We start from the raw sequence: 62,675 nt of genomic DNA, 5'->3' as shown, positions 1-62,675 counted from the left end.
GGTTAAACTCACTACTGGCCACTTCTTCTTCAGGCTTTGAAGGTTCATTACAACAAGAGAAGTTTGGGTAAAGAGGAACAGGCTCCAGCCAACCATAGGCTAGCATCTCGGGTTGGTTTTCCTCAACAAACATTACAGGTAGAGAAGACATATCTAGCGGGTCATCCCTGGCTAAAAGTTGATACTCATTCGGGGTTGGATCCCATTCCCACTCAGGAACTTCTTGAGGGATCTGATAGTTCTCGTTTGGGCCCTCGAACATCATGTATAGAGAAAGTCCATCGAGAGGGTCAACATAAATATTCTGCCAATCAACTTCCCATCCAGGCTCGAACGGTGGTTCGGCATCCCTCTGAAAGTTGGCCGTTTCAAATTCTTCCCAATCTGAAATGAGGTCTCCCCACGTATTATCCCATTCTCCTAGGAAGCAAAGAGCAATTTCCTCTGAAATTTTCACAATTGGCTTAGGTTTGGTACTAGGGGTAATGAAGAGGGTTAGATCAAAATCTTGGGTGTTTTGATCTAGGGTTAAGGCGATTTGGTTGATACGAAAAGGGGTGTTATGTTGTGATAAAGGGTTTGAGATGGTATTTGGTTTATCTGGAGGAGGGGTGTCAATAACTTTATTATCGATGAGATTTTGGATCTCATGACGACGGCGAATGCAATTGTCGGTGGTATGGCCAGACATTTGGTGAAATTCACAGTAAATGCTTTGGTTCAAGTTTGGTGGAATGGTTTGGGGTGGTTGAAGAGGTTTCAATACCCCAATTTCTGTGAGCTTCTTAAGTAATGCAGATCTGTGGGTGCTGAATTGGGAGAAGGCTCGGTTTTGGGGTTTTGGTTTTTCGAAAATTTGGTTAACTTCTGAGGGTTTGGCAGATGAGGTTCCGGCTTGATTGGTATTCCCGAAAAGAACATTGATGTTGCCAGAATATGCTTTTTTGAACTTTGACCCCGTTTCCTTTTTCTCTAAGGTGCTGTCTCTTAAAGCTTCCTCTACGGCCAACCCAGAGTCATAGAAAGTTTTGAAATTTAGGGCGGCTTGGGAAAGAACCATGTATGGGTGTAACGCCCCCAATTTTGGGTACGTTAAATAGACAATTTTATTAAAATTCTAAACAGAGTCTGGCTCTTATTACATCATAATTCTCATAAGAGTACTTTTATTACATGAGGGAGGGTAACTCAGGTTCCTAACTACAGCTCCACCTGCTCCATCCATCCTCGCCAGCTCTTCGGCTCCGAAAGCCTCCAAGGTGTACAGCTTACCCTGTTCATCTACAATGTCTGACATATTATACCAGCATCGCCACCGGCATAATATGTCAGGGTCACCAAAGGTAACACCATGAGCTACGAAAGCTCGGCAAAACAATCCCATACCCGCTAACCCATAACTTACAAATAGCAGGTCATAGATATAGCTCACAAACTCATGATTGTCACATAACTCATGCATAAATGAATAACAATGACACATCCTTATTCGCTATCTTCCTAGCCTTGGTGTCCATGATTTTCTGAGTTTCTCCTACGCGACTCATCATAAACTGTGTCTCATTTTCACTTTTCATATATCGAATTATCATTTCCAAAATCATTTTTTACATACCCAACCTCGGTTCCGGTCTCCCGAGTATCCTCACAATAGTTCCACCGCACCGGGTTCCCATTGGCACACAAAACTTTGCATTGGCTCCTCTCCACGGATAACCAAGCCATATTACCAATGAGACTACCACGTCCGGCCCCATTGGCAATCTTCACAATGGGCTACCAAGTCCGGCCATATTATGGTTTTCACAATCCATGCAATGGGCTACCAAGTCCGGCCACATTGCGAGTTTTCATCCACACAACGGGCTACCAAGTCCGGCCACGTTGCGGTTTTCGCAATCCACACAATGGGCTACCAAGTCCGGCCACATTGCAGTTTCAAACATACTTTACCATTAACACACCCTAGGTGTCATGTTTCTACTTTCTTGATTTCCGTGTCTCGTTTTCATGCATAGACTCTGCGGTAGGACTTTTCACAATCATAAATCATTCATTGTAATCTTGAAACTAACTAGGAAGATCATCCAATTCTATATTAGTAATCATGCTCATAACCATCCTAAAGATCAAAATACGAATACTTCTATCAACGATAAGTCTTATCTTTCGAAAGCCATTCTTTCTTCCTTTTTGGCAAGTTCTAAACAACATATGTTTATCGAAGTAAAAGTCAATTACTCAACATGTTCATACCACCATTAGCAAAACGAGTTTACTAACTATCATTCATTCCAAACATTACAAGCAATAGATAACCTTATATACTTAGAGAAAACGGTTAAGGATATTCTACATATACTTAGAAATAGGGGATAAGATGATTTTACTTTCTAACATACGGTTCTATACGTGGAATTGGTAAATAAGGAATCCTACATATACTTAGGAGTAGTAGATAGGGAGAATCAACATATATTTAGGAGTAGTAGATAGGGAGAATCTACCGTTCTTCTTGGCGGTAGGTTGATTTTGAGAATTGGTCGTCGGTTTTGCAAATCGGCGACATAATGACTCTGAAGTGCTTCAAAAGGAAGAGATATGGGTTTTCTCTTTCTAGAAACAACTTTGCTAACTAAACTAGACTACTTTAAAGATCTAGGGGTGGTTTTTGGAGGTAGTTTAGTGGTAGCTCTTAAGAACTTCAAGAAACTTAAAGAAACTTGAACTTTGGAACTTGAAAAGCTTAGAAATTCTAGAGAGAAGTTGGAGCAAGGAGTGAAGATGTGAGTTTAAGCTTGGAATGGCTTGCTATTTATAGGCCAAGGCTCCCTCTCTCTCCCTCTCACCCGAAATCTCTCTCTCTCTCCATATCTCATTTTTTATTTAACTTGTCATGCTTTCTTGAAAGATCAAGATCTAGTTCTAGGCTTGCATGGCTAGATTTGGTATTTTGGATTTGATTTTGGAAAGATTGGTGGAGGAAAGGAGGGGTTGTACAAGATTTGGTGATTAAAAGAACATAAAAGGACATTGGAAGATAGATTTTGCTTGGAGATATATATAACCATAGATTGAAAGGATGTAAGAAGATCATGGAAGATCAAGGCATGGTACAATCCAATCTCTCCCTCTCTTCCTTTCTCTCTCTCCCTCTCTCTCTCTCTCTCTCTCTCTCTCTCTCTCTCTCTCTCTCTTACATATATATATGTACTTCTATATCCAAGTAATATATATATAAGAATATACTTAAGGTACTATATAATCTTTAAGATTTCCTAAGCCAAGGTTTTCCTAATAAACAAATCTATTAAACACATATTCTTATTATATATATATTCATGTCCAAGTAATCAAATATATAATAGTACTATGAAATCTAGTAAGATTTCCAAGTATCCATTAAAAAATTATAAGATCAAAATCCTTTATTAAAATAGTCCAAATTGGCACATGTTCCATTAAAATACTAGATTATGTACTTAGGATATCTAGGGTATTAAATCTACTAGGCACACACACACACACACACACACACACACACACACATATATATATATATATATATATATATATATAAGTATATCATCACATGGGAAATCTAAAAAATGTTTTATTTAATAAATCCTAGTACTTGTTGGCAAGACTAATTCTATTATCCAATGGGTAATAATTTCCCTAGCGGTTATTGACCAATGGATAAAAGGGTGAGGTATTATATACACTAGAATAATACCATATGTCCTTTAGGCATGTGTATATAACTATATATATGGGTACTTTCACAAAATCTAGTAAATACTTTTGGTAGAAAATCTAGATTTTCTATTGTCCAATGGATAAAGATTTCCCTAACATTTATCGTCCAATGGGTAATGGTTAAAAGGTAACTAAATGGTTTGGTAGTTAGGTTCTTCTAATGAAATTTTTACTTACTAAAAATCAAGGTCATTACAATGGGGCAAAGGAGCTTGACAAGTCCTTTGTTATGATTCGTATCTGTTCCTTAAGATCTGGCTTGTTTTGCATTTGGGCAGCCTTGGCCCTCCAATGTTTTACAAAGTCAGCAAAGCTTTCTTTCTCACTCATCTTAGTACTTTCTAGTTCCCTGGTGGTCATTTATAGATCGACATTGAAATCGTATTGGGCTACAAAGGTTGTCCTGATATCTTCCCAAGTCCTTTTCTTGGATGGTTCAAGAGTAAGGAACCATTGCAAGACTGGACCAGACAAAGACTCATGGAATAGATGCGCCATGGCTTCCTTTTCAATCTCTCGCATGGTGAGAGATCCAACATACCCCTGAAGGTGCGCCTTCAGATCACTGGTGCCGTCAAACTTTGCGAAGTCCACTCCTTTGAATTTTTCCGGTAGTTTGGCATTCGGGAATAAGCACAACTTATTCATGTCGACTTATCCTTTCCCAAGTCACCTGGTTTCTTGAACAGACTCCTCAAGCTTGCTAATCTTGGCAATAAGAATAGTCAGTTTAGGATCTGTAGCTGGTGCTTCTTCTTTGGGCTGTTCATGTTGTGGAGGAGGTTTGGTTTGAAGCTTATCACTGATTTCTTGCACGGTTTCCGTGATCATGTCATTCTTCATGGATGCAACAGAAGCCTTGAGTTGCGCATCGACATTGGCGATGGACTGTTTGAGTTGGGTATCCAAAGCAGCCATGTTTTGCCTAAGCTCTTCTACCCTATTTCCTTGATCAGCCATTGGTAAGGGATTTTCGAGTAGCACCTTTGCTAAGGGTTCTTCTAATATTTCTGTTGACGGTTGCTCTTCCCGTGCTATTGGAACTTTAAATAGCTGAGTGCCTTCTAGGGTGTCTATGGGAACCAGTCTTTGGAGCAGACGAAACCAATTGGGTACAGCCTCTTCTCGCAGACAACCAATGTTTCAGAACTGGCAGCAAAGCAAAAAGGGGAAACTCTCAACTCATCACGGATACTTGTCCTACTTTTCTTTGTGCCTCCTAGAAACTAAGCCTAGGACCTACCGCAATCTGGACCTCACCTAAGGTATTTGTACAAAAGATTTCCAACAATTTGGGTAAGTGCTGTAGGGCAGGTTAAGTTCCGAATACTTCGAAACCAGAGCCAATCCCCTTATCTTGACCATCCGAGGCAGAGCAATATGACCGCTGGAATCCAAATACGCACACACTTAAGGTTAGTCCTAGACCAAGGGTCTGTTTGGGCATGGCAAACACCGGAGGTATCTCTAACTCCATGGATTTAGAGTCTCCTAGACTCACCAAATCCTAAGGGAGCCCTATCCTCTAGCCTACAAAATGCAATGACGCATGAATGATATGCATGTACAGAAATGAGAAGCACATAAATAGGATATATCACATAAGTCCTAACCAAGGGTTCCTATCTTAGTTGGGATGGTTCTATGGTTATATACATGTGCAAAGGCCGGTTTGGGTCTCAACAGGGTTCCCCAGACTAGAGGCAAAATGTACTTCCCATTGTCAAGTGTATTGCAAGACAATGGTCGAACAGTACGATGGCTCATCATCGTCAAGGGTTGCAAGGCATCCCGGGAGAGCTTATCGCAGGCGAACCGGGCAAGATTGTCGAAACACACTGGCGAGGTTTGTGTGGTGCAGAGTGTACAGGATAAAAGAGTTTTCCTTTTCCAAAAGATATTGAAAATTCCCTTTGAAAATGTCCTTTTCAAGCCTGGCTCACTCCATTAATCAATATTTTGGAGAAAACTACATGAGCGAACAATAATGAAAGTCCCAGTTCAGATTGGTTGGATATGAGATCCTGTTACATTACCCTTCCGTTCTTCAGCAGCGCGGAGCGTACTGTTTTGACAGACTTTCGAAAGGTTGTTCATTTATGTATTAATTCCCAAATTTTTGATTAATGCAATAGATCCCCATCAGAATTGCCATTGTGGGCTGCCTGCCCGGCTTGCACTCGGAGAGTCGCCACCCGAATTTTTGAGATGGATGATCCGAGAAACCGAGAACTTGTTTGAAAAATGCTTTTGGTCTAGAAATAACGTCGAGACTTTAGGTTCGGGAGCCATGTTACGAAAGGGGAATGTTTTGTTGAAAAGCACCTCATCCTCCCGGTATAACCGGTCTCTACTAGATATTTTCAAAGGAGAAAATTTCATAAATCTTTTGGAGAAATGGAACTCTTTAATAAACAAGTAAGAGGGGAAAGGACATGGGAAAATATACCACGTTGACGTGCACGTGGTGCTTACTGTACAGGAATGATAGGAATGATGATAGGAAGAAAGAAAAGAACTACTCAACAAACTGCCTGGACTACGACCATCCATCATACGACATACCATAATACTGCACACGGCATCACAGTACGCCATACGGGGTATTTGTTTTGTTAACAGACTGTAATCAGCATCCAGAACGTCGCCCGACATATTGTAAACCACGTGCGTCGTTTTTCAGAAACATCAGAAGGTGTACAAACACTGGATCGTCTTAGAACAGTACCGTATCTTCAAGCCATGAACATAAAATAACTTTTGACATATTTAATCGCTTGAGATGATTAAGAAAACCTTATTTATAAGATAAAACATGGCTCGTAGATATGGTCTTGTTCTGAGGGCTCTAATGATAGATGCATTAGCAACAAATACAAGCTTAGAGAAGGATAGTCATGACCTAGACAGTTTGAACAAAGAAAGGAACAGCTAACAAAAGGCCGTGCGCTCGAACATACTACGCCATGCGACGCATCAAAGCGCCGCGCGGTGTAGTATCTTTAGCACAGTGACTGTTTTGTTTTCTGAAAATAATTTTTAAGTCAAATCTTAACCAAAAGAGGTTAAGCTTGACGACAAAGAAGCCCCCTCAAGGCCAGGACAAGGCCTAGCCCAAGGAAACTTGGTTTTTACCTTTGATCTTGAGCTTGAATAGGGGCGGATGGCGAGAAATGATAGCGGACGATGGATGATGTGGGTGGATGAGATCGGGAGAGAAAAGATAGGTATGGGTGTGAGTGGTGGTTTGGTTTTTTGGTGGGTGTGGTCTCAAAGTTAGTAGGAGACTAACTTTGATGGTGAGGAGAAAAATGGAGTAAAGTGCTTTAAAGAATGTTTTTTGGGAATAGCATTCTCAAGGCTTGGAAATATGGAATGAGTGTAAAGGCAAGAGAGAGAAAGGTTATCAAGCCAAGGCCCTTTCCCTTGAGTGGAGGGGTGTATTTATAGGCAAGAGCCAAGGATTTTGAATTCAAATGGTGGAGGCATTTTCTGGGTGGGCCAGAAGTGCTTTTTCAGCTAAGCCACTTTTGTAGCTGTGGCTCAAGTGAGCATGGCCGACAGCTTTCTGAGCCAGCCGAAACTTTACCCGAACCATTGTGTGGCTAACCTCATGACCTCGTACGGCGTAATAAGTTTTGTTACGCCGCGCGGTGTAAAAGTGTTTCGTGCGGTATTCTAGGTTCAGTTCAGGGCTTTTGGGCTTTTCTGGGCTTTTGGGCTTTTGATTTTTAGGTTTATTTGGGCTCTTTTGGGCTGAGGTAGTCCTTTATTCAAACTCGCCAAGGTACCGTTTCCTTTATTTCATCATCGGAGCGTTCAAAGATCCTCTGAGCTCCGAATTGGGGTGTCTACAACAATTGCAGATAAAACCAAAAGAATGTTAATGTACCCTTCTTTGTTTGATGTTTGGGAAATCTAACATAAGGAATTAAGAAAAAGGGACAAAGATGTGTTTTTTGGTCTGTTTACCATAATGGTAATTGAAGTGTCTGAAAAATGTTGGTAAGAATAAGCTGTGGGTCAGGACTTCTTTTTGAAGTGTATGACTTAGTTGATACTGGTATTATCAAGTTGTGTTGATACCCTATCAAGTTTTGAGCTTTCTAGCTGTACATGTGACAAACTAATTAGAGAAACCTTCGTTCTTCTCAGTAACATGAGTTTAAAACATAGAATGATACACTTTCCCAATGCATTATTCTCAAATTTCAATGTCGAGGAAATGTGTTGAAATAATAAAAAAGGATTTATAGCATAAATAATTTGAAAAGTCATCACCTAATTTTGGACTCGGGCCTTCTTTTCTCTCTTCCAAAAAACAAAACTGTCTTTTCTTAGTCACTTATTTCATGCCTATGTTTTTATAAACTTTGTGTTGATTTGTTTCAAATAACTTCTTAAGACTTTTAGACATGCAAAAACTGATCATCTATGGACATGTGAGTCAATCCGTTTCATTTTATACCATGGTCATAGGTTATCGAAGTATTTGTTTCAAATGCAATTCATTTAATTCTTCATTTTCTTATGCAGCTCGATCCTGAATTGAAGAAAACTGTAAGATCAACAATATCGATTCTTCTTTGATTTCTTTGATTTTTTCAGTTTTTTGTACAAAGGCTATGTTTTTTCAAGGAAAAATTCTTTTATTTTTCAATTCTCTTCCAAATATTGTTATTTACTTAATCTCGTAATTTGTATTAAGTCCAATGCAAAGAGAAAGGAAATTAGTAAGGGAAAGGAAACCACATGCTTCACAAGTAAAAGAAAACAAAATGCTGAAGAAGAAACAATTGCACTCTAGGTGATATCATATTCTCAACATTATTTATAGGCTGCTTTTGTTCCTCTCCCATTATTTTTATTAAATTCATACTTAATTCTTTGTTAACAATCTAACAAAGTCATTGAAAGACTCAATTAAATTTTGATCCGTTTTAAATTTCAAATAACCCCATCAGACGTTTAATTATGCACAATCAAACCATCTATGACCATGTGAGTTGATCTGCAGGTTATCATATATCGCAGTTATCATATGTCTTTCATTGAATTCTTTATTTTCTTATGTAGCTCAACAGGGACTTCGTGAAAACTGTAAGAACAACTTACTCAATTTCATATTTAATCCATAATTATGTATACTTTTTTACGTGCATTCTTTCATTGTTATTTTTTGGTATAAAGGTTAAATATTGTTATACTCTTTAGGTGTGAGGGGTCAAGGGGAATAATAGAAGGAGAAAGGAAACTAGATGCCCACAGACTAAATGGTGGGGCCTAAGAGGGGAGAAACTAGAGGTATTCAAGGAAAGAATGTCTCAAGAAGTATGGTGGGGAGTGGAAGGCGATAGTGACAATATGTGGAATACGATAGCTGACGGTATTAAAAGAATATCGAAAGAAGTTCTTGGCGAGTCGAAGGGAAAAGGTCAAAATTCTAAGGAGACATGGTGGTGGAATGACGAGGTTCAAACCATGGTAAAAGCAAAGAAGGAGTGCTTTAAAAAGTGGCAAAAGAACCGGAATGTGGAAAACTTTCAGGGCTATAAGCAAGCTAGCAAGGAAGCTAAGAAAGCTGTTAGGAATGCTAAGTTGAAAGCCTATGAGAATTTCTATGCTAGACTCGATAGTAAAGATGGAGAAAAGATTATTTATAAACTTGCTAAGCTACGAGAAAGGAAAGCTAGAGACGTTTCTCAAGTTAAGTGTATAAAAGGTATTGATTCGGTGGTGTTGGTGAAAGACGAGGCGATCAAGGATAGATGGAAGTCATATTTCGATAAGTTGTTAAACGAGAAACATGAATGAGACTTTGGTGGGGAGGAAGTGTATGTACCTAGCGAGAACATAGAATATGAGTTTTATCAAAGAATACAAAAGTTCGAAGTGGTTAAAGCTTTGAAAAGGATCAAACCGGGTAAGGCCCTAGGACCAGATGGTATCCCTATTGAAGTGTGGAAAAGTCTAGGTGACTTGGGGGTGACTTAATTGACAAAGTTGCTCAACAAGATTATTATGACTAGGAAGATGCCCGACGAATGGAGAAGGAGTACCTTCGTACGTATCTATAAGAATAAAGAGGATATTCAAAGCTGTAACAACTATAGAGGTATTAAATTAATGAGTCGTACGATGAAGTTGTGGGAAAGAGTTATTGAGCATCGCTTGAGGATGGTGACTATAGTGTCAGAGAAACAGTTTGGGTTCATGCCAGGAAGATCAACCATGGAAGCTATCTACCTATTAAGGAGATTGGTAGAAAAATACAGAGCAAAGAAGAATGATCTCCATATCGTTTTCATAGACTTAGAAAAGGCTTATGATAGGGTACCTAGGGACATCATATGGTGGGTTCTGGAGATAAAAGAAGTGACCAAAGGGTATATCGAGGTGATTAGAGACATGTATGAAGGTGCCGTCACTACCATTAGATCACCAGTAGGGGAAACGAGTGAATTTCCTTTCATCGTAGGATTGCATCAAGGGTCAGCCCTGAGCCCATACCTCTTTGCCTTAGTTATGGATGAATTGACTAGACAATTTCAAGAGGATATTCCATGGTGTATGATGTTTGCAGATGACATTGTCCTCGTAGATAAAACCGCTATAGGTGTTAACACAAAACTAGAAATTTGGAGAGAAGCATTAGAGTCAAAGGGTTTTCGGATAAGTAGGAGTAAAACCGAGTATATGGTGTGCAAGTTTAGTGGTACCAGTAGTGCGCATGAAAAAAGAGTGATGATCCAAGACCAGGAGATACCAAAGAGTGATCATTTTAGGTATTTAGGCTCAATTATTAGTAGAGATGGAGAGATTGCTGATGATGTGACCCATAGGATCCAAGTGGGGTGGCTCAAGTGGAGAAGTACTATTGGTGTACTATGTGACAAGAGGGTACTCACAAAATTGAAGGGAAAATTCTATGGAACTACCATAAGACCAGCGATGCTTTATGGGACAGAATGTTGGCCTATTAAGAAACAACATGTGAGAAAAATGAGTGTAGCAAAAATGAGAATGTTGAGGTGGATGTGTGGTAAGACTAGACGAGACAAGATTAGAAATGAAACAGTTCGTGAGATGGTAGGTGTAGCACTCATAGAGGAGAAGTTAAGGGAAAATAGGCTAAGGTGGTTTGGGCATATCTACCATAGACTAGAAGATGCAGTAGTTAAGAGAGCGAATAGGATAGCTCTAGGTAGCAATGTTACGGGGAAGGGTAGACCTAAATTGACATTAGATGATGTAGTGCGCAAAGATATGAGTATAATGGGTCTGTGTGAACAAGTGGCCCTTGACAGAGTTCAATGGAGGAAAAGGATTCATGTAGCCGACCCCAATTGATTGGGACGTAAGGCTCGGTTTCGTTTGGTTTGGTTTAGGTCAATCAGCTAATAACAAGGATGTGGTCCCTTATAATGCATATCTTGCTAGACTATTCAATCCCCAAATCAATGTGGATGTTTTTGCTGGAACGAGATGTGTTATGTATATCTACAAAAGAAATGATCGTACCATGATAGTGTTAGAACAAAAAGACGAGATCGAAGACTAAGGTGACTTACTTGAGTTACTACTTAACTTTTACAAGAGTTACTATTTAACTTTCACATAATTATGTTCAGTTTCATATAATTCTGCTTTTCGGATGAAAAGACCAGATTGATGACTAAGGTAACTTACTTGAGTTACCTAATTGATTTATTTGAGTTACTACTTGATTTTCACGTAATTATGTTCAGTTTTCATATAATTTTGCTCTTTGGACGAAATAGGTATGTTAATTTTGGGAGGGTGATGAAGAAAAAATTTCAAGACAGTTGAAAAGTGATGAAGACAAACTTTTGAAACTATGATCTTTTTTCTAAATACGACCTATGTGGAGTACCCTTTTTGTTACATTTGTGTATGAGATTGACTCTATTTTTTTTTTCCATGTTTGAATTTGAATGCAATGAATGTACCAAAAGTTTGAATTGGATTTGACTATGGTAAGTATTGAATTTGGCTTTTCATGGGTTTTTTTATTTGATTTGTTTAAGTTTGGTTTTGTAATGGTTGTTGTTTTATACTATGTCGGTCATACATTAATCACATTATTTTTGGACAAAGATGAGTTTGTCTGTAGTAGTAATCGATGTAGTCATTAGTCAATAGCATAACAAGTAATTGGTTTTTTGTGGTGAAAAAATTGTATTGGTATGTGTCTTTAGGCACAATTATAGTTTGCACTCAAACCTAGCTAAGGTCATTCGAAATCATATTGAATAACAAATTCTTTGATTCGTGCCTTCAGGCACGGGCAATGATTCAGTAGAAGTGGAATTGCATTTTTATAGTGTTTGATTTTGAATCGAATTGCGGTCTCTATTTAGGGAGAACCACGTAAAAATCAGTATGTCATGGTTTCCGTAGTTTACTTCTTCTTTTTTTGACAGGTTGTATGGCATTAATTTTCTTGCTACATGATCGAAATGGTATATGAACTGAAGTGCCAAATGTTTTTTTGAGAGGTTGCATTGGCTAACCAGTGCCAAATATCGAGTTGGTTGGAGCTCGAAGCTTAAAAAGTCTACAACTTTTTTATCAATGATTCAATAGAAATGGAGTTACATTTGTATATTCAATTGAAGGGCTGATTATATTTTGTCTTTTTCTTCTTGATTTTAGAAAACTTGAATAAAAACTAAATGTTGTTATATTATCATTACTTATAATTACTGGTTTTGTATTCTTACAAAATGGACAATTTCAATCATTGTTTTAAGTCCGGGATAGGCCTCCAAAAATCAAAACTGGACCGAACTGAATCGAAGCTAAACTGGATAGGACGTGGGTCCATGGATGTATACATGGTCCATTTAGAGTTTAAAGTGATGAATGAATGCATGATGGATTTGAAAGGAAGTGTGCTACAAGGTCCTGAAGGCCACCAAGGCCTCCCATAAACTCTGGGCAAGGTGGTCAAACCAACTCTCTACCTCATCTTGAAACCATGAGCAACACTACCAACAAATTCTGAGCTACCTAATATTTTCGTCTCTCACATGATGTATCAAATGAGTATTGGCAGTTTTTCAATATTTAGGCGGTGTATATGGAGAATTGTGCATACTGATGCTCTGGACTATCAATGAAGGAAGCATGGTAATATGCACATAAATTGATTTGGGTTTCTAGGCCTGCCCTCTCTGATGCCATTTGGCTTTGATCTGGGGGCATGGTTTTACAACAAAATGTCCTTGTAGCTCCTTGGTTCTTGGAGGTTTAGGGGGCCCACTGTTTTAGTGTTATTCTGAGAGCAGTCACTTTGTGCATATATTGCCAAAGGTTAGGTTTGTCTCCAATCATTTCCCGCCCATACCCTCAATGATTGGGGACTAGATGGGTTATGCTATGTTGTTGTTGTTGTAGGCAGTGTATATGGAGCAACCTCTAACCATCATCGATATGGTTTTAGTGGAGTTCTTCCGGGTAGAGTTGATGAAGCTGGCGACATGGCAAGATAAGAGAGGTCCAAATCGGATCCCTCGTATGGTTGTGTATTGGCATTATTGTCCTTCTAACATGTGGCAAAAAATGAGCTTCGATCATGAGTGTGTCCGATATGTCCAACTTCAGCGCTGATTTTTTGTGACTTTTACTTAAGTTTTTGTTGTTTTGTTGTATTTTCTTTTTGTTATTGTAATTGTGATCTTTCTGCATCAATGTAACTGAGATGATCTTTAGCTCGGTATAAAATAAACAAAGACCACATATATTCAGTTTTGTAGATACTTATAATCTTGCCCATTTTTACTTGTTCCATTCCCCGTTTCTTGCATTGCCACAGAAAGGAAAGGGAAAAAGGCTACACGTGACGGATCTCAAATACGGCTATATGGGAGGAGACCTCAAACGCAGCTATACAAAGGAAAGGGAAAAAGACTACACGTGACGGACCTCAAATACGGCTGTACGTGAGGGGACCTCAAACGCAGTTGCGCGTGAGGTTACGTTAAGGAAACATGATGAGTGTAAAGTTGCCAAAGGGGCGGTGATTTGGTGGGAAGAAGTAATTAATTAAGATGATTTGTCTTCTTTCATTTTGTTACATAGCCCTTTGTGTAGGGGGCCGAAATATCCGAAGGTTCATAGGGTTCACAAGGTCCAATGGGAGGAACAGATTCACACGCTATTTGACCCATCGACCAGTTGTCTCTATTCATAAAGATGAGCTTAGGCATGATGTGTCATTATTCTTCCGAAGGATAGAAGGATCCTCGGGTGCTTCGCCGAACGATGTACGCTCATCCGAACGCACATGTATTTAAGTTCGCTCGGTGATATTATCTTACTCTCGGGGACGTCCTCTCATTCGGCCCAAATGTTCTTCGGAAAGAACACCAAGTGCTCGGAGATTCTTCGATCATTAGAAGTGAGCCCCATCGAGTATAGTCGTTTATGGAACCTTCCAGAAATATCTTTTGATAAGCAAGCTATCCTTTCTGATATTTGAAGTGACATCTCTGAGCGATGTGACCTTTCTGACATCGACCCATGTGATTCTGTAAGATCTGGGAAGCGGCGCTCATTAAATGGCCCTGCTGCAAGACGCCATCCGAGCATTACACGACACGTGGAAAGTAGAGCTGACTTGCTCAGCACTCTATCCCTTCGCCTATAAATAGAAGAGTACAGTCATTAAGAAGGGGATCTGGACTTCTCAACCACAGCACTCTTTCTTCTTCGATCACTAGTTTTTTTCTTACTAAACTTCTTCTTCTTTCTCCATTTACTGACTAGTTCGTCGGAGCTTCTTCCCGGAGGAACATCCCCCTCCGGTTCTGCAGGTACCCCAAGCTCAGCGTCGTCTCCCATGGTCCAGCAGATAGAGAACACAACACAAGAAAGATCACGAAGAAATCCACCCCCACAATTGGCGACTCTGCTGGGGAGAAGAGGTTCTTTGTGGTGTTCTTCATGTTCTTCAAGCTCTTAACACCAGTTAGAGGGCCTGATTCGGTCCCAGTTCAAATTCTGTTTGCTCCTCTCGTTTGAACGGAACAAATGGCTCAATGCCTCTCACCGCCGGGTCCAGAGAACTTCACACTTGGGTTGGAGGGCTATGGGTCTATCAGCCTTGAGCCCCATCAAGCGGCTAGGGCGGTTCCCCACGTGGCTCGCCAGCTTTCTTTTCCACCCATAGAATTAGACGTTGCCTTGGTGGAACAGAAGCGTCAAGCGGCGGTCATTGCCCTGCTTCAACAACGGTTAGAGGAGCGGGAAGGAGGGATGACCGTAATGCCTACTCACGGGCATCTAGCCGAGCCAAGCCGGCCGAAGGGACCCCACAAACGAAGCAGAATGTCTCGTCCAGCCCAACGGCCGAGCTCGTTGTTTCCGAACGTCGAACTGTCTTCGAGCGTCTTGACCAAAGAGCTTCACGACCTCGGTTGACGAGCATTATTCGTGCTGAGAGTTCACGATCTTCGGCTACAGGCTCCACAGCCGGAACCAATAAGGGAGGCTCGTCGGCATGAGCAAAACTTCGTTCTGAACGGCAACCGAGTCTAAGAGATGGGAAGAGGCCCGTGGATCTGAATGATCCACCTTGGCGCACACACACCAGTAGCAACCGGGAATATTCGGTACGATCAAGACACAATTCCGAACGCCATAAAGGGCGACACTCGGCTAACTCAAGCAGCCACCACCGAACAGATAGCCGAGGAAACCGTTCGGAGCACGATAATACGATTATCCTATACGATCAATTTACAGGCTTGCCAACCATGTATCAATCCGTCGACCCAGGTCTTCAGCCTCGGCATGCTCATTTGGCAGGCCCGAGAGGAGAAGCGCGAGCGCCCTCGGCTTTAGCCATTCGGCTGCCGAAGGAAAAAGACGAACATCACCGGCACCGCCGACGAGAACGTAAAACGACTCCTGAACCGCTTGCTGAACTTCCTCTCCCCATTGTCCCACAAACCCCAGTTCAAAAAGATAATTCGAAGCTCGGGAAGGCAAAGGCTTCCCCCTTCGTGGATGCTATACAACAGGAGCGGCCACCAGACAGGTTCGTCATGCTGAAGCTGAAACGTTATGAGGTGAAGGAGGACGCAGTCGCGTTTGTTTGTCGATTTAGACAGACTATGAGCCTCCATAACTTTTCTGACGCCCTTATGTGCAAGATCTTCCCCCTCACTCTAAGTGAGCCAATCATGTTGTGGTACAATCAGTTGAAACCCAAATCTATCACTTGCTTCAACGAGCTGGAGTTGGAGTTTAGTAAACGCTTTGTAACCAGCAACATTCATACGAAGACATTATCTATGCTGGTGAACATGCGGAGAGCGGCTGGAGAAACCCTACGGCTTTATACCGAGCGTATTGGGAGGTCTATAATCTTATCCCAGACTGTGATCAAGGAGTCGCGGCTGAGTCTTTTATGAACGGGTTGGATCCAGCCTCGGCAATGTTCCGTGACCTCTCACGTAATCCGCCTAAAACAATGGGAGAGCTCATGACCATAATAGAGAAAGATTGCGTTCACGAAGAAGCCATGGCTGAGCGACATACACCAAAGGCTCCAGAACCTAGCAAAACGACTGGACCGAAGAAGCAAGTATCAAACGTTCGCCAGGGGCAAGGAGGCCAGGGTAGTTCAGGCCAAACGACCAACAAGCCGATCAACAAGGGTCGACCTCCGCAGCACCCTCAGCCACAATCGTGGCAACAAACGAAAAGAAAGCCACGGCCAGACGAGTATGTGGCCGAGCATACGGCATTCACCGAACCTATCTACAAACTCCTCATCAACATCATCGGTAAATTGCCATTTTTTGTTTAGCCAACGGTACTCTTAGGCACCGTCGGGAGCGGGGCGGGGATGTGTACATATCACAAGGAGCGTGGCCACTACCCTACGCAATGCCCACCTTTTAAACGGTATCTAGAAGAGCTTGCAGTAGCTGGGCATCTAAATCAGTGGATTGACGTTCGGCGAAGTCCACTTCCACCACCTTCACCGATTATCGGCAACCTCGTAAGCGTTATACAGGGACTGGTTTTCGAAAAAAGGGCAGCCGAGCTTCGTTTAGAAATCGACAAAGCCATCACCTTTTTACCCGTTTGCAACATTGGCATTTCAGGAAAGCGAAAATGGGAAGATCCGAGCTTCGGCAACCCTATTACTTTTTCATCCGACGACTTGAAAGGCGTGCAACTCCCTCATACGGACGCCCTCGTTGTTACAGTTGCTATTGATAAGTCAACTGTTCAACGGGTATTGATAGATCAAGGAAGCTCGGCGGACGTAATGTTCTATTCGACATTCCTGAGCCTCGAATTATCTCCCACTCAACTTCGGACGGCGTCTACTCCCCTCGTCAGTTTTACTGGAGCCCCGGTTTGGCCACTCGGCTTAATCTCTCTCCCCGTGCGGGCTGGATCACGGGTTCTTGAGATCGAGTTTGTGGTGGTCGCTTTTCCCAGCCCATACAACGTAATACTCGGCCGAACCTGGCTGCACGAGATGAAAGCAGTTGCTTCTACCTTTCACCAGGTGGTAAAATTTATTGGATGGAATGGTCGCCAGGAAAGCCTCTGAGGGGATCAAATCCTGTCAAAGAAATGCTACATCAGCACTGTAACAAACAAACAGAGCTGTATGGAAGTACAATGCGTGGCAGCCACTCCCGTCCTAGTAATCGAAGATGTTGGTTTGCCGGCCGAACAACGGTCCTCCGAGGAGTTTATACGATTTTTAATCCCCGAGGGAGAAGGAAGATATTTTTTAATTGGGAGTTCTTTGAGCGTAGCCGAACGGCAGGAGATGTTTGACTTCTTAATGCGAAACATAGAAGTATTTGCTTGGACTCCGCAAGAAATGCCGGGTATGGATCCCACTTTTGCCGAGCACGCATTGAATGTCGATCCAAGTAAACGGCCGGTGGTGCAGAAAGTCCGACGCTCGTCGGCCGCACACGTCGAAGCCATGATGACAGAGGTGGACCAGCTTTTAAAGGCGGGCGCCATTCGGGAAGTCCTATATCCCACCTGGCTTGCCAATCCAGTGGTTGTGCCAAAGAAGAATGGGAAGCTACGGGTTTGTGTTGATTACACAAACCTCAATGACGCTTGTCCAATGGATCGGTTTCCCCTCCCTCGGATTGAACAGATGGTGGACGCAACAGCAGGATGCGAGCGGTTAAGCTTTATGGATGCATATCGGGGCTATCATCAGATCGCTATGGCTCCGGAAGATCAGGAGAAGACGGCCTTTATTTCTCCTCGGGGAATTTACTGCTACAAGGTTGTACCGTTCGGCCTGAAGAATGCTGGTGCAACCTTCCAACGCTCCATTACAAAGATGTTCCTTGGAATGCTCGGCAGAATACTAGAAGCTTATATCGATGATCTGGTTTGCAAAAACACATTCGCTCGGGACCACCTTCGGGATCTGGGAGAGGTCTTTGCTGTTTTGAAACGGTAGAAGTTGCGCCTCAATGCTGAAAAGTGTGCGTTCGGTGTAAGCTCAGGGAAGTTCCTTGGTTACATAGTAAGCCGCCGAGGAATCGAAGCTGATCCCACACAGATCCAGGCCGTGCAAAATCTCCGAGCTCCGACTACTATAAAAGAGGTACAACGACTTACAGGAATGGTGGCTGCCCTGAACCGTTTCATCCGACGTTCGGGCGATCTATGCCGTCCGTGTTTCTGAGCAATAACTACAAGCCGACGCAGATTTGTATGGACCGAAGAGTGCGAGCAGGCTTTGCAATCCTTAAAGCAATACTTGTCCCACGCTCCTTTGCTCGTCAATCCCCTTCCCGACGAAGATTTGTATCTTTACCTTGCTGTTTCGGATCACGCTACGAGCGCGGTGCTTGTTCGGAAAGAGGGGATGGAGCATCAACCAATCTTCTATTCCAGTAAAACGATGACGGACTCTCAGACGAGGTATCTGCCTATGGAGAAATTGGCATTGGCTCTTGTTTCAGCCAAAACGAGCCTCTTGCCTTACTTTTAATCCCATAGGATTACGGTCCTCACAGAGTTTCCTCTCAAAGCTGTCCTTCGGAAGACGGATATGTCAAGCCGGATCCTGAAATTTTCTCAAGACTTGGCCAATTTTGACATCCAGTTTGAGCCTCGGACCGCCATCAAGGGTCAGGCCTTGGCCGACTTCTTTGCTGAACTCACTCCTGGATTGCAAGATGAGGCAAAAGCTTTGGCTACCGCTGCAGAAGAAGCTCGGATTCCGGACGAAGAAGTTCTGGAAGAACCGTGTAGCCATCCCACGGAGCCCCTCCGCGCTCGGTACACCCTGGGACATAAGAAACCGAAGCGGCAATGGCGGCTCTTCTCTGGCGACGCCTGGCGACTGAACGTCGATGGAGCCTCCAATGTTCACGGGGCTGGAGCGGGCATCGTCCTTGTGTCTCCAAGCGGGACTGTGCATGAAAGCGTGGTTTCGATTGGGTATCCTGCGACGAACAACGAAGCGGAATATGAAGCTCTGATTGCAGGCCTCCAACTTGGTCTTCGGCTAGATGCAGACTCGGTACGTATCTTTTGTGACTCTCAACTTATTGTGGGTCACTTAAACGACGATTATCAAGCCAAAGACCAGCGTATGAATGCTTACGTCAGCCACGTATTGGCCTTGCTTCAAAAATTTGGCCGAGTGGAAGTGGAATGGATCGCTCGGGAGCACAATGCGCACGCCGATGCCCTGGCAGGTCTTGCTTCGGTTTATCGGACCTCGGGCAGTCGCACTATTGTTTTTGACAAAGTCGCAACACCGAGCTTTGACCAATCATACGAACGAGTGATGGCGGTCTCCCACAGTCCAAGTCAACTGGATCCAGTGATTGATTATTTGAAGAACCAGGTGCTACCACCGAACAAACATGAAGCACACAAACTCCGTTGCCGAGCGGGCAATTTTTTCCTGGATCCAAACGACAACCTTTACCGACGGACTTTCACTGGACCAGATTTGCGTGTTGTCCATGAAGACCACGTGACGACCATTCTGGAAGAACTCCACTCGGGAAGCTGTGGGGCGTATTCAGGAGGACGGTCCCTTGCACAGCGTGCGCTGACGCAGGGCTATTGGTGGCCGAAGATGGTTAAATAGTCGGAAGAATACGTGAAGCGATGTGTTCGATGCCAGCAGCAAGCATCTCTCATCCACCAGCCTGCCTTCCCCCTTAAAATGATCACTAGTCCATGGCCATTCACGGTTTGGGCTTTTGACATAGTTGGCAAGATGCCGAAGGCACCTAGTGAATTTGAGTATATGCTCACAGCCACAGATTTGTTCACTAAGTGGGTTGAAGCTTCCCCCTTGGTCAAGACCACTGCAGGCGACGTGGAACGTTTTATTTGGAAGCACATCATCTCGCGGTTCGGCGTACCTTACGCCATCCTTTCTGACAATGGCTCCCAGTTTGTCGCATCCGCCATCAAAGCTTTTTATGCAAAGCTCCACGTCACGATCCATAATTCATTCGTGGCTTATCCTCAAGGCAATGGACAGGCCGAAGCATCTAACATGACAATCACTCGGGGGCTGAAGCGCCGTCTAGACCGGAAACTCAGCAAGTGGGTGGAAGAGCTTCCACATGTTTTATGGGCCTACCGAACCACCCCTCGGCGGTCTACCGGCCGTACTCCATTTGCTATGGCCTACGGTATGGAAGTTGTCCTCCCCTTGTCTACTATGATCCCCACAGCCCGAACAGAAAATTTTAACCCTGTGGATAATAATGCTCTTGTGGGGGTCGAGTTAGACTTTGTCGAGGAACTACGTGATAATGCCAACCTTCGGCATGCGGCGTATCAGCAAGAAGTAGCCAAGGGCTACAACCGAAATGTCCGCGCTCATCCGTTCAACGTTGGGGACTTAGTGCTTCGGATGGTGACCGAAGCATCCAAGCTAACCAAGCTGAAGGATCCATATGAAGGACCCTACCGAATGGTAGAAAAGATTGGACATGGCGTCTACAAACTTGCTGAGATGGTTGGAACGCCAATTGCTAATCCATGGAATGCACAAAAACTTAGGAAATTCCATGGCTAGTACTAGCATCCTCCATTTTTCATTTCTTTTTTATTTATTTGCATTTTTGTTCGGAAGTCACGCCTTTGAGCGTCATGTACCTAATGCAACTTTGTTTATTTATTCAGTTGTTTCTCTGTTATACTTTTAACTGGGGTATCACATCTAGCATCGGGCTTATGCCCTCGGGGCGCAAATACTTCCTCCCTGTGACAGATATGCTCGGTTTGGATTTCTTTCGTTCGGGCGAAATTCTCGTAGCCCTCGAAAATCTCGTTCGGGCTAAATTCTCGTAGCCCTTGGATCTTTTGTTCGGGCGAAATTCTCGTACCCTTTGGTAATTGCGTTCAGGCGAAATTCTCGTAGCCCACGATTGTTTGTTTGTTCGGAACAAATTCTCCAGGCCAGTAATACAAAGTATACTCGGGTGAACTTCTCGCAGCCAAGTCTTTTCCCTCGGATGGACCACTCGCACTTTCCGTATTAACGACTGATGAATTTATTGTGTATCCATTTGTTTGCCTTACTGAATTCTCATTTTTATCTTACGACCATCCACTAAGACAGGGGGCTTATACTTGGCTACACAATGAAACTAATCCAAACAAGAAGACTTCATAAACTTTGCATATTCTTATAATTGGCTATACAATGAATCTAATCCGAACAAGAAAACTTCATAAAGAGATTTGCATAAAGAGATTTGCAAGTTTTCTTCTTTCATAAAGGCATGGCGATCTGTTTTAATTACATCCCATGGTTTGGCAAAGTTCCAATTGTTCGGTGCCAACCATATGCAAAAAACAAACAAAACAAACATGGGAAAACCATCCGAGCTAAACTAGGCTCAATTTAACTTGTTGAAGGAGCATCTGCAGGGGCTGGTACGGTGGTAGAGTCGGCAGCGTCAATTGTTGTATCCTCTGCTTCAGCTTCAGTAGGGGGGAGGAGAGGTACTTCCACCAGGGTCCTCCTTTCGTCGTCAGGTTCAACTCCTGCGTCGTCGAAACCCCTGTTATATCCGAGCATGAAACTTTCCTTGTGCTGACCCTCCTTAATTTCAGCCTGAACTTCCAGAATTTGGTCAGCCACATCCTCTTCGGCTTGGGCGTACCCTTTGTCGTACCCCTTATTATGCTGTTCTTACAGCTCCTTCTCTTGTTCCTTCTCCATCTCCTTCTTCATCTCCTTTCGCCCAAAGGCTCTTCCCTCAGACAGGCCCTCCTCTTTTCCTTTGGCCCTTGTGCGCTCGGCGGAATCCTGGAGTCCCTTTATCAGGTCATTCAGCTTTGCAATCTGAACTTCCTGGCCTTGTCGCATGAGCTTGGATTGCTCCAGGCTCTTCTTGTAGTCCTTGGCTACACCCTTGTTATGCTCAACCGATTGCTTCAGCAGCTTTGACTTCTTGTCATGTTCGGTGAAATAACATTGGGCACTCATGATGGACTGGGTGGCCTGCAGTCAAAACAAAATGAAAGTTATTCTGGGAAACAAGAGCAAGTGTACAAATAATCATTGCAAGTGCGAGAAATTTACTTACTCGTCCAACATGAAAGTAGTACTCGCTCAAGGCTGCTTTCAGAGACGAGAGACTTTGTATATCCCTGGGTAAAGCCAGCCCCGAGTGGAGGGTAAAAGCCAGGGAGGGATCCTCCCTTAGGCTGTCCGATTTTAAAACTTGTTTCTTGCTCGGGGTGACAAAGTTAGACACCCACGGAGTGTTGACATCCGAAGCAAGCTCCATTCTCTCTCTCTCTCTCCCCCTGCGTTCCTTTCGGAATCTCAACTTCCTGGCTCTTCCCCTTCGGAGCCGCTTTTGTCTTTTTGCTCACCACTGGTTCTTTCGGGGAAGAAAGGGCGCTCAAAGGACGTTTGGGGGGGGGGGGTTTTCTTTCTTGTCATGGAGCCTGAAGCTCCCGGGGCTCCAGCCTTCCGAAGCTCGGCCTTCTTCTTCTCCTTTCCTCCAATCTCTTTTGGAGAACGGCTTTGATACTCCTCAGAGGCATCTCTTCTTGTTCTTGAAAGGGTTCTTCTTCGGTGGGTAAGCGGATGGTCCCTCGGAGAGGTTTGTCGAAGCTCGGAAGAAGCTCCTCTGGGATGTCCTCGGAACCAACCTCAGAGGCTTGTTCACGCTCGTCGGTTACCTTTCTTCGGATCCGACCCCCGTATGTAGCTTTATATCTGAGAATTGTTGGTGCGTCCCTTTCCTCCGCTGGAATGGTGAGGAGAGAATCAGCAAGACCACAACCCTTCACCGCCCTTAAGAGAATCTTGTTGATCTTGGTAGTGTCTGCCAAAGAAAAAAGCACAACAATAATAACAGATATGAGTATAATAACAACAGTAATAGCATCATCAACATAACGAATAACTGTTCTTACTCGGAGTCCGCCTTCGCGTGGAAATTTTGAATTGTCCATACTCTAGTTCGGGGAATTGGAAATTTCCCCGAACCTCAACATAATCGGAGGCCCATTTCTCCGAGTCGTACATACCCTCGAGAATGATTTTTTCCATCTTCCTTCGGGAGCACAGGTAGTACCGGGAATACCTGATGTTACGCGACATCATGTAGTTTTCAAACAAATGGTAGGCTTCGAGTCTGAACATCTTTACCTCGGCAAGCTTGATTACCGAGTAAATGATACGGTAAGAGTTTACACTCAGCTGGCACGGAGTGAGATTGAAACGATGAAGGATCACTCTCAGGACTCTATGCATCGGGAACCGTAGACCTCTTTCCGTAATCGCCATCAAGGGGACGGTGATGTGTCCATCACTAAATCTTATTCGGGAGCCCCGGACCGACGTGATAGTGACGTCACCAGGAACGTCGTAAACTGCTCGGAAGAGGTTCAAGCTCTTCTCGTCTTGGAAACACTCCAAATAAGGGCAGGGATCCCTCCCCGTTCGGTCGGGAATTACGTCAGGGTCCAGTTGAACGATTTTTCTCTTCGCTTTCGGAGGTTGTGACGAAGATTCTCCAACGACGCCGGTTCCCTCGTTCGTTTGGCTCGACGAAGCGACAGGAGTTTCTCTTTCCGATTCAGCTTCGTCTACTTCCTCGGCGTCTTCTCCCTCTTCCACTTCGTCGTGAGGAAGCTCTCTATCAGATGATTCCTCATCTATGTCTATTATATTGGGGTCTGGCCCCACTGTTCGGAGGGGAATTGCCCTGGCGGGATAATCGATCCCTTCTGCTCCCTCAGGAACCCTGCCGCTTGACCCCGTTCGGTAGCTTTGGGCAAAATCTCTGAATACTTCGGCTAGTTCAGGATCGACTCTACCAAAATCCAAAGCTCCGGTATCCGCCGACTGATAAGATTCGCCCGACGAAGTTGATTTCAAGGACTCCATACCTAGAAACAAATAAGTGCATGGGATAACACCGTTAGCGATTTGCATGGCCAGGAGTCTAAGTGCCTATGTCCGGTGTTTTATGTTATTCCGAGAGAACTCTACTCTACTCGGTTTCATCCCGAACGATCACCCCTCGAAAGAAATTTCGAAGAAAGGATTCCTACCGCTCAAGGAAACGACTAGGGAACCCTACGTGTCTACAAAGGAGAAACCAATGATTAAGAGGCCTAAAGCGAGTTACCAAGCTTCTTAATGAGTGTTTCCTTGGAAAAAACTCATGCCTAAAGGTACCCTCATGTTCGGAAGAACACAGGTTGAAGATGAACATGTGTTCGGAAGAACACATGAACATCTGGGAAATTGGACGATTGTCTCAGTCCTGACGAAAAAGAGAAAAAGCCAACTTTAAAGGGGAAGAATCATTCGAAAATAACCAAAATGCATCAACAAATGAAAGAACTCGAGAAATACTTGAAAAATCGAGAGAAAGCTGTGATCAAACCCTTCAAATCTGCAAATTTCTGGCGATTTCTAGTTTCGAACGGCGCTTGAACAGGGAAAACGATTGAAGAATGGGGGAAAAAGTGATTTTCTCTCTCTACCCTCCACCCTTTTATACTGAGTGCAGAATTCGAAGCGGTATTGAACCCTGACCGTTGGATTTGAGCGGGAGATTGATGTGACGCTCGATGAAGGACACGTGGCAAGTAACGAAATGTGCCGTACCACCACCTAATGTAATCGTGACACCTGGCAACGTTTCAAATCGGCGCTTACAAAAGCATTAAATGAAAGCTGCAAGCACATATCAAAAGTTCCAAACATTTTTTGTCCGTTCAACAACTTCAACGGTTCGTCCAGTCATTCGTTCTTCGGATCTACATTGACGTTCGGCCATTTATTATTCAACTCCTCCTTCTTTTCCGAGCAAGTAAAGCAGAAGTTGAGGGGCTATTGTAGGGGGCCGAAATATCCGAAGGTTCATAGGGTTCACAAGGTCCAATGGGAGGAACAGATTCACAAGCTATTTGACCCATCGACCAGTTGTCCCTGTTCATAAAGATGAGATTAGGCGTGATGTGTCATTATTCTTCCGAAGGATAGAAGGATCCTTGGGTGCTTCGCCGAACGATGTACGCTCATCTGAACGCACATGTATTTAAGTTCGCTCGGTGATATTATCTTACGCTCGGGGACGTCCTCTCGTTCGGCCCAAATGTTCTTTGGAAAGAACACCAAGTGCTCGGAGATTCTTCGATCATCAGAAGTGAGCCCCACCGAGTACAGTCATTTATGGAACCTTCCAGAAATATCTTTTGATAAACAAGCTATCCTTTCTGATATTCAAAGTGACATCTCTGAGCGATGTGACCTTTCTGACATCGACCCATGTGATTCTGTAAGATCTGGGAAGCGGCACTCATTAAATGGCCCTGCTACAGGATGCCATCCGAGCATTACACGACATGTGGAAAGTAGAGCCGACTTGCTCAGCACTCTATCCCTTCGCCTATAAATAGAAGAGTACAGTCATTAAGAAGGGGATCTGGACTTGTCAACCACAGCACTCCTTCTTCTTCACTAGTTTTTTTCTTACTAAACTTCTTCTTCTTTCTCCATTTACTGACTAGTTCGTCGGAGCTTCTTCCCGGAGGAACATCCCCCTCCGGTTCTGCAGGTACCCCAAGCTCAACGCCGTCTCCCACGGTCCAGCAGATAGAGAACACAACACAAGAAAGATCACGAAGAAATCCACCCCCACACTTTGGTTGTATATGCATGTTCCTCCTCAACCTGGCCTCCAACTTTATTCTTATCTGCATGCATCTGTGAATGTGTACCCCTTCTCTCTCTCTCTCTCTCTAGACCTCTCTCTCGTTTTCCTTACACGTATATATACCAATCTGCATGCAGACTTATATGGGTGCATTTGGGAGATCACAGCTGCAGTCTGTCTGTTGCTGCATTTCTCTAGGCATTGGAAACAAAAAGAGATTAAAATTTTTCCATCCGCTGTAGAAAATCCCATTTTTCCACCACTATCTTTTTTGGTCCTATCGCGTGTTTATTGTTGATTTGAATTGTTTATCTTGTAAACCCCACATGGTAGTGTATTCATGCAAAAAATAAACTTGATCGGACATCGATAGGAGTATTAAAAATTAAGGCAAAATACAGATTACCTCCTTGAGGTTTGATTGTTTGGCAAATGACCCCCCTGACGTTTACTAATGACCACATCGCCTCCCTGTGGTTTTGGAGTAAAGTGCAACCGTTTAGTTTTCCGTCCCATTTGACGGTGTGTGTGTGTGGTACGCGCCTGTATTGCACGTGTAGACCTAAAAAAACGTGTTTCCCTCCAAAAAATGATACTTTGTCTTCCCTTAATGCCCTTTTCCCATCTCTATGAAAGACCAACCCAAGTTTACTCCTCTCATTTCGTTACCAGGTTTCCAACTTTCTTTCCAAAATATTTTACTCGTTCTCTGTAAATTCTTTTATATTTTTAATTAATATTAATAATCTCTCTTCCTTTTTTACCTTTCTGTGTAAGTTTAAATCTTTTATATATGTTTCTTTTTTAATTAAGGGATGTCTTCTTCAAGCAACACCAATGGCTATGGCAGGCAGATTTGAGATTTGTGCCCAACTGAAAAGTTTCTTATAGGGGAAGAGAAGAACTAGAAAAAAAAAGGGGGAAACAGAAGAGTTCTGTTTTGCTCTAATTTCAATGAGAAACAGAGTATGAAGGAAAAAGGAAAAATAGAGGAGACCTGTTTTGCTCGAGAAGATATTTCGCAGATGCAAGTGTTTTAATCTCTTGAAAAATGTTGATTAACTGGCTACCCCATGATTTTAAAGACTTGATGACCACCGATTCGATATCGGAAACGTTGTTTCTGAGCACAAACCTCCTCAATTTGCCTATTTTCCGAGCATCCTCTCCTCTCTTCGCTGGCCGGGAATGTGGGCTTGAAAAGATGAGCCCTCGTGATGAGCACGTGCTTCGCCGCTAGGAATGGCAACGGGGTGGGTTTTGCCTCACCCGACCCCGACCCGAAAATTTAACCCCGCCCTGGGTAATTTATGGGTATCCCTGTCCCGCCTCTATTGGGTATCGGGTTTACCCGCCCCGCCCCCGTTCAATTTTTTTTTTCATTGAGAAAATATGTTCTAGATTTTAAAATATGTGAGCATAAACAATAAAAGTTTATGAAATAACTATTATACTTTAAACAAAATTTATTATCTAAAAGCAAAATGGAAGAAATAGTTAATATTTTTTGAATTTTAGTTGTAAGAGTAAAAATACAAGAATAAAAATAGTTTTTTTATGCATAAAATAATTTCGGGGTGGGGTGGGTATCCGAATGGGGTAATGCCAACCCGACTTCGACTGGAATTTACCAATTCTCTCCCGACCCGACCCTCCGAAAATACAACAAAAACCAGCCCCCGATCGATATGGGGCGGGTTGAATTGCCATCCCTATTCGCCACCTCCGGACTCGATATCATCACACAAGGACAACCCAATATGTGTGTCTTGAATATAGACCCAAACATGCCAAAAACAACAAGGGAGATTTTTGCGAAGGTCCACTATAGCACTTTCCAAACCCTTTAAGTCCACTTCTAAATTCTAAAACCCCTTAAGTCCACTAATCTATTGGTAAGGATATAATAATCCCACTTAGTCTAATATACCCCTGCTTTCAAAAAAACAATTTGCCCATTTTTTCCTCCATTTCAAAAAGATTCATTTTTATCCCATTACAAAACCCATCCCCGCTCCCCCACTCCCCCCCACCCCTCCCCCCTTTTCAAAACGAACCAGACTCTTCGGGAGAAACCTTAGGCGATTTGCTCCTCCACCTCACTAGATCGTCGTTGCCCTTCTTCATCGTCGTCAGCCCTTCTTTGTGGTCAGCCTTCTTCGTCGTCGTCAGCCTTTTTCGTCGTCGGCCTTCTTCGTTGTCGGCGTCAGTCGCGTTCGTTCACCAACTATACCAACGATCGCACCCATCGCCGTCACTTCCAGTCGCCGTCATCATCACCACCCACCTTCCGTCACCATCGCATCCCGTCCTGCCTCCCCGATCTCACCTTGGCTTCATTCCCACCGCCCTTTCCCACCGTCGACTTCGTTCCCACCGTCACCGTTGTTTTCAACACAAACAAGTAAGTCAAGTTTAGTTTAGGGTTGAACATATGAGGTTATTTGTTCCAATTTGTGCAGATCTGGTTCGGTTAGGGTCTTGGATGAACTTATGGAATCATATAATGTTATATATGAGCTTTTGAAATCATTTGCATTGCAGTGTAAGAACATATGATACTATATGTTTACATCGGATTCTTTAACATATAACCCTAATTACGTACAGATTGTAATATAATTAGGTCAAGTTCTATGGCCGAAATTACACCCCACACCCCCGGGCTAAACCACTGCTGAAGGTTGTCTGCACCCTTAACAGTGGAATCATCATATATGGTTATATGTACATATCTATGTAATTTATATTTTTACTCGATTAATTTGTGTGTTTAACTGACATATATGGTTATATATCCAAATTTGTTCTCTACATGTTATAGAAGCTAGTCAATGAGGCCGCTGCGCGGACCAATTTAATATAGGTAATGGACAATGGAGTAGGGTTTTGATTGTTTAAGTGACACATATGGTTATATGCGAGTCTCTGTACTTTGTAAATTCAAAAATAGAGAACATATAAAGTTTAGTATTTGGATTGTTTAACATATGTGATTATTTATCTATAGAATGACTAGAGTCGTTTGAAGTGGAGTTAGGTGCTTTATTAATGACTTTCTATTTTAAAAATGGTATCCAATTGCACTGAAACTGATTTTTTGCTGGCTTTGGAATGTTTTTTTGTACTTTTTTAAGCTACTGTTGAGTAACATATATGGTTATATGTTTATAACATATAACACTGTAATGTTACATGTTATCACGTAATATTATATGACGTTATATATTCTCATTTTGGTTGTTAATATATATCATTTGTTTTGGTCGTCATTTTATTCTGTGAATATATATGGTTATATATCCAATGTTGTACCCTATATCATGTTATTATATGGTTACATGTGGACTGCTTTAATATGATTATATGGTTATATATTCAAATCTATTAGACCGCTGCGCGGACCAATTCAATAAGATAAATTTAGTAGTTTACTAGTTTTCATGTATAAATGTATTAGTTTTATTTGTACATATAATTATATTTTAAGAAAATATGGTTTGTTCTCTGTATATGAGACACATATGATTATATATCCAATTATGTACCCTGTATTATGCCATCATTCCTAATATATATGGTTATATGTGATTTTTTCTGTTATAGTGTATCATGAGACATATAACATTTAGATTTTCGTTTGACAGCCGATATCATGAAACATATATGGTAATATACGAATTCTTGAATCCTTTTTTTAACATATAAAGCTATATGTTTCCATTTGTTTAACTTTTTTCTTAAATGTGCAGAAATGACGAATTCAAACGAAGTATGAGTATGGTTTCATGAAGTTCCTAATCCAATTTATTGCAAATTGGAGTATCACCACAATGACACCGTGATAATGGAGTTTAGGATGAACTCCAACCTCAGAAGAGCCCTTCACATCAAATCTTTCTACCAAAGGTACCTAATTGTGTTGAAGGGGCACATTAGGATCGTTGAGCCTGACAAGATAGCCAAGAACATTAGATTTAGAATTTTAATTTGGTTAAAGTCTTTTGGTGTAATTTCTTTATCGTGTTTTCATATTGCTATTCAGAAAACTCTGAATCCATTTTGTAGATCAATCGATCAAATTTATAACTATGTAGTTGAACAATAGCAGACACTGAATCCATTTTTTATTTATTTTGAACACAGATGTTTTGATTGGCGGATGTAATTGTTTCAATGATTGTTACTAATTGTTAAAACTCGAACATGTATATACATGAACATAGAACCATCTATGTTACCATAACCATATATAACCATAGACAATCTTATATGAATTGGTCCGCACAGCGGCCTAACAAATCTGAACATATAATGTTTAAACTTGAACATGTATATGCATGAACATATAACCATATATGTTACCATAACCATAGACAACCTTATATGAATTGGTCCGCGCAGCAGCCTAACAAATTTGAACATATAATGTTATCTGTGCAGCGGCAGAGCAGGTGAGATTTAGAATGTAGAGAGAGAGAGAGAGAGAGAGAGAGAGAGAGAGAGAGCGCGTTGTCAAAATTCAAAAAAATTCAAAAAAAGCCGGCAAGGACATTTTTGTCTTGTATTAATTCCTTTTTGGCTTGACAAGGGCCTAGTTTGGCAACACAAAAAATGAAAGAGAATAAAAATATATTTTTTAGTCTAAACCAAACAAGGCCCTTGTCTGAGTGGACCTAGTGGGTTACAAACTTGAGAGGTGGACTTGGTGGGTTACAAACATGCTATAGTGGACCTTAGATCAATTTTTTAAAACAGAAACCACCCATTTTTTGTTTTGAGTATGAGATAGAGGATAGGATTTAACTAAAGCTACCTACTTGGAAAACAAATCCTGAAAAGCTTTCAAAATCCCAATTTTGCGTGCCATGGCAGTCATTTCTTTCATTTTTACTATTGCCGCATCTCTCAATGTCCTTGTGGTTGGAGGGTTTAGGTGTACGAAGTGAAGTGCTTTATTTATTAAAAGGGTAATGATGTATTTTCGCTATTCACTGTTAACAGAGTTACAATTGCAATTTGCTCCAAAACCACAAGGGGCAATGTGGTCATTAATAAATGTCAGGGGGGTCATCTGCTAAATGGCCAAACCTCAGGGGAGGTAATTCGTACTTTGCCCTAAAAATTAAATTTGTTTTGTAAAATAGATAGTTTATCTTTATTACTATTGACAGAAATCAGATCGTTTATTTTATAAACCAAAATTCAAATTTTGATATATCTATCGGCTTCAGATCAAGCTGATTTTTTGCATGGCAATATTATATTGCGGATCTTAAAATATGAACTGCTCAAATTACAACAATAGACACTCAGTGGAGTCCATAATAGACTGTGGTGGAAAAGTGAAATTTTATACCGGCAATGGATAGAATTTATTTTCAAATAGCAAACGCTTTGAACATGCACCGCTGTAGAGGGTTCAAAGAACCGAGCCGTTCTCAAACTTGAGTTACTTAAACCTCTGCTCATTTGAGTTAATAAACGAGTTAGAACTACTCCCTCCGTCCCAAATTGTCCACGTCGTGTAACTTTCGGTTCGAAAAATAAAGTACTTTCAAGCATTATTTTTCAAGTTTCTTTACACCAAATTAAAGTGCTTTGAGAGCTTTTTAATATATTGCAAAGGAATTTAAAATATGATGCGAGGAAGTAATTTATCTTTTGATCTCAAAACTGCACGTCTTTTCGTAGGAATCCGACAAGTTGGGACAGAGGGAGTACAATTTGAGGGCTCATGAACACATAAATATATCTGCAAAATTTTACTTCTAGTAATTATATGCAATTTATTCAACTTTCATTGAGCCATTGAGTTTAATATTTATTCGACTCGAATTTGCATGGTCAAAGTTTGTCATGTCTTCTCACTCATGAATCCGAATTGCATGGTTCTCTATATGTAAGTCAATGCTATTCGAACCTAAAAATCTTGGAAACTCACAAAAACAAGCAACAGAATGAAGAATGGGCCATTTTTCCGCAATCATAGCCAGAATAGGGCAAACCGGTTGCCTATAAAAAAAAAAGGGCAAACCGGTCAAAGTTTGTCATATCTTCACTCATGCATTTGAATTGGGTGGTTCTTGTTCCTATAAGTAGGTCAATGCTATTCGAAGCTAATAGTCTTGGAAACTCACGAAAACGAGCAACAGAACAAAGGACCGGGCCATTTGCGCGCAATCATTATTAAACTTTCGTAGAGCGCTTGAGTTTAATATTTATTCGACTCGAACCAAGTCGAGTTTCATTTAAATACCATCATTGTGCTCATCAAAATTTGAGTGAATCGAACTCAAAACACAAAACTCGGCCTGTTTAGCGCTGCCAGTGCATAAAACTTATAGGGTGTTGCTCCTTTGACCATGTGGTTTAGGTTTGGGTGCACATATTGTAGAGAAACCTTATGGATTTAGATGTGGAGCTCAATTCCAGTGCAATGGTCATGTACCAGCAATGAAATATTGAAAAAAATAAAATAAAATATCGATTTCTAACTGATTGACCAACATCAAAATATTTTATACTAGTAATCGAAGTGAACTCACTAGCTCTAAATATAGTAAAAGGGGAAAAATATTTACGTGTGGATTTGGCCTCTTTTTTTTTTTCCTAACAAGGGGATTTAGTTTAACTTAGCTATTTTGACTCTCTCTCTCTCTCTCTCTCTCTCTAATCTTTTGTTGATTTAATATAGTTTTGTGTCAATATTTTGAATTATTTCGTTCGGAAAATATAGAAAAGAAAGGGCTCTCTCTCTCTCTCTCTCTCTCTCTCTCTCTAATCTTTTGTGGATTTAAGATAGTTTTGTGTCAATATTTTGAATTATTTTGTTCGGAAAATATAGAAAAGCAAGGAAAGGAAAATTTTTAAAAAATAAAAATTCCCTCCCCCTTGTTTGGTTGAGAAAGAAAGTGGGAGGAAAAAAAGAAAACTAAGTTTTGAGAATAGTACATTTTCCTCACACTTTTCTCCTTAACCATTTTCCCTTCTTTTCCTTTCCTTTCCACAAGTTCAATACGGACCTAGTTGGAACAAAGAGAAAGAATGCCTTCTCTCCTATAAGAAAAAAACAGCAAAAATTCATACATTTTTTTTTTTTTTTGAGGAAAATTTCATACATTTCCATGCTCAAACATTTCTCTTAATGCTTCTCAAATGTTTCTGTTTTAGCTGTATGGATCAATCTACTGAAATGAAATCAAGTACCCCAAATGCATAAGAAATCAAGGAAGAAATAACTTGAGCATCTCGACAATCTCACATATCAGGTAAATGAATCCTCTCTATAACCAAGGAAAGATATTCTCCAACAGCAGGAGTTAAAGCTTTCACTCGGCAAAAGAAAACACCAAAAGAGAAGTGTCTAAAAGAAAAGGTATCCAAGAGCAGTTGGAAAATCACATAGATCAAGATTTTGAAGTTGCAACAATGAGTGAAAACAGGAAATAAAGCAATCGGTAAATACCAGACGAGAACGGGAGAACAGGGAAGCCGTTTCACATCTCTAGTTCCCTTAAGCCAAAATTTTAGGTCTATAATTCCTAATAGCATAACACCCAGGTAATTTTACAAACACTCAGCCCCAATCAATCAGAAGTGTAACCCCGAACCAGGAAACTAATGCACCCCAGAAAGAGAAAGTTTGTGTATCCAGATTTACCGTTTAGACCAAGAAGAGAAGAAGTTGAAGGCCATCCCAGAAAACCTTATAAGGGCACAAAAGTTTTGAAAGATTTGAGCGACCCTTAACAATCGCCTCCGTTATGCCTCTTGCAGTTTTAGCTACCATTGGTACTTGTGTCTTGATTTCCACAGTGGCTACCTCCTGCACTGATGCTAATCAAGTAAAGATGGAAGTAAAATCCATTGCTCCAAAAAGTTAGTTTTAAAGCTCACAATTGAAAGCAAACAAGGCCATGGCTTTGTCAATAACCTGATGGAGCCATGTTTGTCATGTGGCTCAATCTTTCCTGAGCTACGTGGACAGCTCGAGTCGAGCTTCTAACAGCTTGAGTTATCCCCTGGCTGCAAAAAACAAACACAGTTATTCCCTGATTTGAAACATCTTAATTTAAACAGATGCGGAGCCAAGATTCTTAGTCACTAAGGTCGAAATGCCAACTGTGTACCTTTCGGTGAAATAACTGAGAAACTACTTTTTCTTTAAGATAGTAAACAAGGAATCTTAGTTATTAATGACGAGAATAAGAATTTAATTCTCAAACAAAACAGAAGTTCTCATACTTTGAAATCAATGCAAGATAACCTTATTTAGAATGCTTCTAAATCAATGCAAGATAACCTTATTTACTCTTGTCAGACATAAACCTAACTAAAGGGTCCGACAATTTCATCCTTTTCAACATACAAAAGCAAACTATCATCCATCCATCGAAACTAAAGGTGCACGTGACCTTGTCAAACTCAAGTTACACATGTATAGAAAGTTGATCTGTACCCAAAACATAGATTTATGACAAGCATCTTGGAAGAAATTAGTATATGATCTTTTCAATCTGTACTTTTGACATGTTTGTTCTAAAACTCATGCTTTTCCTCTTATTTAAAGTTGTGGTGACGGTCCCTCACAACGTAAGAATAACTAGTATAGAAGCAGACTTTTAATGCTAACCCCAGGTCACTGAGCTCCATTGTCAGGTCACTGAGCTCCATGCCAGATAATGGGACAGCAGCCATTGTATCAGGCAGCTCTTCTCATGCAACGTCCATTAGTTTCTCTACTGACTCTGCTGCTTTCCTGAAACCCTTCAGCATATCAGATAGGACATCAATTATAACTGCTTAAAAAGCGTGAAAGCGAAATCTAATCAAACAAATCACCAACAAGGTTTCCGAATAGCGAATGAACAAAGTGATTTTGTCCTGAGGCAAAGTTATGGCCAATTTGAACAACTTGTGCTTCAATTCCTCTCAAAATTTTGTTAGTGTCTAAATCAAATTCCCAGGCCATGGGAGCCATGGCTATTTTCCAAGTCAAAATGAATAAGAGCTATGATTAAAAACAATTGGTCTCGAACTTTTAAACCATAATTAGTTATGCTTAAAAACTATAGCCTGGTAGTGGTGGAAGCTAAAAGATACAAACAAGAAGAGTTGGGATTGCAGAGCAAAAGAGCCAAGTTGCAGAAATTGCTGTCTGCAAAAAACAATGTTCAAACGTGGTCAAAAGGCTCATCAATATCAACCACGTCTTCATAAACAAACAATTCTCTGTCGAGTCATTATGATAACCAGTAATGGAACCAGAAGACGATAAGCACATGCTTCTACACTGACCATGAACGGATACATGCTTATCCACACATGGTTGTAATTATTCCTACATGACAGATAAAAACTAGAACATTAGAAGGACCTATAAACTAGCAGTCTTGAAAGAGTGGTATAATGATCTTGAAAACCGTAAGTTTTAAAGTGTAGCAATGTTAATTATTGGAGGTAATCGGGAAGTTTTAAAGAGGAGACGTGTTTTGTCACCAGGAGGATCATCTAAGAAGGATTTCAAAATTCAAATACTTGTGAAGGCAAAGTCTCTTCAAATCATCAATCTACAGCTATCGAATCCAGTCTTGCAATACACACCTCTAATAGAACTTGAATAAAGGCTCCGTTCCTAGAGGGATGGATTTCAATCACGAGGTTCGACATTATTCTTAATGAGGTTTGCCCGAAGACAGACTTGATGGTTTACAAATGGATTGAAACTAGGAGTTTCAAGCTTTACCATAATGGATTTGAAGTAACAACTTGAGTTTGGTTTGGAATCCTCCATGTTGGGATTGTGGTTGTATAATTATCCCAATTAAATACATATTTTCTATCTATAATTCACTTCCACTCTATTTTCACAAGACACCTACAACAGAACCTCAATTTTTGTTGGAATTGAATATTGCATAAATTCATTTCTGTTGGAATTTGGGGCCGGTCCGGGACCAAATCGGGTCGCCCATGTGGGCATGACCCGGTGACCCATATATTAGAGAGTCCTATCTCATCTTGTAGATAAGATAGGAGAAGTTGAAGTAATTCTAATCTCTTAGGATTAGAAGACTTCTAAAGCATCTAGGATGCTCTCTCTATTTATTTCCTGCAGGATGTTCATAAAGAACATACATAAGATATACACAATTATATACACCCGAGGTATACAAAAGATATAGAGTTCTGGGAAACTCTTGTGCTCTCTTCGATAGTTCTCTCCCTCTACCATTAAAGAGTAATTCGAGCTTTTGCACCGTGGAATAGAGGGTGATACTCGATCCTCGTAGTATCACTCCATCGCAAGAACTTGTTGCTGATTTGGTACGTGATCAAGTGTTCGTAATCCATCCAAACCAAGGTCCGGTTCGGTTAAAGTTCGTAAGGTAACCCGAACCCCCCGCTTCGGCACTATGGTTATATTTTTCTAACAATTTCAAATCCACATTTATCCAAACAAAGCTAAAGGTTATGAGTCTTCAAAAATTGATGCCAATTCTGTTCATTTCTAAATTTGAAATCCAAACGCAAACCACATTTTTATAAAATTCAACTATAAACGATTGAAAAGAACCACAATTAGATTAGCCAAAACAATCCTTGTAAAGAATAAAGATAAGCACACGAAGCTAGAGAGCTTGTTCGTTTGGGATACTCAAAATTCTTGTGCACGATCTCCAATAAATTTTCTCTATCTAACTCTCTCCACTCATTACACTTTAAAACCTCCCTCAAAACCCAAACCGAAAATCTCCACTCATTACACTTTAAAACCTCCCTCAAAACCCAAACCGAAAAGGGTCAAAGTCTTTGTTTCCCATATTTTGCAATTATAAAGGAAAAAAATCTCCACGGAAAGATCCCAACTAATTATTGGGGCATTTGACATTAAGTAATTTATATGAATTACTAATCTTCCTTTCATGAACTTTCTCAATTATTCATGTGGAAACTTTACATCCATCTCAAAACTAATTAGCAATGAGTGGAGAGGTCCCAATATTAGAGCATCCGCAACGGTACTAATCAAAATCAATAATCAAAATGTGTCACGTCAGCATTTGATTATCCATTGTGGGAGGTAGGAGCAGGAAGAGTACCTGAGGTTGCCCTCCGGGTATATGGCGGTTGATACGATGGTGTTCGGGAACCACCGGAGGTGGAGGAGGAGCGAGCTCGGGGCGGACTTAGAGAGAGAGAGGGATGGCAGTGGAGAGAGTGTGGGTGTTAGTTGTGTGTTGAATGCTTGTTGAATGCTTGTCTTTTTATATGGGCCTTGGAGGTGGGGGAGAGCCAGGTGTAAGGCTCCTCCCCATTGGTGGACAGAGTGGAGGTTGACCTCCTTTTCTCTTTTAGTCCCAAGTCAGGCATCGGAGCCTGTAACCGAGGAACCAACAGAGGCTATTTCGGTGATACATGGAGACACGCATCATCTGCCAAGCCAGGTGGTAGGCATGATATGGGGTCCGAGGTGCCAGGCGGTAGGTATGATACTTCTTCCGAGATGTCAGATGGCGGTCGATGCCCCCCCTCTCTCTAGGACCGGTCAAGTTAGAGCTCGCCGGACGCAAGCTCGTCCTCCTTGACAAACCTCTTGCTCTAGCCTCCAAGCCACATTCCTCCTTGGGTCCCGAGCGAGGTACCTAGGCCCTGCTCCCGGCCTAGGATGGTGTATAGAGTCGTCTTTAAGTATTCGTAATGTCTTCAAAATGTTAAGTAGGAGGTGAGGTGCCCAGAGGTGACCTCACTCCTCCGCGGTTGGAGAGTTCTTGGAGGAGGCCTAGCTCATCCGGGGGCGGAGTTCGTGGAAGAAGCTTCCTTTGGCGGAGGCAAGGTTCGTGGAGGAGGCCTTGCTCCTCCCGAAGGTGAACATTGTGGAGGAGGCATGCTCCTGGAAGCGAATCTTGTGGAGGAGGCATGCTCCTCCTGGAGGTGAACCTTGTGGAGGAGGGATGCTCCCCATTGAGGTGAACTTTGTGGAGGAGGGATGCTCCTCCTGGAGGTGAACTTTGTGGAGGAGACATGCTCCTCCTAGAGGTGAAGCTTGTGGAGGAGAGATGCTCCTCATGGGGGTGAATCTTGTGGAGGGGGTGAATCTTGTGGAGGAGGCATACTCCTCCTGGAGGTGACCTTTGTGGAGGAGGCATGCTCCTCCTGGAAGTGAACTTAGTGGAGAAGGCATGCTCCTCTAGGAGATGGACTTTGTGGATGAGGCATGCTCCTCCTGGAGGTGGTCTTTGTGGAGGAGGCATGCTCCTCATGGAGGTGAATCCTGTGGAGGAGGCATGCCCCTCCTGGAGAATGAACTTTGTGGAGGAGGCATGCTCCTCCCGAAGGTGATCTTTGTTGGAGGAGGCATGCTCCTCCCGGATGCGAACCTCGTGGAGAAGGCATGCTCCTCCCGGAGGTGAACTTTGTGGAGGAGGGATGCTCCTCCCGGAGGTGAAGCTTGTGGAGGAGGCATGCTCCTCCTGGGGATGAGCCTTGTGGAAGAGGCATGCTCTTCCTGGAGGATGAACTTTGTGGAGGAGGCCTTGTTCTTCCGGGAGATGGTCACCGACGGGGTTCTTGGAGAAGGTGCATTCGGTTGCGAGATATATCGTATACCCACATTAATGTCCCATTGCGCGCACATACTCATGTCACCAGGTGAGTGTGTGTGGGCATAATTGAACCGTGGAGGGAACCTCGTTCCTCATAGGATGGGGCGCCGAAAGATTTTTTTTTTTTTTGGAAGATGCTCATTCGGATGCGATGTGTATCGTATGCCCGCATTAATGTCCCCTTGCGCGCATATACTCATGTTGCGAGGTGAGTGTGTGTGGGCAATAATGTCCCCTTGTATTGTATGTCCACTGGGTCTTCACAGCATCTTTTTATGGAAAGACTCATATCTTGTCATATGGTTAGGAATATGATAGGACGTCCTTGTGTTCCAAAAATGGTGTGGCTCTTCATTTTGCGAGGATGAGTAGTATAAATTCCATTTCACCTTCTCATTTTTACTTTCTACCCCAAAAGAGTGAAAAGTTTGAGAGCCTTAGGATTTTTTTTTTAGAGAGAGAGAGTAGACTTCCTAAAATTTTGCCATTCTTGGAGGAAGTGGGTTCTTTATACATGGAGGAGGCAACATGCGAGGTTGACCCCAAGTTCTGAACTTCGGAAAAAGAATTAAATCAGGAGGGAGGCGAGGTCCTCCGCAAAATCTCAAAGTTAAAGTCTCGAGGTCTTTTCTCCACCCCTCTTTTTTAGATCTCGTCCCCTTGTCTTTTTTTTTTTCGGTGTGAGAGAGGGGAGAGAGAGAAAAACCGAGTGGGAGAAAGAGATAAGAGAAACCGAGAGGGGGAAGAGGAGGATTTCGGGCCAAGAGGGAGAGGTAGAAATCGAGATCGAGAGGGAGGGAAAGGGACCCAGGCTGAGAGAGGGTGGGAAACCGAGGGGGAGGAGGTGGGGTTCGGGCCGAAAGGGTGAGAGAGAAACCGAAGCCGAGAGGGAGGAAGAGGGTTTCGGCGGGGTGGGTTTCAGCGGGGGTGTCGGCAGGAGGAGGTTTCGGCGGGGGGGGGCGTCATAGAGGGGGGTGACGGCGGGAAGGGTGTCATCTGGAGGGTGTTTCGGTGGGAGGGGTGTCGGCTGGAGGGTGTTTCGGTGGGGTTTTCTGCTGGATAGGTGGGCGGAGGGGGCAATCGGTGGGAGGAGTTTAGACCGTGGGGGTTTGGGTCTTCGGCAGGAGTTGGCTTCATACGTGTGGGTTATTGGGGAGGTGAGGGTGTGTGCCGGAAGACATCGTGACTGTGCCGAACGCTTCTTAGAGGTAAATTTTTTTTACGCTTTAGAAAGTTGTACACTATTCTTGCCAAGGGTGCAAAAGGGATGCACACGGCTCCCTTCCCTCGCGAAGTTGAATCTTGATTGTCTTGTTTGGTAATTGGCTAACAGGTGCCGGGGTTTGGATATATTATTGTTGAAAGGTATGACGGCGTGACCCAAGCTTCTCGTCATTAGCCGTGCCGGTGCCGTGGTGGAGTCACGGCAGGAACGTGCTTCTTCCGCTGCTGTCAAATCCCATAAATCTCTTAAAACGGAGAAAGACAAGCCGCCTCTTCCTTTGCCTGGTCCAGAATTTTGGTTTCGAGCACCCTATCTGAGGGGATGAGGGGGGGATCGGCTATGGGGGGGTCTCATCCATGGAAGGGTAAATCACTCCGTCACATGCGTTCGTCGGGTGTGGTGCCGAGCGAGGAGGGAGAGGAGGAAATGGAGGAGGAAGAAAAGGAGGAAGAAGGGAGTGAGGACAATAACCATGATGATGACCGAGAGGATGAGGAAGAGGGTGAGGAAGAGGCCAATGATGACCAGGAGGGACAGGCGGGGTTTAACCATGTGGAGGGAGGCAATGTCGGCGAGTCACTTGTGCAGAATTCATCGAGCTTGCAGTGTAAAACAAATGAGGGAGGGCTGCGCAGTAGTCATCATTGGTGGAAAGAGGGTAACTATATGATAGCGCGTTATCCCGATGGGAGTGTCATCGTGACTTTGGAGACGAAGGAGAAGGTGACGTTGCAGCCTAGTGTGTTGTTTTTCGAGGCTCGAGAGGAGCATCGACCTTTACTGTCTGACATCTTTTTTCAGTGGCCCAGTACTTTTGTTCGGCTTGGCAACATGAGTAGCTTATCTAGGAGGTTGGTGTTGATTTCCTTGGCATCGTTTGTGGAATTACTAGAGGATGTAAGTTTGCCCAAAGCTACGCCTGAGGAGTTTGCATCTGTGTATGGTGGTCTGGCTGCGTTGGGAAGTTACCAATTGGAGGTTGATTGGCTCCATAAGAAGATAGATCAGATGGTTTTCCTTCTTGAGCTCCCGGCTTGCCGGGATCAGTTAGAGAAGGTAAGTAAAGAATTGGAGGAGGTTGAAGCAACGGCGGCGCGGTTGAGGAAAAGGAAGAAAAAGCTTGAGGCTGAAGTAGCCGAGCGCGAGAGTGCTGGCTCAGGAGGCTTTGATATGTCTAGTCACGCCAGTCAAGGGCTACGGCGGTGAAGAAGGATGGGGAGCCGGGTGGTTCACTTTTGTTTTGCTGATGCTTGTTTCCTTTGTAATGTCTTGAACTACCATGTTTCATGAACCTTAGTAATGGTTGTAATAATCTTCATATGTAATGAACCTTTGGTGGCAAAAAATTTGGCGGAAAAATCCTTTGGCAGTTTGCCTTTCTTTTTTGTGCTTCTCCTGCCTATTCTGTAATAGACTCTTGGTAATGTATGTATGGAGTATCCTTGTCTTGCAATCTCTCGTTTGTATTTACTGTTTTGCCTTTGGTTGTCGTTTCGCCAAACTGCATAAAAGAATTTTTCTTTCAGGAGAGTTACGTGACTGTTTGGGCGCGTGAGAGGGCGTCGCTTTTAGGCGGGGGGCGTATCTTCTAGATTTCCCTAGGAGGGAGGTGTGTTTTTCCCATTGGGGTGTATCTTCCAGGTCTCTCTAGGGAGGGAGGCGCGTTTTCCCGATCTTTGCCCCCCTTTTTTTGTAATTTGGCGGAATGAGAGCATCGAGGCGTGCAGGAGGGGGGGATTGTATGATCGCGGGCAATATCTTTATTGGCGATTAAAAATAAGGCAACGCTCGATATCATTGTGATTTCAATGGCGATTCGTGGATGGAGACGATCCTGTGGTGCTTCGGCTGTCAACCAGTGCTAAGCACGCAGGTTGGCCAAGCCCAGGATGGAGGATGGGATGGTCGTCAAACCCCCGATTAGGCTAGGCTTGTGACTCCCGCGGCGTGGTGGCTGAGAATACTGGTAAACAATATCTTGATGAGCGATCGAGTAAGGCGATACATGGCGTTATATTTTCCATGGCGATTCCTGTATGGAGTCCGGCGGTGCTTTGGCAGTCAACCCATGCTAGGCAGGTTGGCCAAGCGCCGGAAGGGAGGATCAACAAGCCCCCGATTAGACTAGACTTGTGATTCCCACAGCGCGATGGCGGAGAATATTGGTAGACAATATCTCAATGGGCGATCGAGTAAGGCGATACGTGGAGTTATATTTTCCATGGCGATTCCTGTATGGAGTCCGGCAGTGCTTTGGCAGTCAACCCATGCTAGGCAGGTTGGCCAAGCACCGGAAGGGAGGATCAACAAGCCCCCGATTAGGCTAGACTTGCGATTCCCACAGCGCAGTGGCGGAGAATATTGGTAGACAATATCTCAATGGGCGATCAAGTGAGGCGGTGCTCGGCGTTTTTTCATTTTCGATGGTGATTCGTAGATGGAGACAATCCTGCGGTGCTTTGGCAGTCAACCAATGCTAAGCATGTTGGTTGGCCAAGCCTAGGACGGGTTGGTCAACAAGCCCCCGATTAGGTTAGGCTTGCGACACTCCCATGGAGCAAGGGCCAAGAGTATTGGTGGACAATAGCTCTATAGGCGATCAAAAGCGTGGCAAGCTCGTGCCAGGGGGCCAAGTCTCTGGAAGCTAGGAAGCTAGGCGATTGTGATTCTCTTTCTTTCTATTATGGAGGAAATTTAAGGCATGGAGGAATGCAATGATAATTTGATACTTTGATAAAGCTTCTAACAAGGAGGTATAGTACATAGAGCTCACAAATTTGGTCACCAATCTCTGTGAGTTGGGAAGGGATTTTGAAGGACACCTTTAGTTGCCTGGGAGCTCCATGGCCTCTTCTGTCATAAACTTTTCAAATAAATTCCGGAGGCCCCAACAATCTTTGGTAGTGTGGCGGACCATCCTATGATAAATGCAATAGTTCGAATGTTCCATATCTCTCCGGGTAGGCTCCTTCCTGGCTTCTGGAAGTACCACCCTCCCATTTTGCACCCAAGCGTCCAAGAATGCTTAGGCCTCCACCGCTGTTACCGGCAAAGGTGGAGGCTCATTGTGCTTCAGGCGTTTTGCCGAGTACCCCTGACCTCGATTAGGTGGTGGGCCGGAGGCCGCGTAAGCGGTCTGTCTGGAACCTGGGTGCCTTCCGCGAGGGAAATGTTGGTAGCGAGGTGGAGGAAATGGGGGTTCGACTGTTTCATTCAAGTTCCGAGCCGCCTCGTACAATGCGGAGAAATCTGGGAAGTGGTGAGTGACCAAATAGGGCTTGAAGGTTGGCTGCATTCTGTCCACACAAATCTTGGCTAGGCGGTCTTCCGATATCGATTCTTGAACATCCACCGATAGTTCGTGGAAGCGGCGGACATAAGCATTCAAGTCCTCGGAGGGCCTTTGAGTCACCTTCATCAGTTGAAGGGTTGTGAGGCAATCCTCCACGTAAAAGAACTTGGAGTAGAACTTTTTTACCATGTCCTCCCAAGAGAGGACCGAACTAGGAGCGAGATTGGCATACCATGAGTACGCCTCGTCCGTTAAGGATTTGGAGAACTCTCGTAGCCTCAAGTTACGATCACCGATGTGGACGCCGAGGCTGTCCACAAAACGGATGACATGCTCTTTGGCGTTTCCCTTCCTTCCATCGAAACGGATGAACTTAGGGACCGTGTATCCCTCTGGATATGGCATGCTTGCGACCCCTGTGGGATACGGAGGGTAGAGATCCGCATCGGGGGCAAAGGCGAGGGGTTTCTTTTCCGATTCGATGAGTGCTCGCACTTGCTTAAGCGTGACGGGGGTTGCGTTTGTCGTGTTCTGGACTACGGCGGCTGAACCCACGCCCGTGGAGGGGGGCTTCTGGGAGCTAATCTCTGGCGGATGAGTAAGCATCTCTTTGGATTGGAGGTTTTGTGCTCCCTCACCGATTTGGTTGTCACGAGTTTCGGTTTGAAAGCCAGTAGGATGAGTTCCCTCCGTCTCCGCTTGAGGCGGAAGAGGGGTTGGGCTTTTCTTCTGCAAGGCGAGTACAGTCTCCATCAAGAGGTTTTGGTTTTGTTGCATCGTGGCAAGGGTTTTAGTCACCGAACGTAACTGTTTAATGACGGTGGTTTGTGTAATGGGTTGTATTTCTACTATGATGGGGTCGGAGGTAGCCTCCAAGCCCTCAATACCACTCAGTCTGGGAGCTCCTGTCGACTTCTTTGGAGGCATTATAGCAAGCACCACTCTTCCCCAGCAGAGTATAATGTGGGAGATGTGTGGAAAAGGTTCCTGAAATTGGCCTTCCCGGCGGAGCTTAGGTCAATGAGTACGATCACGTTGCCTGCGGCTAGAAGGATGGGAGGATCTACGAAACTTTATAAGGAGTATTGGAGGGATAATCTGGTTGCCTGGGAGGTAGGAGAAGGAAGAGTACTTGAGGTCCCCAGTAGAGTATAATGTAGGAGGTAGGAGCAGGAAGAGTACCTGGGACGCCCTCCGGGTATATGGCGGTTGATACGATGGTGTTCAGGAACCACCGGAGGTGGAGGAAGAGAGAGCTCGAGGCGAACTTAGAGAGAGAGAGGGATGGCAGTGGAGAGAGTGTGGGTGTTAGTTGTGTGTTGAATGTTTGTTGAATGCTTGTCTTTTTATATGAGCCTTGGAGATGGGGGAGAGCCAGGTGTAAGGCTCCTCCCCATTGGTGGACAGAGTGGAGGTTGACCTTCTTTCCTCTTTTAGTCCCAAGTCAGGCATCGGAGCTCGTAACCGAGGAACCAACAGAGGCTATTTCGGTGATACATGGAGACACGCATCATCTGCCAAGCTAGGTGGTAGGCATGATATGGGGTCCGAGGTGCCAGGCGGTAGGTATGATACTTCTTCCGAGATGTCAGATGGCAGTCGATGCCCCCTCTCTCACTAGGACCGGTCAAGTTAGAGCTCGCCGGAGGCAAGCTCGTCCTCCTTGACAAACCTCTTGCTCTAGCCTCCAAGCCACATTCCTCCTTGGGTCCCGAGCGAGGTACCTAGGCCCTGCTCCCAGCCTAGGATGGTGTATAGAGTCGCCTTTAAGTATTCGTGGAGTCTTCAAAATGTTAAGTAAGAGGTGAGGTGCTCGGAGGTGACCTCACTCCTCCGCGGGTGGAGAGTTCTTGGAGGAGGCCTTGCTCATCCGGGGGCGGAGTTCATGGAAGAAGCTTCCTTTGGTGGAGGCAAGGTTCGTGGAGGAGGCCTTGCTCCTCCCGGAGGTGAACATTATGGAGGAGGCATGCTCCTAGAAGCGAATCTTGTGGAGGAGGCATGCTCCTCTTGGAGGTGAACCTTATGGAGGAGGGATGCTCCTCCTGGCGGTGAACTTTGTGGAGGAGAGATGCTCTTTCCGGAGGTGAACTTTGGAGACATGCTCCTCTTGGAGGTGAATCTTGTGGAGGAGGCATGCTCCTCTTGGAGGATAAACTTTGTGGAGGAGGCATGCTCCTCCTGGAGGTGACCTTTGTGGAGGAGGCATGCTCCTCCTGGAAGTGAACTTAGTGGAGGAGGCATGCTCCTCTAGGAGATGGACTTTGTGGAGGAGGCATGCTCCTCATGGAGGTGAATCTTGTGGAGGAGGCATGCCCCTTCTGGAGAATGAACTTTGTGGAGGAGGCATGCTCCTCCCGGAGGTGATCTTTGGTGGAGGAGGCATGCTCCTCCCGGAGGCGAACCTCGTGGAGGAGGCATGCTCCTCCCGGAGGTGAAGCTTGTGGAGGAGGCATGCTCCTCCTGGGGATGAGCCTTGTGAAGGAGGCATGCTCCTCCTGGAGGATGAACTTTGTGGAGGAGGCCTTGCTCCTCCAGGAGATGGTCACCGACGGGGTTCGAGATATATCGTATACCGACATCCATTTAGTCCATAATCAAACTTAACAACTTCTACCTTCACATTGGTTATTTTTGTATCCCTAACTAAAAAAAACCCAACAATACACAATACACAATGCACATTTGTCCAATCGCAAACGAGTTTTAATCACGCACCCGACCACACCAAATTATTCGTCTCGATGAGACGATTCCAATATGGGGTGTTTTTGAGTTATTGAGCTTTGAGTTTAATTATTGAGTTTGGTTATTGAGTTTGTGTTGTTGGTAAAAGTTGTTAAGTTTGGTTATGGAATGAGTAGAATTTGATTATTTACTAAAAGACTTGTAACTTTGGTTATTACAATGTGGGGTGTTTTTTGTGCATTGTTGTTAAATTTGCTTATTCACATCCATTTGCTTATTACAATGCGGATGCTCTTATACTATTAAGCTATCACTCATTCTTCTCTCAAGCAATGTGAGACTATATTTCCTTAACATCCCCTCACGTGTAGCCGTGTTTGAGGTTTGTCACGTGTAGTCTCTTTTGGGTCTCTCATCGTGTAGTTCTTTTGCCGGTTTCTAATCGTGGTATGTGAATTGTGAATTTTTAAAATGCGGGGTGGAATTGGCCACGCTTTGATACCAAACTTTATATCCATCTCAAAATCAATTGGCAATGAGTGTAAAGGTCCCAACAAAGTGATCACTCATTCCACTCCCAAGCAATATGAGACTATATTTCCATCACAATCCACATCATTCCGTAATATAAGTTCTAGACACATAATGGCTCAAACCATATTCCGACTCGTGATCAATCCATATGAAATGTATAAAGAACACTGAAAACATTAATTTTTACTCTTTTTTGCCCCCATTTTGTAAGCAAACAATCAAAATAACACAAGGTATTGCAAAATTACTATCTTCCCAATCTTTGTTTTCTCATTATATTTGCAATTACAAAGAAAAAAAAACCTCCCCAAAAGGGTGATAACTAGCCCTATCTATTAAAGGTCTTCATGCAAAATTACTTACTTCAATACACCACCAACAATAACAAAATTCATTTAGTCCCCAATCATTGGGGTTATGGGCAAGGAGGATGGAGGCAGACCTAACTTTTGGCACTATATGCAGCACAAAGGCTGCTCTCAGAATACCACTGTTTCAATGACCCCCAATATCTCCAAGAATTGAGGAGCTAAAAGGGTCATTTTGCTGCAGAACCATGCCCATCGAAGCCAAAAGTGAAACGCCCCGATTTTTGGAAATAAAATCGGAGGCATTAAATATTGATTTCTAAAAATTTATTAAATTAAAATTCAAAATCCAAAACGGATAATTCACCCTAAAGTTTCGTCTATTACAAATTATTGTAGAAATACTGAAAATAATTTTTGTGATAATAAACTAAACAAAATAACAGAGCCATCTTCTAAGTTTGATATGGATCCCAAGCGTATTTTGGCTCGGCTCCTGTAACGCCCAGATTTTCGGATATAAAATCGAAGGTATTAAATATTGATTTCTAAAAATTTATTAAATTAAAATTCAAAATCCAAAACGGATAATTCACTCTAAAGTTTCGTCTATTACAAATTATTGTAGAAATACTCAAAATAATCTTTGTGATAATAAACTAAACAAAATAACAGAGCCATCTTCTAAGTTTGATACCGATCCCAAGCGTATTCTAGCTCGGCTCCCACCTCTGGGTTCTCTTCCGCATAAAACTGTTTGCCTTCGGGATTTTGTGTCTCTTCTTGATTTTCTGCAAAATCTGGCACGGAAGTCAGGCAATTCGTACCTGAGTGAAAGAGTTCACCCCGTAATATAATCCAACCCAACTACCCCTCTTACTTTACAGTTAGGAAGCAGCAGGATAATAGTAGTGCGAAAAAGTAAGACAGAGTTTGTTCCACATAAACTAGTTTATTACTATCCATTAACTTGACGTGTAATCTAAGATCTCTTCCGCGGGATCTTTCCTCCCCAACCGCTAGCTATGCCCTGTCCCATGAGCTCACTTTCTTTTGCTGTCAAGGATTGCACCTAAGTTATGTACCCACTGTGTATCTCTCTCATTACAACAAAAGGAAGCTTATCATGCCCGAATCATAACTAGGGTTCGCCTATCTTATGCACCACTTCACAATCATCATAATCATCACTGGGCTTACTTTGCCAGTCTCAATTCATCACTGGACACCCGCCAATTTCAATTCATCAATCAACACTGGACTTACTTTGCCAATTTCAAACCATCACATCCAACTCATCACATCTCGAAATCCCGCCTGCAGGCAATCTAAAAATGAAACTTTCCAATTTATCCATTATCTAGCATCGTCTAGATGAGTTCTATTTCGCAATACCACCCCATGTCTCTAGGGTCCAATCTAGCATTCAAATCAAGTATCGGTGCAATATACAACAAAACAATAAAAATTAGAACAATTAATAAACAATGTAATCACGCAACTTATTATGAACGGGTCGTTGCCCTTAATCTTGTATGGTCATAATGTCAATAATAAAGTCAGAGTTTTAAAAGAAATTAAAAGGAAAATTTTCTGGGCTCTTATTAATTAATTCTATGATAATAGATTAATTAAAAACTAATTAAATACATTAATTAGATAAAAATATTAGAATATTTATCATGACCTTAATAAGAGTCCTAAAGGTCCTATGCAACCAGTTGAGTGTCAAAAATTGGGTTTGGAGGGCCGCGAGATTATTTTAAATAAAAAGATTAATAAAAGTTGTCGAAAGGAAAATAAATGGATAATAAATTATTTAATAAATAAGATAGGTCGAGGTTAACGACGTTTCATCTTTGGAAGGTAAAAAGTCCAAATAAAATTACTCGGGAATTTATAATAGGGTTTATATGGTCGTAAGGTAATTTTATTTGGAAACACTGTAAAAATATTAATAAATAGTAAATTAAATAAAAAAGTATGAAATTAACAAGATAACATCTTTGAGGTGTGAGGAATCTAGGAAAAATAGTTTGGGTGTTAAAAATATTGTTTGGAAAGTCGCAAATATTTTTCGTTTATAAAATCTTGAAAGATAACGAATAATTAATTAATAAATATCTAAATAAATAAATAAATTATACAATTAACAAGGCATGATCTTTGAGGTGTGAAAAGTCTAGAAAAAATAGTTCGGGGGTCAAAAACAGTAAGGAGAGAAAAATCGGAGAGAACGAAGCTCCAATCCATGGAGTTCTAAAGAGAGAAAGAAAGAGAGAGAAAAGTGGGTTGGCGATCCAAAATCAATTGAAACTCAATCCGACCATTCCAATCCCTTCCTACAACTCTTAGCATCACCAAACGTCGGCCAATTTGATCCCAAAGTTCCCCCGATCGAAGAAACTGAAGTCGTCTTCCCCGAAATTCCAAGTTTCATTTTAAAATCAATTCGGCCTGAACCAAGGTATTATGATCCATTCCAAACACTTCTGTAAGTATATTACATGTTTTTATGCTTAACCCTATGCCCCGAATGGACCCATGCATCAAAACCGTGACGAAAAGACAAAAAAACAAAACCTGCGTTCAACCTTGCGGCCGCAAGGTTCGGGCCGCAAGAACCAGGCCTGACCTTGCGGCAGAGGCCCCAACCGCAAGGTCAACTCGGTCCAACCTCGCGGTTTGGACTGTTAAGGTCACTTCAAGCAGTCATGGGCAGAGGAATACGGTTTCCAATGCCAAGTTTGAGGTGGAGAAGTTTGACGGAACGAGTAACTTCGGCATGTGGCAATGCGAAGTTTTGGATGTTCTGTATCAATAGGAGTTGGATATTACATTGGAGGAGAGGCTAAACGACATTTCAGACAAGGATTGGATAAAGCTTAATCGCCAAGCTTGTGGCACCATCAGACTTTGTCTCACAAAGATCAGAAATACTTCGTGATGAAGGAAACGTTAGCTAAAGAGCTATGGGAGAAATTGGAGAACAAGTATATGACGAAGAGTATTGAGAATCGGTTGTATCTCAAGAAGAAGCTCTACGGGTTCCAGTACGCGCAAAGGTACGACTATGAACCAACACTTGAACAATTTCAATAAGATTTTGGCTGATTTGCAGAATCTAGATGTTTCCATAGAAGATGAGGGTAAAGCTTTACTGTTGTTAAATTCCTTGCCTGATACTTATGATCATTTGACTACTACTTTATTGTACGGTAAAGAAGAAATCAAGTTTAATGACGTTTCAAATGCTTTGATGAATAACAAGGTACGGAAGAGGGATCAGCAAGCTCATCGTGACCCGTTTGCATCAGCTTTGACAACAAGAGGCAGGACCGACACCAGGAGGACTGGAGGTGGAGGGCGAAGGAGGTCTCGCTCAAAATCAAGGGGGAAGTCTATAGAGAGACAACCTATAGAGAGAAGAAGATTAGGGAAAGACGAGTGTGCCCTTTGTCGTCAAAAGGGGCACTGGAAGAAAGACTGTCCGAACAAACAACCAGCTGCAAATGTTACAGAGGAGACAGAGGATGATATAGAGTCAGCACTATTAGTCTCATTATCACCAGACCATTTAGATGAGTGGATACTAGATTCAGGATGTTCCTACCACATGTGTCCCAAGAGGGACTGGTTCTTGAGTTTTCAAGATCTCGATGGAGGAGTTGTTTTGCTTGGTGATAACACCGCCTGCAAAGTACAAGGGATAGGTTCAATCCGTTTGAAGTTGCATGATGGGACGATTAGGGTGCTTACAGATGTTCGGTATGTTCCGGACTTGAAGAAGAATCTCATTTCGCTTGGAGCCTTTGACTTTAAAGGCTACAAGATTACGATGATGGGTGGAGTGCTAAAGATAGTTCAAGGGGCGCTCATTGTGTTGAAAGGTAACCGAAAAGGAAACTTGTATTTCCTAGACGGTTGCGCAATCACAGGGAGAGCGGCCGTTACTACTAGCTCAGACGAAGACGATGCATCCAAGCTATGGCACATGCGCCTAGGGCATGCTGGCGAGAAGGCCTTACAAGGTTTAGTAAGGCAAGGCTTGTTGAAAGGGGCCAAGACAGGGAAAGTTGGCTTCTGTGAGCATTGTATATTGGGCAAACAGACTCGAGTCAAGTTTGGCACTGGAGTTCACCGCACAGAGGGGATTCTTGACTATGTTCATTCTGATGTTTGGGGGCTGACCAAAAATGCAACTTTGGGAGGCAAACGATGGTTCGTGACACTCATTGATGATTTCTCCAGACGTGTCTGGGTTTATACCATGAGGCACAAGTATGAGGTTCTTCCAATCTTCCTTCAGTGGAAGAAAATGATGGAGACACAGACAGGAAGGAAAATCAAGAAGCTGAGGTTAGATAACGGTGGCGAGTACAAGTCGGATCCTTTTCTCCAAGTCTGTCGGGAGGAGGGGATAGTCAGACACTTCACAGTTGCGGGGACGCCGAAGCAGAATGGAGTAGCAGAACGCATGAATCGCACTTTGGTGGAGAAAGTTTGGTGCATGTTGTCAAATGCCGGGCTTAACAAGGCGTTTTGGGGTGAGGCTCTCAAATATGCCTCCCACCTTGTCAACCGTTTACCGTCAGCATCAATCGGAGGGAAGACTCCGATGGAGGTATGGTTTGGGAAACCAGTTAGAGATTACGATTCGTTACATGTTTGGGGTTGTTCTGCTTACTATCATGTAACTGGGTCCAAATTAGATCCACGAGCCAAGAAAGCTATTTTCTTGGGTTTCACTTCAGGCGTTAAGGGATATAGGCTCTGGTGTCCCGAGTCTAGAAAGGTGATTCTAAGCAGGGATGTTACTTTCGATGAATCTGCTATGTTGCAGCAAGTTCCTTCCAAGGAGAATGTGGAGCCGAATGCCCAGCAGCAGGTGGAGCATTCAGAACAGGCAGAGGTTGAGACTCCCTCTATTCCAACCAAGATTGTTCAGACAGTCAGCCGTCTTGAAGATCAACCCGTTGATCAGGATGTTATTACCGAAGAGGAGGCTCCATTACAGGAAATACCACAGCAACCAGAATCCATTGCAACTAGCAGACCGAGGCGGGAAATCGGGAAACGTGCTCGATATGTTGATACAGTAGCTTATGCACTTTCAGTGATAGATGATGATGTCCCATCCACTTACCAGGAGGCAGTGCAGTGTACAGATAGTAACAAATGGAAAAAGGCGATGGATGAGGAGATGGGTTCACTCTCCAAGAATCAGACTTGGGATTTGGTTCAACTTCCCAAGGGCAAGAAATCTATTGGCTGCAAGTGGGTTTATGCGAAGAAGGAAGGTACAGGATCTAAGAAAGTCAAGTTCAAAGCAAGATTGGTAGCCAAGGGTTACGCACAGACAGAAAGTCAAGTTCAAAGCAAGATTGGTAGCCAAGGGTTACGCACAGACAGAGGGAATTGACTACAACGAGGTGTTCTCCCCTGTCGTCAAACATTCGTCGATCAGGATCTTGGTAGCACAATTTGACCTTGAGTTAGCCCAACTCGATGTCAAGACTGCTTTTCTACATGGAGATCTAGATGAGGAGATCTATATGGCTCAACCAGATGGTTACAAAATTGCAGGAAAGGAGAATTGAGCTTGTAAACTGAAGAAGTCACTGTACGGGTTGAAACAGTTGCCGAGATAGTGGTACAAGCGCTTCGATCGGTTTATGATGGAGTAGGGGTACACAAGAAGTCACTTTGACCATTGTGTTTACTTCTGCAAACTCCCGGATGGATCATTTGTCTATTTGCTCTTATATGTAAATGACATGCTGATTGCATGTAAGAGCAAAGTGGAGATTGACAGACTAAAGGCTCAACTCAGTAAGGAGTTTGACATGAAGGATCTCGGGGAGGCAAAGAAAATACTCGGCATGAAAATTCAGCGGGACAAGGTGAAAGGCACAGTTTGTTTGACTCAGACGCAGTATCTGAAGCAGAGATTTGGGATTGACGGGAAAGCCAAACCTGTCAGTACACCTTTGGTCGCTCATTTTAAACTTAGTGCATCAATGTCGCCACAGAAGGAAGACGAACGGAAGCAAATGGCTCAGGTTCCCTACGCCAATGCAGTGGGAGCTTTGATGTATGCTATGGTTTGTACGAGGCCAGACATTTCACACGCAGTTAGCATGGTCAGCCGATACATGCACAATCCAAGGAAAGAACACTGGCAGGCTGTGAAATGGATTCTACAGTATCTTCAGGGTACTGTGGATGTTGGATTGAAGTACGAGAGAAATAGAAAACTTGGTCAGCATTTGGTTGGTTACGTGGATTCCGATTATGCTGGTGACCTAGATAAGCGACGGTCGACTACAGGGTATGTGTTTACACTTGCCGGAGGGCCAATCAGTTGGAGGTCAACATTACAGTCAACGGTGGCTTTGTCTACTACAGAGGCAGAGTATATGGCAGTGACAGAGGCTTTCAAGGAAGCTATTTGGGTACATGGTTTGATTGAGGACTTGGGAATTGTTCAGAAAATGTGGAGGTTTTTTGTGACAGTCAGAGTGCCATCTGTTTGGCGAAAAACCAGGTTCATCATTCCCGCACCAAGCATATCGATGTCCGGTTTCATTTCATCAGCGAGATTGTAGAGCAAGGGGATGTTCTTCTTCAGAAGATTCTGACTGCAGATAACCCTGCGGATATGCTCACCAAAGTGGTTACAGGGATCAAGTTCCAACATTGCTTGGACTTCATCAATATCTCTCGAGCAGTGCGCACCTAAGGGCGCGGAGGGGCAGTGTTGATTCAATGATTGTCGCCAAGGTGGAGATTGTTGACTTTTGTGGCTCCAACCCACGCCTGCATTTACTCAGCAGACAAAGAGCCTCCCAAATCTTCATCTGATATCCTCCAAAAATCCTCCTCAGCATGCTTTGGAGTAAATGAAGGAAGACTTTGTGGCAAAATTGTGAGTAATGAACAGGGTCTCCTCTGGCTATAAAAGGAGACTCCTAGTTCTTATCTTTGTATCAGAAATCAGAGAAGAGAGTGATACACGAGTGGATTGTGAGGCAATATTGTGTGAGTTTGAGTGATTGTTGTAATACTCCTCCAGTAAATATAGTGAATCCGCTGCCCCTCCGTGGACGTACCCGATTATTGGAGAACCACGTAAATCTTTGTGTTTTCTCTGTGTTGTGTTGTGTGTTTGTGTTTGCTTGGTTTAACTCTGATTCAACACTACAACTGGTCCTGAGTTGGGTAAGTTCATTTCGAAGAATTCTAGGGTTTTGAGTGCAAGTTTGGAGAAAAATTTGATACCATGCATTGATATGATCAAGAAAACCCTCGTAAACGATAAAAACAATCAGGATTTGATTATGGTTCTGCAGAGGCACCGTTGGGTCGTCTCCAAACCTGAATCAAAATTGAAATGCAGCATTGCCTTCTTGGAGAGCTGTGGGATTGTTGGGTCCCAGCTCTAGATGCTTTTGAGGTCGAAACCTTGGCTTTTCTTTCAGAAAGAGACGGCTCTTAGGGACTTCATTTCGCAACTTTTAGATATGTGGCTTTCTGTTGATTCAAGGATGTTGGTTCATGCTGTGCACACAGTTAGTGGCATAAGTGGTGAGACTTTTAGTAGGAAGTTTGAAATGTTTAGGAGTTTTGGGTTCTCAATGGATGACTGTATGGATATGTTTAGGAGGGCTCCGAGAATACTTACGACTTCTGAAGATAATTTGAAGTTTAAGATTGATTTCTTCTTGAATGATATCAAGTTGGACAGGTGTGCGTTAATTAGTTGGCCTGTTTGCTTATCGTACAGCATGGAGAAGAGAGCAATTCCTCGTTATAGAGTTTTACATGTTATCAAGTCCAAGAGGCTGTTACAGAAGGGGCCAAGTTTTCTTGACGTCCTTCGTTTTTCGGAAGAGGAGTTTCTAAGGAAATTTATATCAAGGTTTAGAGATGACGGGGAGGAACTTTTGATGACAAACAAGGGCAATCCTTTGGATTGTTGACTCGTTAGTGTAATAATAGGAAATCTGAACCCTTAAACTATCATGACCGATTCTTTGGGGTTGCTTAGCTGTAAGAAACCTCCCTATGGGAAAGCCATGGGCACCTCCTAAACCACAACTAGAGTCAGAACTCGGGTTTTCACCACACATTTCCCTCAAGGCCCAACTCCGAGTACTCTTTTGAAAAATTGCTCGTATTTTGGTGTTTAAAGTTGGCAAGTTCTAGCTTTATGGTATGCAGTGTACTCTCGTGGACAATTTTTTTAACATGATAGCATGGTTTAATAGCCATAAGCAATTACTGTATTGTACACTGTGTTGAACCATATGGGAATGAGGCAGGTTAAGGGTGACTTGGTTGGATGTGTAATTTGCTGAAGAAGTGGTCTCAATTTCCTAAAGAAGATTATCGACAACAAGTGGTACCTTCTTTGATGAGTAAAAAAACTAGACTGGATATGAAAGGTACTTCCTCGTTACCCTTTCGTGTCATGGTGTTAATATTTTTCTGGCAATATTGTTCTTATTTGTTTTCGGTGTGCTCCCAGGACACGAGCTTGAATTAGCGCTCCCATCTTGGGAGCTTACAGTAGCTCGCTTCTAACTAAGATGGGATTTTATCAGGTTGTTAAGACAGTAACTCTCTTACTTTTATGGGAGTTAATTATGCCATTGTGAAAATACGATATCTGGGCTCGTATTTTTTGTGTCCCAAAAAAAAATGAGGAATGTTAATATCCATTTGCTTATATTTTTGCCCATAATTAGCTTTGACTGTTTGTCTATGTTATGTTTTTCTATTTTTCTCAAGTTGATGTGCCTCACTTTAATAAGACTCGCACCTCACCTTGCTCGTAACAATGGACTTTTGGGGCCTCAGTGTGCGCCTAGCAACAGACTTTTGGGACCTCATTACTATGTACCATTCTCGTCCATTGTTGAGTAAGGAATATCTTTGCCTTGAACCTAACAATGAACTTTTGGGGCCTCATTACCATGTACCATTTTTGTTCGTTGCTAATTGAGGAATATCTTTGCTTTATATGTGACATTTAATTTCCTTCACTCAATCCTGGATAGCCTACACCCTCGCAAACATAAAAAACATACACAAAGAGGCATAGTAGTGCAAGTGGAATTCCAACTGCTAGCACTAACAATATATATTGCATCGTGCATGTTATTTGAGATATTTGTGAGATTGTAAATAATTGCCTTGTGCAAAGTACTTTTAGGAATTGGCTTGAATTTATATTTGTGAGATTTTAAATATATAATTGCCTTGTGCAAAGTACTTTTAGGAATTGCCTTGAATTTTGGTAACCTCCATTTGGAGGAGAGTCACATCCGTCAAGGTTTGCACGCGAAACTATATTTTATTTGTTTGGATTTGTGGCTTAAGTCTGTTCGGACGCTAGGGCATGAAATTAACGCCGTTAAATTAGTTTAAACTATTTTCCGGGCTCTGCTATATAAAGAGATGTTGGGGAGTGCTAGGCTTTGTGCCTTGGGTGTGATATTAGGGTTTTGGGTTTCTCTTTGGGTTCCACAAGGGTTTTGTTTCGCTTTGGATTCTGCCTGAGTTTTGTTGCTAATATTGTTTGGTGCTTTTCGAAAGTGACGGATATAGCCGACTCTTTGTCATCTATCTTCGTTCTGGGTGAATCCTCTCTTGCTCCTTGCATGTGGAGTACGTTTACGCTTATAATCAAGCTGAACCATGTAAATCTTTGTGTCCTTGTTTGATAGCTTGTTGGTTTGTTTTTTCTCTACTTGTCAATTGTCATAACAAAATGGTATTAGAGATCAGAGTTTCATCCTATGCATTCGTTTGTTCTGCTTGTACTTATTGTCAATGGGGGCTTTGTAACTTGACACCACATGCTCGAAGAAGTTGGGTTTGGGTGTTTTTCAGATCAAATTTTAGATTCTAAATACTTGAAAGCCGGTTTTCATCTTTTATTGCAGCATGTCTATTTGCTTCTACTCAAGTTTAAAATCTATAATCTGTAGCCAAATTTGAAGTTATAATCTAAAATATGTCATTACAACTATCGTAAAGACGCCTTTAGGTTCCATGTTTTATAAAAGTTACTCCCTCAATTCCTTTTTAAGTGTTAAGTTTCTTAATTCCAACTTATTTAAGAGACATCACCATTACACCTTTCACATACAACTTTGACCTCCACTTTCTAAAATTATTGTCCACTTTTACCTATTAACTTTTCAAAAGGATAAAGTAATAGTTGCACAAATTTTTACCCAGTAATTTTTTAAAATTGACTACTCAAATTGGAATACTTGACTATTATTTGGGAATGTAGGGAGTAATTTTTCAATTTTTTCTCGTTTAAATAGAACCAGTTTTTTTTTTTGTATGCAGCTCATAATTGCTAAATATGTTTATCTGCTTATACTGTAATCCAAAGTTTACATCTGCAGTAAAGTTAAGATAATAGTCTCTTAATAAATATGGTCACCGAGTCATGCCCACATGGGTTGTCAGAGAAGGGGCTCTCCGGAGATGGGGTTGAGAAGGGGCTCTTCGGAGATGGCGTTGTCAGAGATGGAGGATTCGGAGGGGGAAAGGTGTTTTGTGTGTGTGTGTGTGTGTGAGAGAGAGAGAGAGAGAGAGAGAGAGAGAGAGAGAGAGAGAGAGAGGTTGTGTTAAATGGTGTAGTGTCTGCGAAACCGGCGCCTAAATTATTTTGTAGATATGGAGTGGATTAATTATATCCTTGTTTATTGATTTTTTGGATAATTGTTGTTGTGCTAGACTTTTGAGGATTTAGGTCCATATCAGTTATACTGTGAGAAAGTCTACTTGCAGAACTCTGGACACAACTGCATCTAGAGTAGTTGTGTCTGGAGTTGTGGTCGAGAGTTGTGTACGTAGCTCATTCCACATAATACTATTGGAGACCCATTTGTATTTTCGAGGTAGTAGTGCCCTATTTAAAATTTTCCTCCTCACTTGTGCTGATTCTTTATTCCACTGAAATCAGACATGGCATGGCTAATCCTGTTGTATTACTTGTCTTCTCAACCGGCCAACAATTCCACGATATTCAGTTCTCTGCTGAACAAATCAAAAACCATATTTCACCTCTTTATCTTCTCCTGCTTTCTCTACTCTTGATAAGTATGGTAATGAGTTCATTTTCAACCACAAACCAATTAATCCTTCCCAGGTTATCCACAATGCTTCAACGTCATTGACCAATGGGCAGAATGAAGTTGCCATACGATGGAAACCATCGAGAAGAGGCGCTGTGAAAATAAATTGTGATGCATCCATGAAAAAGAACAATACCACGGCATCTATAGCAATCATTCTACGTGATTGGAAGGGAAGACTAATAGATAGTTTTGCAAAAAGAATTCAAGCCGCCTCAATTCTACAAGCTGAAGAATGGCTATTCGATATGCTTGTGCTTGTGTTCTGGCAAAATTCTAGGAACTTGTTGAGCATTTAGATCCAGGGAGACAATGAAGAAGTTATTCAGCTCTGCATCTCGGGGACGATCCTCCATGGGAGTGTGCCCCTATAATTTTCAATATCCGAGAAATGGCATTGGAATCTAAGTTCTCTCTCTTGGTGTCCAAGGAAAGCCTAATGAAGCTGCAAATGTTGGCAACTTGTGGTCGTATGATATCCCTGTTGTAGAGAGATTTGTGTTAGCGGTTTGCGCAATTAGTCTCAATTCCAAAAAAAAAGACATCAAAGCATCACTAAATGCAGCTTTCTTCAACTGAAAGGAGGCTTTCTGGCATTTCATCTTTCTTGATTTCCTAAATGGGAAGCTCTCTAATCTTTCCGTTAGAATTGAAGGGAATAATGGTTTTGAACAACCAGACTTATTGCATTTGGTCATCGGATTGAACTTGTTTGGGTTATTAGCAAGTCCTTTCGACTTCACCCGTAGTTCTTTGTTTTTGATTAGGGATTTCACCGGAACTTGGCTACCTGAAATTCTTGCCCCCTTTCAATGTGGTTTTAGAATAAGAAATCCACCAAAAGGTATGCTTGATTTTTCATTTTAAATTTCACTCTGTTCTTTGCATTCAACCATTTACTTGCACAGTCTATGCTCGTAGTTTGTGCGTGATTGGAAGTAGAAGTGTATATATCTGAAGGCGCATCTTTTATTCAATCATTTGTTTTTCTCAAAACTCCTTTTTATTTTGCATTGCTTTCTAGATTTTTCAGCAGACAATCTTATTCTCATATTCTGTATTTTCGGATGGCATGTGCGCATATATGCATGCAAACGGACTCATGAAGGGCTACAACTCCGAACTTTCACCTGGGTATTCACCCCTGATGCTACATTTTTTAGCTGGGGGAAAAATATTGTTGCGGGTAATTTGAGATATTCGTAAGATAGGAAATTATTGCATATCGCCAGAGGAATTCCGTTCTTTGATTGAAATGGAACTTTTTCTCCGCTTCGGACTACTGCCCGGTTAATGCTCCAGTGTAGTATGCTGCTTTCATAAGAGACCTGAGAGCGAAAGCGGCAAATTTGTTTGAAGGGTCAGAGTATTAGCACTCCGTTCTCTATAAACCTGGAGTAGAAGTAACCAAAAACTTCATCTTGACCATCTGATAGCTTAATTAATGGAATGATTTATGCTCTCAGACTGAGTTTTTTTATGTTTTTTAAGTGTTCTGCTTCATAACTCCAACTTATTAAGAAAACATCATTATTATACATTTCATATCAACTTTTACCTCCACTTTTCCTACTTACCCTCTATGGAAATATTATCATTACACTTTTACTTACTCACTTTTCAAAATGTAATCTACTTTTAGGTGGAAAAATGGAAAATGTACCAACTTTTACTCACTAATTTTACAAAATGGACACTTATTAAGGGACAACCCAAAATGAAATACTGGACTTTAAAAAGGGGACGGACGGAGTATTAATCAAAAGCCAAAACTACAAATTAATTCGTAAACAGAATACCGGAAGAACAAAAGCCGGTAGAGAAAGCTAGATCCTTAAGAACCCAAATTATAACTGCTGATCCGATCGACAACAGACCTTAGAAATGCATGAAAAACCCAAAACAAAAAATAACGGACATGAAACTGACATTGAAGATAAAGATACCCTAAGAACTTTGAAATCGCTAAGTTTGATTATAGATGACGAGATGGTTGAGATACCCTACCATTGGCTACATCACCACATAAATAAATAGTAATTATTTAATAGTCCAGGTGTAGAGACCTGTGTTTATTTTTAATTTATTTTATTGAATATTGCTACTGTGTGTAATTATATAATAAATAATTTGGTGAGCTAGAAAATTTTCTATGTATATACGTGCATATATGTAGAGGTGTTTTTGGTTGGTTGGACTCGAGTTTGTGCGCCTTGGAACAAGAGTGTTGGGGGAAACACGTCGCATAACCTTTAAAAATGGTTACATTTATTTTTATGGCACATGGTGTTATAATTTAACTTGTTACTAAATAAGAGGACTTGAGAGAGTATGTTAGTAAGTTGAGGGTGTGTTGTGTAATAGTTACACTTAAATGCCGAAATGGAAATATGGAATCAGGGAGACGATTCCTCATTTTCATTTTCTTCTTTCTTTTCTTTGCCTCTCTCTCTCTCTCTCTCTCTCTCTCTTAAACACTCAACAAACCCTAGACTTCAATCCCAAAATCGGATGCCAAGATTCGAGAATCTCGCAACAAGGCAAGAAGAAAACGCGTGATCTACGGACAAAGGGCTATGCATCTATCTGAACAAAATCTCAATCGGCCAACTTTGGAGTTCCTAGCAAATTCGGAGATTTTCATTTTTGAGGTAGGATTCTTGCTAAATGCTTAAATATGGGAATGTATAGTAAGATGTGCTTTAAATTCGTGATATTGTGTGTTTTTCCCCAAAATTTTAGGAAGCTCTAAGTGTATATGCTATATGTACCTTATATATAGATATATATCATGGGTATAAAGTTTTTCATGATTTAGCTGGTTGTTACCAGATTATGTGATTTTTACTATGTTGTGCTTGTTACGAGTGTAGTGTGCTGGAGTATATGATCATGTAGTATGTTGTTCAATTTTACCTGCTTACGAAGTGTACGATATAATAAGGAATATATATATATATATATATTAAAAACGATTCTTGTAATTTGACACCACGCTTAATAATGATTGAACTTATATTTGCTCCCTTGCTTCATAATATATATTGTGAAGATGACAGTTTTCACTAATGGCTAAGCAGATTCGAGATTATGATTAGATTGTACGATCTTTCTCATAGTTTTGGATGATTTGGTATTGATACTTGTTATTTAGGCTAGTGAGCCACGTATTAGAGGTTGACTTGACCATTTTATTCTTGTTGTGTAGCTGGAAACATATGGATAACGAGTTTATCCGTCGGTGTATAGTCCGTAAACCCGCACGGGATAAGGTGTTCCATAGGCCTTTGGATTAGTAGCCTATAAATTTGGATGATTAGGGACCTGATCAGTCGCCTAGAATTGGTGCACAACTTGTTAATTTGGACTGCCGGTCTTATGTGCTCTTATTTTCTCCTATTGACTTATAATTTGATGTGTTTTATGTTTGAAGGATTTTGGATATATGAGATGAGATGAGCTTACGTGGTTTGGTTATAACTTGGTATTTGGAGATTTGGATTATTATCTGAACAGATTATTTTTATCATTATTTCTGTTGGATGCTTGAAAAGTAAAAGTTACTATGTATTCATTTGTTCTAAGTTACGATATATCCAATGGTTATCTTTTGAGGCTTAATAAAATGCAAGTTTTCTTACAATATTGCGTATACTAACAAATTGATCTGTTCAAAAAGAAGTAGGCAAGGACAAATTATTTTGTGTATTGTGCATTTTGCTTGTGTTCTCTTATCTTCGCCTTTAGCATGTTTCCTATTGAGTGTTGACTCACGTTGTATAATCCAACCTTTTACAGGTAAGGCGGTGGATCCGAAGACATGATCGATTACCGGATACCATTTTTTTTTTTCAACGGAAATAGTACTTGAATTAGAGTTAAGAAAGTTGGGGAAAAATAGTTAATTATCCATCCATTTTTTACATCTTACCATTGGAGAGGGGTGGGTTCTATTTTACATTAAACTAACTTTTAACCACTTTTTACATCTAAAATAACTATCCATCCCCTTCTAAAATACATCCCCATTGGGGATGCTCTAAGAACAAAATCTAGGGTTTCTCTTGTCATCAGAGTGCCGCTCCTCTGTTCAGCTTCGATCACCCTATCCTCCGTAGATCTCTCTCTTCTCAGACTAGCTTCCTACGCTCTGACTGGGTCTCTCTCAATCGTTGTTGCCTTCGCATCCATGTCCGACTCCTCGACCATCGACGTATGTCAGGATGCCCTGCTCTCTCTCTCTCTCTCTCTCTCTCTCTCTCTCTCTCGGATAGCTTGCGTTCAGGTATAAAACTTGCCTCTCCGACATGTATCTATATATATTTATATATATATATATATATATATATATATATATATATATATATATATATATATATATATATATATATATATATATATATATATATATATATGGGAGCTGATAATGCCAAAACCACTTTTGTTTCTGCCAAAATCTTTTTTGTTCCTGCCTAAACTCATTCATTGCATGACTTAATTTCCCTCTACTACACAACTTACTTTACGAAAATGCCCTTTCAAATCCGAACGATTATTATGGAATTTTAAAAGGGTATTTTCGTAAAGTAAGTGATGTAGTGGAGGGCAATTAAATCATGCAATGAATGAGTTTTGGCAGGAACAAAAAGAGTTTTGGCAGGAACAAAATAGTTTTGGCATGATCATTTCCCTATATATATACATACATACATATATATGTATGTATGTATGTATCTTTGCACAAATTCAGATATCTCTTTATTTATGATAGTATTTGTTTCTCTCCGATTTATAACGAGTCTGTATATGAATGTCTCTCTCAATCTAAAATATGCAAAAAGTCTCGCCATACCTCAGCTTTTATTCTCACTACATCAAGTTCGTTTTGTAATCTGCGATTTCTGTGTCTAAA

At 42.2% G+C, this 62,675-nt stretch overlaps 2 protein-coding genes, 1 non-coding gene and 1 pseudogene across 3 annotated transcripts in view; 3 read left to right on the top strand and 1 right to left on the bottom strand.

The window, feature by feature from the left end:
• Positions 1–12,896: 12,896 nt before the first annotated feature.
• On the top strand, positions 12,897–13,004 carry LOC131305806 (small nucleolar RNA snoR100). The gene has a single exon (XR_009193364.1). It is a non-coding gene; the product is annotated as a small nucleolar RNA snoR100 (small nucleolar RNA).
• Positions 13,005–16,636: 3,632 nt separating this feature from the next.
• Positions 16,637–17,356, top strand: LOC131303067 (uncharacterized). The gene has a single exon (XM_058329855.1). It carries the CDS (start codon positions 16,637–16,639, stop codon positions 17,354–17,356), a length of 720 nt encoding a protein of 239 aa, XP_058185838.1.
• Positions 17,357–33,181: 15,825 nt separating this feature from the next.
• On the bottom strand, positions 33,182–35,714 carry LOC131303810 (uncharacterized; annotated as a pseudogene).
• A 26,095-nt stretch (positions 35,715–61,809) lies between these two features.
• Positions 61,810–62,675, top strand: part of LOC131303066 (albumin-2-like) — a 2,396-nt gene continuing 1,530 nt past the window's right edge. Inside the window, exon 1 of the mRNA XM_058329854.1 lies at positions 61,810–62,048. Within this exon, the coding sequence (XP_058185837.1) occupies positions 61,979–62,048 (70 nt within the window). The 5' untranslated portion in view covers positions 61,810–61,978. The remainder of the gene's footprint in view (positions 62,049–62,675) is intronic.

This window comes from Rhododendron vialii, chromosome 10a (genome assembly GCF_030253575.1).
Source record: "Rhododendron vialii isolate Sample 1 chromosome 10a, ASM3025357v1".
NCBI classification, from domain to species: Eukaryota; Viridiplantae; Streptophyta; class Magnoliopsida; order Ericales; family Ericaceae; genus Rhododendron; species Rhododendron vialii.
This window is presented reverse-complemented; position numbering and strand designations above follow the sequence as displayed.

Bases quoted from the DNA above. Each gene is read 5' to 3' on its own strand.
- LOC131303067 (XM_058329855.1), top strand. From the start codon at position 16,637: ATGTGTACATATCACAAGGAGCGTGGCCACTACCCTACGCAATGCCCA.